The sequence below is a fragment of the Mandrillus leucophaeus genome, unplaced genomic scaffold (assembly GCF_000951045.1).
Source record: "Mandrillus leucophaeus isolate KB7577 unplaced genomic scaffold, Mleu.le_1.0 Scaffold279, whole genome shotgun sequence".
In the NCBI taxonomy this organism is placed as follows: domain Eukaryota; kingdom Metazoa; phylum Chordata; class Mammalia; order Primates; family Cercopithecidae; genus Mandrillus; species Mandrillus leucophaeus.
Genome location: NW_012102909.1, coordinates 2,462,620 through 2,513,709, shown reverse-complemented (window position 1 = coordinate 2,513,709; position 51,090 = coordinate 2,462,620). Strand labels below are relative to the sequence as shown.

Genomic DNA, 51,090 nt, shown 5'->3' with positions numbered 1-51,090 from the left:
TTTTTTTTTTTTTTTTTTGAGACAGAGCCCCACTCTGTTGCCCGTGCTAGAGTGCAGTGGCACGATCTTGGCTCACTGCAAACTCCTCCTCCTGGATTCAAGTGATTCTCCAGCCTCAGCCTCCGGAATAGCTGGGACTACAGGAGCCAGCCACCATGCCTGGCTAATTTTTGTGTGTTTGGTAGAGACGAGGGTCTCACCATGTTGGCCAAGCTGGTCTGGAACCGTTGACCTCAAGTGATCCACCCGCCTCGGCCTCTCAAAGTGCTGAGATTACAGGGATGCGCCACTGTGCCTAGCCTCCCCTATTTTTTTAACATTTAGATTGTTTCCAACATTTGCTGTTATAAACCTCACAGTATGGTAATGAAAAGGAGTGTATTGCAACCACACAAGAAAAACGAATGTCACAGTGTTGAATGAAAGAAGCCAGACACAAAACATTTACAATATGATTTCGTTTGTGTAGTATTCTCAAACAGATAGGCAAACCTAAAGCCTAGCCACAGAGATGCATTCTTAGGAGGCAAAAGGACAAAGGCAAAAAGGACGCAGTCACCCAGCAGCAGGGTGGCTATGTCCTTCAGGGCTAACAAGGGTGTTGTGTCGGGAAGGACACTCAGGTGTACCTGGGGGCCAGTGATGTCCTGGCTCTTCACTAGTTGTGTTTTTGTGGGTTCTTACTTTATAATTATTAAACAGTACCTTTATGTTTTATGCACTTTTACATCTATATGTGCTGGCTGGGGGTGGTGGCTCATGCCTGTAATCCCAGCACTTGGGGAGGCTGAGGCCGGTGGATCACCTGAGGTCAGGAGTTCGAGACCAGCCTGCCCAACATGGCAAAACCGCATCCCTACTAAAAGTACAAAAATTGGCCGGGCATGGTGGCAGACGCCTGTAATCCCAGCTACTCAGGAGACTGAGACAGAAGAATCGCTTGAACCCGGGAGACAGAGGTTGCAGTGAGCCGAGATCATGCCATTGCACTCCAGCCTGGACGAAAGAGTTAGACTCTGTCTCAAAACACAAACAAACAAACAAATACATATATATGTGCCAAATCATGATTAAAAAAACGTTAAAAATGAACAGAATAAAAATAGTTAACTAAAAAATTAACTAGAAATTTAAAGCACAGGGTAAAACTAAATATCCTGAAATGTAAGCAAAATACTTGAAAAGGCACAAAATGATGCAATTCACCTTCATGCTGCATTAAAATTCTAATTTTTGAAAAATAATGTGGGGTATACTTTTAGACCAAATTGTCCTTTGGGTTGAATTGTTTCCGCTGCAACTTGTTCTCAACCAAATTGTTTTCTGTCCAATTGCTTTTGTTTTTGAACCAGTCACCTGGATTCTTCCAAAACCCAGGCATTTTCTGTGGCCTTCACTGTACTGTACAACTCTGATGGTGATCAAGTCCTTTGTTTTTAGTAAAAACCTCACTGGCTGTGTTTCACCACCTCTGCTTGGGGCCATATGATACTGGAGACTCTTGTTCTGCCTTAGCTCTGAGCCTGAAGTTCACCTCTGTCTCTCTTGAAAAGCATTCAGGCCGGGCGCGGTGGCTCACGCCTGTAATCCCAGCACTTTGGGAGGCCGAGGCGGGCGGATCACAAGGTCAGGAGATCGAGACCATGGTGAAACCCCGTCTCTACTAAAAATAGAAAAAAATTAGCCAGGCGCAGGGGCGGGCGCCTGTAGTCCCAGCTACTCGGGAGGCTGAGGCAGGAGAATGGCGTGAACCCGGGAGGCGGAGCTTGCAGTGAGCCGAGATTGCGCCACTGCACTCCAGCCTGGGCGACAAAAAAAAAAAACAAAACAAAACAACAACAACAACAACAAGAACAAATCTGTAACAGAGCAGATTCAAAGCTAGTTCCATAGAACAATTATTCTCATTTACTTGCAATCCAATGAACTTTCTCCAGTTGAGGAGAAAGGATGGCATTCCTTCCTGTTTCTGACAGGGGACTCAGACCCAGGTCAGCACTGCCACTGCCTCTGGCCTCTGGAAATCCCCCGAGGAGCCCCAGTTCTTCTAGACAGGAGGGATTCTTTCCAGCCCTGGGGCAGCTCCCTCCTACTCCTTGGCAAGTTTGTTTCCATAACCAAAAAAACAAACAAAAAAACCAAAAAACCCGTCACACTCACCTTCCCTCTCCACACCCTTGACCCCAATAACCTCACTCTTGCTTAGTCAACCTCACTTCCCTCTGCTTGCAAAGCATTTTTTATTTTACACAGTGATTCCGCATGGCAGTATCCTCCTGTTCTCTACAAAGGTGAATCAGAAGTGACTTCCAAAATTACAAATACTAAAATAGGAAAAATGTTGAGTAAAAGTCAAGGCCAGAGAAGAGACTAAGGGGAAACTGGGTCACAAACATGCAAATTACAGGTTCTCACAGAATTACTAAAGGTGAAGTGTGAATTTGGCTCTGAGTTTCCTGACGGCCAAAGGAAGAAGAGAAAGATGATCTATTGCATGATTCACTGTTTCCCTGAGGTAAACACACCTGTTTTTCAGGGGAAAGCAATGGGATTGCTGTAATTAGTCCCAAAAGAATACTTTTCCCTGACATTAGAAAGTGTGGTGACAAGAAAGCAGGGCCAGGTTCTATCCTGATTATCTCTTTACACTTCCACTGATACCTCTTCTGGGCCCCACGCTGTTCCATGCCCTGTGCCAGTCTGCATTGACTGGTGGCTTCTTTGACCAAGGTTATTAACTGTAAAGTAGCCAAGAATTGTCACAACCTCTGCAGTTGCTCAGAGGTCACACTGGAAGTGTAGAGTTGTTCCTGTCTTGGTGGAGCTCTAGCTACTGTTGTTCTGAATTCGTAGTGCAAGGGTGTACATGTGAATGCTGGAACTGAAGTCATCTTGCACTCTTCTGACGAGATACTTGCAACATACGGGCATTTTAGCAAGGACTTCCTTCTGTCTCTGTTTCTCTGAGTCACCTCTGTACGACCTGGTCTCTCTTTCTATGAGAGGAGCTGCCCTGTAGGATTGGAGGGGTCTTAGGGTCATTTTGACCTTCCGAACAGCACCTAGGTGAGGTACCACCTGGAAAATACCCACCCCCCCCACTGTCAATGCCCACATTCTGTCCCTGAGTCACCCTCTGCTCCCCCTTTCGGTTTAACCACTTCCTGCCCACTGTTTGTTGTCTAAACAGCACAGTCAGAATGACATATTTGAACACTTCCCCACCCTCTAATGTAATTTTCCCTTCCAAGCTTATTTCTTCTCTGAGTGTTGGAATTTCGTATTCTGAAAATCCAAGTCACATGCCAGACAGTGTTCGAACGTTCTCTCCTTGGCTGGGAAAATGATTGTAATTGCTCATATGTACTGAATGCTTTCTGCATGTCAGGCACGGGGAAAAGCTGTTTGCATACTTTACCTTACTTAATCCCCCCAGCAGCCCTGGGAAGTACATGCTGTTGTTATCCTCACTCTACAGACCGGGTGGGTAGAGCCCCAGATACTTGCTTGGGGTCACCTAGGGTGTAAGGGTGGAGTTGGCATCGACCCTTAGCTCCATTTGACCAGAGTCTGTGCATGTGACCATCACCCAGGACCACCTTCTGGGGTACCTAGAGGACATGGGCACTCCCCCTGAGTTTCTGTTTCCACTTGGCCAGCCTATTCGTCCCTGTTGGTCATTATTGGCTCGAAAGCTTCGCAGCAATGGTGTTTTCCACCTTCCGGGGGATGACACTATCAGCGTGGCAAGGGGAGTGTGCTGGATGTTCTGCTTGTAACTAAATGGACTCCCCAGCAGATGCTGGGTCTCCCATGCCTACTGGCCCCTGTACATGGCTGGGGGCTGCCTCCAGGTGTCATCCAGTCCGGCCATCTGGCTGGCCAATGGGGTTGGTTGGCCTGTGCCTTTCTTTCTTTCCCCTATCCCTCAGGCCCTCCCAGGTGCCTTCTCCTCCAGGATGGCTGCTTTCTTTGAAGGCAGACATATTTCTGACACAGAGCTCCCTGCATTGACTGTCTTCCTCACCTCTGCCCCCAGGCGAGGCCAAGAGCATCCTAGAAAAACCCCCTCCCTTTTCTCCAGGGCCTGAGTGGCCTCTCCAGCTCCAATAACCCCAGTCCACCCGCTCTGACCTGGCCTCAGCTGCATGCCCTTGGCCTCTGTGCTGGCTCTTCCTGTGGTCATCCCTTTGGATGAGACGGTTTGCCTGGCCCATTAAATCCTTAGCCTGTCTTCACCAGACACGCAGCCTTCACCCACAGCCCGGGAGGCTCCCGGAAGCTTCAGCCAGTTAGAGCCTGCCCTGCTGTCTTCCTGAAAGGGGGTTAGTCACTCTGTCCCAGCATAAAGCTTCCCTTTCCTCTGGGCAACATATTCAACCCAGGTAGCAGCCAGCAGCCACATCTACCTCATCCAGTCCCACAAAGAAACTCTCAGAGGCAATGACTCCAGAATTCTGCATGGAACAGAGTGGGAGGGAGCTGCCTTGCCACCCCGTTTGGCCTGAGCCCTGAGCAATACTACCTGCAGAGACCCCGCCTGTAGGGCCCTTGGCCACTGGAAGCCAAATGTCCTTTCCTTTTATATGTATTTTTAAATAATTCCAACTTTTGTTTTAGATTCGGGGGTGTATGTGCAGGTTACAAGGGTTTGTTTTTTTAGTTTTAGTTTTTTGAGACAGGGTCTCGCTCTGTCACCCAGGCTGAAGTGCAGTGGTACAATCATAGCTCACAGGAGCCTTCACCTCCTGGGCTCCCATCCTCCCATCTCAGCCTCCAGAGTAGCTGGGACTACAGGCCTAAGTGTCCTTTATTGATGGGAAGGCCTAAGTGGGCAATGGGCCTTCCATAGTCTCTTGGCAGAGAGCCTTGGTGTGGCCCTCCTCATCTAGGTCATAGTGACATAGAAGAGGCAGGTCAAAACTGCACTGGGTAATGGAGACTCCAAGGCTTAAGTAGAAGTTGTGTATGGTAAATACTGGTTGCATAAATAAGCGATGTCACAGGGTTCGCCACCAAGAAGACATGGGATAGAGTGTCTTCCTCTGAGAGCATGCTGGTTTATTCCCACCAGATCCCCAGGAGGATCAGTAGTAGGGGGTCCTTCTTCACCACAGGCACAGAGGGAAGTTAAGTTTGAGAGGAGAGCCATGCCTTAGTAATTGTATTGTGAATTCCCAGTTTTCTGCTCCTCTGTCTGGAATCTAAGGTCCCCCCCATAGAAAATAGGTAGCCTCGTTCAAAGGCTTAAACAGGAAAAGATGCTGTATATGGAAGACTGATGACAATGTGGCACAGCTCTTGTAAAAATTGGGGCAAGGGAGTATGGGACTCAGCAGCCAGGCTGCTGACGCTTCCAATCCCACCCCTCACAAGCTCTGTGGGCTTGGGGCAAAATGCCTCACTTCTCTCTCCCTCAGCTTCCTCACCTGTAAAGTTTGGATAATGCTAGCACTCCCCTCCCAGGGCCAATGTGAAGGTTCACAGAGGCCCTGCAGTGGCGCACTCAGCCCTTAGTCAGCACTCAGTAAATGTGGGTTGACCCTCATTATGACATGGGCCCATACAGCATTATAACAAGTGATATTTTTTCATCCAGCTACTGTGAACAAGTCAGGAAACTTCGGAAATAAGATTTGTCATCTTGTGGGGGAGGCTATTTTATGTGAAAGCTGTCTTTCTAATTATCCACAGTTCAGAGCTTCCTCTCCACAACCACAGTAAACCAGGAATCCTGATGCTGTAGAGAACGTAGCTTTTGTTGAGGTTGTGACCAATGCACAATGGGGTTGGGTTCCATTTGGAGCTCGTCCACGGTGATGGATCCTAGAATCACACATCCTAAAAGGACCCAGCTGCCACCCCTACCCTTTGGAGAAAGCAGACAAGGCAGGCCACTTGCCAAAGTAGCAGTACCAGAAAGTTCCTTTTTCATCAGCCCTGCAGGCACAATGCCAATGTAGTTAACTTATAGGGCACCATAAAAAACTTTCAAAAATTTTAGGTGGTTTTTAGAATAAGAAGACATTGGTCAACAAGGAGAAAGACAACTTTTTCCTTCCTCTTGACTCTGAAAAAGTGCTCTCCTGGTGTAACAAAAACAGGAAGACACACTGCACTTGGCGAACTTGCCCAGACGAGGACTTGAGCACCAGTGAGACTCACGCTGGAAAGGTGGCAGCATGAGGCAGGGCGTTTGTGTGCTGTTCTTAGATGTGTCCTCACCTTTAGGACACAGCCTGATACAGAGCGGGTGCTCAAGCCGTATTTGTTCAGTGAATGAATAAATGTATACTAACCAAATGGGTTAGTATGTAAAAGAATGGACATCTTCAGCCAATGCCTCTCTCCTCTCAGTGAGTTGTGCAATCCACGAGGTCTTTCCTTCCACGTGCCCCAGCCTCCAGGCCACACCGCAGCCCCACGAAGCTCTGCCCTGCCTAAGCACCTGCCTCAACTGCCCTGGATGTTCTCCTTCCCAGTAATGCTCCTTTCCCAGCAAACACTCACTCTTCCTCCAGGGCCTAGCTCGAATGCACCAACTCTGACTTCTCATGGAACTTTACCGTACAACTTTATTCCACAACTAATTACACCGCATTAAATTGTGTGCATATCTTTCCCAGGCTACAGGCTGCTCGAAAGACACGGAAGTCTTGGCAGTGCTTACAGTCCCAGTGCACTGCCTGCATCATCAGAGACACCCAAGACAAAGGACAAGTCAGCCAAGAGCGAGTGAACCAGCAGGTGAAACCAGTAGGTGGGATGATGGGGCAGTGGAGAGGGTGGGACTGTGGCTAATTCTGATCAACAAATGGGCTCAACTGGAGCTACACAATCTCAATCCTCATCACAGGCTCCAAGGGCTGAAACCTTTTAGCTAGTGATGTTTCCCTTAAATAAAAAGAAAAAAAGAAATCTGATGAACGCAGTTGTGCAAGGACAACCATGAAAGGGTAAACTGGGATACAAAACATCAGAAAGACCACAATTTCTTTAATAATGAAATAATTTATTATTTGTTAACGGTTGAACAATACAGTTTACATATACACAGCAAAGATTCTCTAAAACATGTAGTTTCTAAAAATGCATGTGCTAACTGTAGTAAAAAGCACCATTCTCTATGGTCTTGACACAGGATTTACATTGGCGTCATATTTACATAAAGAAACATCTGGAAACAGAATAGCATACCCTTTCATCTGCTGCTCCCCTGTCAGGCTGTATGTAGCATTAGGAAGATGGCCCCCCCAAAATGATGGTTAACAGCAATATTCCAAGAGCACCAGTTCTAGGGATGGGGGTAAAGGCAAGTTTGGTTGTCAGGTAAAAGCTAAAATGAAGTATGCTCCCTCAACTTGCCACCCCCCCAGAGAGAAGAAATCAAAATGTAAAAATCTGGATAAATCTTAAAATCGGGTGCCTTATGATTTCTCACTTTATGATTTTGAGAAAAGGTCAGATACTCAATCTCTTCAGCCATTCAATAGCTGAATCTAGCAGTGCCTGTCAATTTCTTCTTTCAGAAGAATCTGAGAAAAATCATCCATGTAATATTGATAATGAAAAAAATCATGATAAATCACCTATTGCACACCCCACCCTCTAACCCAGTTATCTTTGAAAGCAAAGCATCCTACAGTCTATAGACATCAGAGGATATAGAATGAGAAAACCACCTCATCGAAAAGGGCCTTTGGGTTGTCTTCAACCAGGAAGAGTTTTTAAATAGGAGTAGCCAGCTACTAGACACGCTAAACACGCTGCACTGGAGTCAAACATAGAAAAAGAATAGATTGACGTGCAGGAAATCGCGTTTAGCCTTTTACTACCTGATGTTCAACACTCAGGGAAGGCAAAGAGGTGCAGACAAACTTGGGGAAACAAAGAAGAAACAGAAAAGACCAGGATTTTAAAGTCTCTTGTGTGGTTCATGAAAAAATAAAAAATAAAAAAAGACCAAGACTTGGGGGAAGAAGTAGACTGTAAAGGACAATGATAGTGGTATTCTTGCCAATACAGTGTGGTATAAAAACCTAAATAATAATGTGTGTGTGTGTGTGTGTGTATAGACACTTTTCAAAAATAAGTTCTCTCTTGAAAGGATGGGGAAGAGGCAAGAAGAAATAAGCCCACAAAATCCATTCTCAAGCTCTAAGATATTGCTAGACGGTTATTTTGAGCATCACAATCCTACCTAGTTTACACTTTTTTCTTTTTTCTTAGCCCCCAGGATTTGCTCTTGGCCACTTTGGGGATGCAGAAGAGAGGCCCACAGGAAAACTAGGTCGAGGCCCCTTTGTTGCTTTTGAAAAAGTAGAGGTTAAAGGAAAATGCCCACCTTAAAAATAAACAAAACAAAAAAACACTCAAGTGGCCAACTGCAGGATGAGGGCCTACTTCATGTTCAGTTCTGAATCAACACTGAAATTATTTTCATCTTGGGTTGACTGGGAAAATCTAGGTCCTGCCTAAAAATGTGATGCATTTGGAATCACTAAACTAGCATTAGGTGTGTGACTACAGAAAGGAGCCAGCAGTTGCTATCAGCACCTTGAAGAATTCAAGATCTCTGCTTAGCAAAAGAAAACCAAAATAAAGACACCCTGGGTGCTCGGCCCACCATTCAAAGCCAACAGGGGATGGAAAGCTATGTTTTCAGGATGTTACAGAAGCACACATATATATTTTCTCACTGAATGAAATTAAATTAGACTGCATACTCTTATTTTTCCCACTTGCACTATGATGGTATCAATAAGAGTGCAGTTTAGATTTTTTTAGTTTTTTAAAATCAACTTTCACATAAAAATATGCATGTGCCTATATTTATACACGTCTATATTTACGTACAATTGTCAAAGTCTTAAAGGCTGGGGTTTATATCTTTGCCCATCCCCTCCCAACCCCAAATCCCTACTAGAAAGGTTTTCATCTTGCTTAAAAAGACAAAACAACTAAAAAGACTATAGCTCTTAGCAGTCAGGCTGGTGGATCAGTGAATGAGAGAGGATAGACTGGCAAACCAGGGCTGCTGGTCAGCAGCGGGGGCGGAGGATGGGGTCAGGGGATTAGCTGCCTTGGGCTGAGTTTGCTGGTCCTGAAGATTACAGTTTTGGTTAGAGAGAGAAGCCTGTCTAGCATGCTGACTCGGTCTACCTCGAGTTTTGAAAGTAATGTCTAACCCTGCTGTCAGTTTATCACAAGTGCATTAAAAATATAGAGATCTATCAAGTTCCACATTTATATGCAATCAAATTGAAAAGGACCAGACAAACAGTGCAAAGGTCAAATAATTACTGTTTTATATTGGGACAGTACATTTCAGATTTCAACCAAAAGACAAAAATGCAGTTTAACTCAAAGGCACAACAATTGAAACACAGAAAATAATGGCATCTCTTGGATGCCTTATTTCTAAATTAAACAAAGAAGTACACAAATTTTGTTCCCTTCCCTCCCCCAGTGCAAGCCCACAAGCTTTTTCCAAAGTCTTGAGCTTTCGATGCTGTCCCGCATCGTGGACTTGTGAGGCGCTTGGATGTAGCAATGAAACAAAATGCTTGAGAGGTCTAGTGAATGGCATTCAAAAGGGACCTCAAAGTGCAGACATATCTTTTTCAAACATGTTACAGGCTGAGCTGGCTCTGTGAACACCATCACTCTGCTTAAAATCCAGGAAGCAGGCTTTAAAAATGCAAAAGGCATACAAGTTGTATTTCAGTGCAAATCTTTAGCTGGTTGTTGGAAAAGATTCCAAAAATTAAAAAAAAAAAAAAAAAAAAAAAAAATCCTTTGTGTCACCTGCCCCTCCCCCCAGCCAAAGCTGAAATGAAGAAAAAACAAAGACAGAAGAATTACAGATGACTTTGGAATCATTTAAGAATCCACTACTTCCAATTAGAACATTTAGAAAAATACATTAAAGAATCATTTTTTAAAACACATAAAAGTAATCTTGCTTTTTGAGATTGCTCTTCGGGCATAGAATGAGCTTCCGTGGGGAGTGCGTTTGAACTTTGACCTTAGCTGTGTGCGAGGTGCAGACGCTGGGGGAGCTTCAGGCTGTGGTGTGCGAGTGACCGCAGGCCAGCAGGCGTGCGGGGGGAGGTGGCTGCCCGCTGCCGAGTCAGCCATTGAGCCCTTAGGTCGCAGTGCGTCCATGGATTTTAGGAATGTTCTCATCACTTTGTGACACACTCTGCTTCAGCATCACAGATTTTACAAATGGTTCAAATTCAATGAAAAAGATTCGCCGGAGGCTGAAAACATCAAGACCTCAAAAATATGAATGCAAAAATATTCAGGGGAATGAACTAATTTTGTAGATACCTACATACAAAGTTTCTAGAACATCTATAAAAGCACAAAGTCATAAGAATTTTTTTTCCATTACATTAGTTTATATAAAATGAATAAATAGTATTTATAGATTTAATGTGTCTTATGTACATATACATGTGCTCTGTTTTAGCTTAAATAAAAATGCTACAAAGTTGGAGACCACTTAAGGGAGAAATCATAACCAAAAAGAAAAATCAGCCTTTTAAACTATCAACCCAAAAGCCTCCATAAAGAAGTTTCTGGGTGTGTCCAAAAATAATCAATAAGGAGAGGAGTTCTAGTAACGGTGTACCATCCCCTCCTGTTCACCTGCAACAGAGTAGAAACGTGGACTTTTTCTTTCACTGAAAATGGCTACTAGCGCTGCTAGTGCCACAGCTCAGTTATTGCTGAAAGTTCAATAGGAAAATAGATTATAATTGGACCAAATGTCACTTATTTGGGGGGAAAAAAAGGATAATCACTTTGTGTTAAGTGGGAAATGGAGATCTCATTTATCTCTGAGGTAGGAAAAAAAAATGTTCCAGAGACAAGTAGCATTAACAAAGTTGGAGGGGAGAATGTGCCTCGAGATAGCAGAACACAACGAGGTCCCAAGAACATCGCACAAAAATAGATTGTACCGTTTTGTTTGTGAGAACAAACAATTTGGAACTTTGATGAGCTGTGCAACCCCAAAGACACACTATCAAGGTGTCCATTTTAAAGTGAGAAATACTGGTCCCATCCACACGCGGTGCGTCGGGGGAATGAGCATGCGCAGTGTGAAGGGCGTGTTTTCTAGAGGTATTCCTGACTTCCTCACTGGTGGTGAGGTCCATGGTTAAGTGCTCTTAAATGCCGCTTTCAAAGCTTACTTTGGAGTTCTGAGATCAGGATCTCAATTTCAAAAGTTTGTTTCCTTCAGTTTCCTAAGTACAAGACACACTTGGACGTTCCTCCTAGGCAAGTAACATAGTAAGCCAGAAAACTGGAAGAAAGGTCTGGGAGAGGACACGAGGAGAGCAAAGAGGGGGGCTGCTGAGATGTGGACATTGCTTACTCGGTCTAAGAATTCTTGGATGCTTCAAATTGATTGGAATGTATAGTCTCTCAGAGACAAATTTTTATGGCGAGTAAAAGAGAAGCTAGTGGATGCAATCAGAAACCCACAATCCTAAGCACTTCCTTGAAAACAGTTACAAAGCTGATTTTGGTCAAGGTGGGACACTGAAGTTTACGTGCAAGGGAGTTGTGGGCAGGTCCAATACGTTACCTAATCAGAACCAACAGGGAGAACCTTCAAGGAGGCAGCCGCAGTGCCCATTCTCTTAGAGACCAAGACATGCCTTGTGACTGTCCTGCAGCTTTATTCTCTTGATGCTGGCGCTGGAATAGCCCTCGTCACTGCCGAGGCTCTGCATGCTGCCCCGCTCGTCAGAGTCGCTCACGCTGCTGCTGCTCCAGTCCAGATCACCCGTGAGATAGTCCGTGCTCTCCACGTCAACGTCGATTTCTTCTGCAGGGAGGACAAGAGAGAAGAACACTGATGAAAGCGCTCTGCAGAAAACTCAGGTGCAGTGGCTCATGCTTGTAATCCCAGCACTTTGGGAGGTTGAGGCGGGTGGATCACTTGAGGTTAGGAGTTTGAGACCAGCTGGGCCAACATAGTGAAACCCTGTTTCTACTAATACAAAAGTTTGGCCGGGCGTGATGGCTCACGCCTGTAATCCCAGCACTTTGGGAGGCCAAGGTGGGTGGATTACTTGAGGTCATGAGTTTGAGACCAGCCTGGCCAACATGGTGAAACCTCATCTCTACAAAAATACAAAAATTAGCCAGGCATTGTGGTGTGTGCCTGTAATCCCAGCTGCTTGGGAGGCTGAGGCAGTGGAATCACTTGAACCCGGGAGGCAGAGGTTGCAGTGAGCCAAGATCACACCACTGCATTCCAGCCTGGGTGACAGAGCAAGATTCTGTCTCAAAACAAAACAAAACAAACTCAGGCTGAAAACCAACCCCAATCAAACCCTTCTGTGGGTTGTCACCTAACTGTTAGCAGGGAGGAGGAACCTGTCACTGCAGGTCACACTGTTTGACTTCTCTACATCACACCCAATGTCTTAGTTCTTCTTACACTCCCCTCCTGTCTGCAGCACTGAACCCCTGCTCTGGAAGTGGGAGAGGACAAGGGAGACAGGAGGAGAGTGAGAGGGGCTCACCCCTGTCGGAGTCGGAGCGCTCCGAGGAGACGGTGGAGCCAATGCTGTCCATCCGGATCCTCTCAATGCCCAGTTTCTCCAGCTGCCTCTTCAGGTGTCGCTGTTCTCGCTGAAGCTGGTCTATTTGGTGAACGGCTTTTCTGTCACAATCTTCAAGTTTCTGCAAGTCAAAGGGGTAGTTGTTGGGCCCCACAGGGAGATTTCTAAATGGTCAATGCCTCCCGCGTCTTCCTTTCTAGCAGTAGAATGCGCCAAACTTCCTCAGACGCCTTCTGGTGCCACTCGTCAAGCTTCTCCCTGAGACAGAAGTCGACTGGCCAGTGACTCCTGGCTTCGTCTGACTCTTCAGCATCGCCAGTGCTGGGGGTACTTGTCCTGTCACAGGGATTCTGGGGGAGAGCTCTCACATGGTGGCACCCTGGTAGCCCTCAGTTTTAGTATCAAAAAGACTGCAGGCAGCAGCCCCCAACCTGATCTCCCTTGTTTGCAGCGATCCCCTGAACACCTGATCTCTGAACTAGAAAACTGCACGTGACGGGAGCTTAAGAAACATGCTTCCATTTAAAACTATGTTTATTCAAGTACATGTCCCAATTACATAAGCACTTTTTTGTGTCATGCCAAATCTCAATTAACTTCTGTTTGTTAGCAGGAAATAATAGTCCCTTTTGATGTCCTGATTCTAATTTGTCCAACAGAAGAGTTTAGAAAACACATTTCCATATAATACTCATTTTTACAAATCTGCCCCCTAGCTTCTCATATTCTTCAGATAATTAAGAAGATTGTTTAATTGTAGCTGTTTTGCTTTAAATAGAGGTTTTCTCCCAGAATTGTCATGAATGTAGGCTACTAACCATAATTAAAGTAACATTTGTCCAACTATAATATGATTATACGAACATGCTAAACAGGGATTTTGGCTCTGCAGACTTTGAATCCAACTCCCCTTACCCTTTGCTATTCAGGCAGCATAGAGAGTGTCAACTCTGTGCCCAACACCCTGGGAGGTGCTGGGGCTGCGAGGTGAGCACAAAGACCTAGTCCCCTGCCTCGTGGAGCGTACAGTCTAAGGACTGAGACAACCCAGTGGTCACACAAACCACTGTCAAATGTCAGTTATGACAGGGCTAAGAGATACCCAGTGCCTGGACCACCTGTCACAGGAAGGAGGTCACTGAGTCGGGAAAGTCAGCGAAGGATTCTCTGAGCTAGAGAGACTTGCACTGTGATCTGAAGAGTAAGTAGAAGGGAACAGCATGGACAAAGGCCCTAAAGTAAGACAATACGACAGTGCCAGGGACTGGAGGAAGAGCTGGAGAAAGGGGACTTGGGGAACAAGATGGTGCTGCAGAGGCAGGTGAGGACCAGGCAAGGCAGAGCCTGGGGCAGGCCAGGTGACAGAGCTTGTCCTGAGCCACAGAAGAATTTTAAACAAGGTCACATGTTGATTTGCACCTTGAAAGGACTGTTCTCAGGAAGCATGGAAAGCAGATGGGAGGGACCCAGAGGGATACAAGGAGACCTCTGAGGATTTTATTGCAGTAGACAGTGGGGATGAAGATGGAAGTAGACCAGGTTGTAAAATATTTAGGCCTTGGAGATGGCCTAGATATATACGGTTAAGGAGCAGGAGCTATCAAGGACTCCTGAGTTTCGGGCTTGTACAACTGGATGGAGAGTTGGATGGACCATTTAACCTCTGGTGCATGGGAGTGAGAAACACTCAGCTAGGTTTTTAATATGTTGCATTTGAGGTACCTGTGATTCGTCCAATAGCCAGACTGGAGGAGTTCTGGGGAGAGGACTGTCCTGGAGATATAACAACAGACAAACCCTCACTGAACAGGTAAGGATAAAGCAGCATCCCAACAATACACTTACCTTTATGTGCAATTTGGCTTTTGTTAATAAACTCAACGTAGTGTGTCGACTTGATTCGGGTCCAAGTGGCACCAGCCCCTTCAGCTTCTCCAGGCACAAGCGAAGATGAGCCCGTCTATGAAAACAAGACCACGGCAGCACTTGAGATTTCACAGTGGGCCAGAAGCACCCCAGGCAGAATGAGTTCTAAAAGAGTGTGAAGTTGCTCAGCCCTTGCTATGGCAAATGCTACCAATGACCTCTTGCTGAATAAACATATTTTGAACCAGACAATTCTGGTGAAAACCAATGAGAAGCAAAATCCAAGGTTTTCAAAGCTAAGTCTGTTGATAATACAAGCGTTGGGGTAGGGAATAATATCTGCTATTATATGGTCATTCACATATGTAAATACTATATACAGCAATGATCCCTGATTCACGATGGTTCAATTTACAATTTTTTAAAATTTATAATGAGTTTATTGAAGTATTAAATGCATATTAGACTTGGGATGTTTTTTATTTATGATGGGCTTTTTGAGACATAACCCCATCATAAGTCAAGGAGCATATATATCTGTGGCGTTATTTGTTGAAGCTTTATTTGTAATAGCAAAGATTGAAACAACCCAAATGACCAGCCAGGAGGGAACTGGTTAAATAAATTATGCTACATCCACACCATGGAGTACTATGTAGCTATCAAAAAGAATGAGAATGTGCTTTATGTCCTATTAGGAAAGATTTTCCAGATATATTGTGAAGTGGAGAAAAGCAAGATTCCAAACTGTAAGTATACCATGCTACCTTAAAGGCGGAGGAAAACAAGAATCTATATTCATGTTTTCTTGTATGTAGACAAACTCTGGAACGACACATAAGAAACTGGCTAGGCAGGGAGAAGGCAAGGAACAGTCAGACAGAGATAAGGAAGGAAGCGAGGGGGGTTTTTACTGAGTCATTTTGTATACTTTTTGTTCTTGGAGTATGTCAGACCGATACAATGGCACGGAGTGGGAGAGGGAAAAGAGCTAGATGAAGAAGCAGACATGGCAACTGACTGAAGAGAGAGCACAAGAGTTGCTCCAATTTAGAAATTTACATTTCCTTGAAATGGTTTGTGCTTTATTCTAGAACCTGGAAGATTCTGTGAATGTAAGAAACAGCTGAGATTTGGGGTTTTTGCTTAAGCTTACCACCTCCTTAAAGCCTTCCCAAGCCATCCTAGCTCACAGTGATTCCTCTATTTTCTCAGCATCACTTGTTTATACTATTCATTGGGAAGTTCACTGTACTGCCTGAATTGTTTTGTAATTGTTACTTAACGATTCACTGCAGTCTCCTTAGAAAGTCAGGACTGTAGCTTAATCATTGCTGTGCTGCCACAGTGCCTCAAACACATACGTGCTTAATAAGTGTTTGCTGAAAGGATTATGTCATCTATTCAACTAGACTTTAAGCTTCTAGAGGACAGAGTCCATCTCTACTGCATCTTTGCACCATCAGCAGTGCTCAGAGTCTTCAGGTTTTAGATAACATTCATTGCCCACACACAACCTACTTGGAGCAGAGCTTCCTGGAGTCTAGGAGGCTACCCTCCAGCTGAATTGGGAAACAATGCAATGCCTTATAGGCTTGCCGTTTTTCCTCTTAAGAATTGTACTGGTATAGCAAAAGTTGAAATGTAGACCAAAAAAAGGAAATGGCTTCAGAAAGCTATAGGACAGGTGAATATGCATGATATTAATGTAAGAAGTCAATTCACACTCTCTAGGGAGACTTCAGGATGTTCCCCCAAGGCAGGTCTAGTAAGCGAGGCATCAGACTTCCTTCCTTCTGAGCCTCCTGCCTCCTCTAGGTCATGAGGAAGTAGTCCTGAACTCTCCAAGGGCACTCTAAGGTTTGGCAAGCTTGGGGAGTACAGCATTCCTTTCTGAGCTAGGAAGAGGTAATGGGACACGGGTTTTACTATTTTGTAAGTCTTTCACTTGTTCTGAAAACCTGTCCATGTGGCAGAGTCATAGCAAAGACTCACCTTACAGGTTTGCTCCTCCCACTACTGCAACGGGTGGGGACGGGGAGGGGAAGGGAAGAAAACTTGTATGTAAAACATACTTGTTAATCTTGGATAATATTCTTCAACAAGAGCCATGAAAATAGATGTTATTAGAAACACTATGAGAAAGTATAATTTATACATTTATAAATTTGTCTAATTTATTTCTTGTCATAAAACTTATAGACTAATTTTCTTTTTCTTTTTCTATTTTTGAGATGCAGTTCTCGCTATTGTTGCCCAGGCTGGAGTACAATGGCGTGATCTCAGCTCACGGCAACCTCTGCCTCCCAGGCTCAACAGATTCTCCTGCCTCAGCCTCCTGAGTAGCTGGGATTACAGGTGCCGGCCACCACGTCCGGCTAATTTTTGTATTTTTAGTAGAGATGGGGTTTCACCATGTTGGCCAGGCTGGTGTTGAACTCCTGGCCTCAAGCGATCCACCTGCCTCAGCCTCCCAAAGTGCTGGGATTACAGGTGTGAGCTAATTTTCGAATTAGAAGAAAAAGTTCAAAAATTAAAATTATATTTGGATATTTTTCAGTCAGCTTGTTATTTGCAAAGACTGCATGATTCAGTCTGCATGATTGTCATATTAGTACTTTTATGATGTTGGTTTATATGCAGATATGAGTGTGTGAATTTTTTTAGGAAGTTTGTCCACTGATAAAAATATAATAAAGTCATCTTTTGAAGCATTGTCATTTCTAGCCTTATAGGAGTCTTGCCCAGAAAGTGCAATTTTCACTACCTAAATGTGGGTTTCCAAAGAACACTCCTAGTTGTGAAACTAGAAATAAGCCATTTGACTAATTCCAGCTGAGGCTAATACTTGTTCATTCAGTGTTTTCTGGCCTAGTTCTACAAAAATAGGACCAGAATTCTTTCTGGATTTTTGCAGAGACCCAAAGCCACCTCTGTCTTTGGCAGGGTCTGCCTTGGCCTTCTCTGGCGCCTCACAGCTGCAGCCTGATGGCTGCCCCCTGCCCACATGCCACTGCCTGCAGCCATCCCCACACTGGTGCCCGGGCCAACCACAGGAGAGCAATGAAATATATTAAGTAGACTCAGTTCCATCATATAGTAGTGAAATCCAATCTCTCAACCAAAAAAAGCAAACAGACCCCTCTGTTACGTACAGCTCCTACCAAGGCTCTCCAACCCTGACACACACACAGACACATAAACAGACACACATACACACACACAAACTCCTGGGATCTAGAATCCCTCTGCCAGCCCTGAGTACCCACGGAGCTCCCAGATCCAAAACAAGCAGAACCACCACCCATCTCAGCATTCTCTTCTCAGTTCTGACTACTTCCCTGCCCTGCTGTCCCATTTTAAACCAGGTCAAACTCCTGTTTGGGGAACTAGCAGGGGTTTTGCCATATATCCTCAACAGGAAGCCACCCGACACCTCAATCTGACCCCTGCAGTTGGCTCTCCTCCCATCACATCTTCTTCAGACAGTCTTCGCTCTGTTGCCAAGAGCTACCTCCCAGCTTCCTGGCTGCCTCTTCCTTTAGCACTGATCCACACTGCTTTGTACTTAGGTCATGAACTTTAACAAACTTCACCTTCTGACTCTTCAGAAATATAACTTTAATTATTCTGAATAGGCTGATATACCTTTGGTCTACAGCGGCATAAAGAAACCAATCTTTGAACTATAATAAGTCATGCTCCCAAGCAAGTATGGCCTATAACTAGTAATGACGAATTTAGGTACAACTATAGATTCTCTTCAGTAAGTTTTAAGTATCCCAAATTTTATTGATTTTTATTTTAAATTTTTAGAAAATATTCTGAGTCTTTCAGTCACTATGCAACCAAACATTAATGCAGTGATTAAGAGTAAATGCCTGGAGAAATGTGGTACATATACATAATGGAGCAATATTCAGCCATAAAAAGAATGGGATCCTGTCATTTGCAACAACATGGCTGGAATTGGAGATCATTAGGTTAAGTGAAATAAGCCAGGCACAGAAAGACAAACATTGCTTATTCTCACTTATTTGTTGGACGTAAAAATCAAAGCAATTGAACTCACAGACATAGAGAGTAGGAGGGTTACCAGAGGCTGGGAAAGGTGGTGGCGGTGGGGAGGAGATGGGGATGGTTAATGGGTTTAAAAAAAAAATAGCTTGAAAGAATGAATAACACCTAGTATTTGATAGCACAACAGGGTAACTATAGTCAAAATAATTTAATTGTATATTTTTAAATAACTGGAAGAGTAGAACTGGATGGTTTGTAACACAAAGGATAAATGCTTGAGGGGATGAACACCACATTTTACGTGATGTGGTTATTATGCATTGCATGCCTGTATCAAACACCTCATGCACCCCATAAATATACACACCTACCACATGGCCACAAAAATTAAAAATTAGTATTAAAAAAACAGTAAATGTTTGAGATCCTGGCTCTGCCACTTGCTCCCTGTGTGACCTTGAGCAAATTACTTAACTCTGTGTAGCCTCAGTTTTCTTATTAGTAGAAAGAGGGTGACAAGTGCCTGCCTGGGAGGGCTGCCATGGGTACTGACTGAGACAAGGTATGGAAGCCCCTGGGTCAGGGTCTGACAGGGAGTACTCTGTATGTGGTAGCAGTTATCCTTTCAATCCTAGCTTCCTCTGTAGAAGGAGATTTACTGTGAGCAAACACAGATAATAATGGCCCTATAATATTCCTTTTACAATCAATAGGAACTAAAAAATGTCTCACTAGGCAGACAGAGGCTATCTGGCAAAATCCATTTTTCTGAACACTTCCTTGAAGAAAATGGACATCTTTTGTCATTAAAATAATTAATGGAAAATCTAATCCATTTTCTGTGGAAACACAGAAAATGCTTATGCTAAAGGTACTATTTCTTTACATTTACAAAATTAGCAAGGGTTTTATAAAGCCAATGAATGCAAAATAAAAGATTCCTTTATTTCCCATTCACATCATGGAGAGGCAGGGGTAGAAAGGATTCCACGGTTGGGAGAGAGGCAGCTGCCTCACTTCTGCTTGCTGCAGGAGCAAGCATTCTGAAGAGCCTGGGCCTGCCTCCTTGACCTCTACTGCAAGGGCCAAAGGAAAATAAAAATAAAGGGAAATACGTATTGACTTGCGAAGTCCAAGCACACAGATCTTAAAATATCTCACGTGCAATAGCAAGAAGAAAGTATAACATACTGGGGAGCAAATTTAAAACAGATTGGGAAGGATCTATGGGAAGAAAACTATAAAACTTTCTGTCGAAAGACAAAGAATATTTGAGTAAATGAAAAAAATAGCAGATTCCTGGATATGAACCCTCCAAACAAAAAATGTCAATGTTTCTCAAGTTTGTTTACAAATTTAACACAATTCCAAGAAAAAAACTCCCAACAGTGTTCTTTTTAATGCTGGGACTACACTTCATCTAGAAGAATAGATGTGTGAGACACTGCCAAAATTTTTGAAAAAGAAGAATAATGAGGAGGAATGTGCTGTACCAGATATTAAATTGTATTATAAAGCTTCAATAATTAAAAACAGTGTAGTACTAATACAGGAATAGGCAGACAAATCAAGTGAACAGGATAGAAATCCCCAGAAACAGACCTAAGAATAGATAGGAATTTAGCACATAAAGGAGATAATGCCACAAATCCTTGGGGAAAGAATGGATTACTCAGAAAATGGCAAGAGAGTGAGGAGGTTAACATCAAAATAAATTCCAAACAGATTAAAGATTTAAATATAAAATATATTCAGATACCACATATTTCTGTTGTTAGTCTTCCTTAACTCTTGCCAGCCATGAATTACGGAAAGTAAATATCCAAGTGAAGGAAGTTATTAATGAAGAAGGTGCCAAGCTGTTTGAGGCACCAGCTCCTACCAGAGCTTTGGCACTGATAGAAGGCACCTGGGCTAACCTGCGTGTCTCAGACAATTCTGACGGTAGCTCTTCACAGACCATGCTTCCTTGATTCTATCTATGAATCTCTCTCAGGCTAGTAGATCTGCAAATTGGGGAATAGATTCAACAGAGTAGGATTATTAGGCAGATGGTGCTATCTGTAGATAGTGTCTCCTGCACTTAATATACTATCCTTAAAGTTCTTTCTGACTTGAATGTAATCAAGACCAGAAGTGGTACCAAATGAGGGGTGTGTGGATATGTGTGTGTGTGTTTGAGGGAAGCACTGTTATCTGTGATTACTTCTCTTTATTGAAAGTGTAACAGGCTGGGCCGGGCGCGGTGGCTCATGCCTGTAATCCCATCACTTTGGAAGGCCGAGGTGGGTGGATCACTTGAGGCCAGGGGTTCGAGACCAGCCTGGGCAACATGGCAAAACCCCATTTCTACTAACAATACAAAAATTAGCCAGGTGTGGTGGTGCACATCTGTAATCCCAGCTACTTAGGAGGTTGAGGTACGAGAATCGTTTGAACCTGGGAGGCAGAGGTTGCAGTGAGCTGAGATTGTGCCACTGCACTCCAGCCTGGCGACAGAGCAAGACTCTGTCTCAAAAAGAGAAAAAAAAAAACTATTATGTTACGTTCTGCTGCTTTCTTAGGTCACAGGCTATATTTTCTTTTTTTTTTTTTTCCTGCATTGTCAACCAGGCTGGAGTGTACTGGTGCCATCACAGTTCACTGTAGCCTCAACTTCATAGACTCAAGCAATCCTCCCACCTCAGCCTCCTGAGTAGCTGGGACTACAGGTGCACGCCACCACGCCCAGCTAATTAATTAATTAATTTATTTTGGTACAGATGGGTCTCACTATGTCGCCCAGGCTGGTCCTGAATTCCTGGGCTCAACTGATCCTCCCACCTCGGCCTCCTAAAGTGTTGGGATTACAGGTGTGAGCCAGTGCCCCCAGCTAGTCTTGGGATACAATATTGAGTAAGATCAAGTCCCTACCTTTGAGGTAATTAAAATTTAGTTGGAGTGCTCAAACATGTAGATGAATTATTACAGAATGATTTGTAGGAGCTACATTCAAACCCTGACAGATATCAGCTCCCACCTAAAGTTATAGAATGGGCTCCCCTTTGTTCTTACCAAACACGTTCTTTCTTTTTCCTCACCCTCAAACATCCCATCTGACTTAACTTATTTCCAAGTTTTCATAGCCTATCATAACTTTCTTTTCCTTTCCAAATAGATCACCCTAAACAGGGTAGCCTATTTTGAGGTTTCACCATTTTATCACCTATCTCAGTGGGTGCACAGACTTACCCAATTAAATAGCATCTTAAATCCTATAAGATAATTGGAGGTTGAACAAAAATAATTTTAGATATGGGTATGTATGAGCTGTATAATAAGGAAAAGAAGGTATTTAGTATAAAGTAAGAAGGAGCAAGTCTTATTAATGGGACTTGTAAAATTAATCCCTTAAAGTGTCAAGGGTCACAAGAGATTCTGCATTGAGAACAAAGCCCTACTAGGTGAAGATGACAAGTCATGCTTTGAAAAGGGAAAAAATACTTTCCTTCTTTCTCTAAAATGATCCCTTTATAAACAATTGCCAAGTGCATCATTATTACCAACTTAATTGGAACCCTAAAAGGTTTTGAAGATTTCTCACAGTTGTGCTGATAAATCTTTGTAGAAAATACAAAGATATTAATATATTCAGTGAATAATACATAAATAGCAGTTCACAGTGGCTACATTTTGGAGAGATAAGATCACTTCTTTATTAAAGTATAAAATGCATAAGTACACCTCATTAATACTTCCTTTTTAGAGCCTAATTTTCAAATGCAACATATATATTATAATCATACTTGTTGGCTCTATCCCACTGTTTGACTATTAATGCCTATGACAAAAAGTCAGGGAGTAGCCCCAGAGTTCCAGGTAGGAGACTAGAAATTGGTCAAATGACCAGCGTGGGTCTCTCCTCCAAGTCTTGCCAAAGGCAGGTGTCATCTACTCAAGGGTTAGAGTACAAGAAAGACGATTCTTGTGGTACAAATGTGAGTTCTTCTCCAGACCATCAATATAGACTGGATTTATACACTGATCCCTGTGTCTCTCCTTCGTAATAACCTTACCCCATGTTGCAACAAACACGGACTTGTTACAACATCCCAGAGTGAAATCTGAATGTGGTCAAGAAAGTTCAGAAACAATAAGAGTGATGCAACACATACCACAACTCAGGCCCAGTGCAAAAGTCAGGCCCCAGCCCTTCCGATATAAGGGACTTGGTCATTCGAAAAATCAAAATCCAAAAGGAACAACTACAGGGACCTGTAATCAATTAGAATATTCTTCCAGAAGAGACCTGACTGAATTAGTTTCTCATGCCAGACCAGATGCCACTGAAATACTGTTTGATCAAATGGAAATAACAGCTTAGACTGGGCTGCGGAGTCTTCTCCATGGAGCCACACAGAAATCTTCTGTCACAGGATCAGAAGACTCTGGCAGAGGTAGTAGCTCCAGACCAGGCACCTAATTCCAGCAAGAGCTGCATATGCACCATTCCAGAAAAATAGATGTCTACTATTAAAGGAAATGCCAGAGCCATCTTTTGAAAAAAGAGTCTATTCTACCACCTGGCTCCTGACCTATTGGCTGTAGCTTACATGTGTTTGCTCAGTCTCCATTTGCTGAGGGGCTCATTGAAAGGCTTTATATTAAAGTGGAGGAATTCTCAGTTAAGAGAAAGATATAGCAGAATTATCATCAATAAAGGGTATATAACAACAAAATATTCAAATATTTTTATATTCCAACAATAATCAATTAGTTAACTAAAATGGGAAACCAATAGCAATCTAAAAATATACAAATCCAGGAATACCTTTTACAGGACATGTATAAGACCTGTGTGGAAAACTTCGCTACAAAACTTTGCTTAGAGACAGATCTGAATAAAGAGAGATCTCAATAAAGACACACACCAAATCCTGGATGAAAAGATCTAATATATAAGCATGAACTTTTCAAGGTCAATTTATATTGGAATTATGCAATGTTAATTTTTAAACTCCCAAAAGAAGTTAGGGGTTGGGGAATTCATAAAGTTTTTTTCAGGAAAAATAAACTGGTGAAAATAGATAAGACCATGGAAAAATAAAAAAAGGAGAATGCAAGGGGATGTATTGGCATAGAAAGAAGAGATGGATCAATGGACTGGAAGAATCAGTCTAGAAAGAGACCTAGCCATAAACAAAAACTAAGTATACACCAAAGGCAGCAACTTGAATCAGTGAGGGAAGACTGATTCTGTAAAGCTAAATGGCAAACTGGACAGTTATGTGATAGAAAAAGTGTCAGTATCTTTCATATATGTCCTTTATATTACTGAAACTTTTTAAAATAAAGATAAATTCTTCAGTAGAAAATTGGGCAAAGGCTATTGAATAGACAATTTGCACAAAGAGACGCACAGAGTCAAAGACATCAACACTGCTCAACTATGCTAGTAGTACAAGAAATGCAAATTAAAACAAGTTGCCCGTGCGGGTGTTTTTTATTTTTTACTTATCAAACTCATAAAGGTTTTAAGTTATAACATCAACTTGTGAAGTGTAGGGAAAATACTGCCTATAACCTGCCTGGTGGACAATCCAGCAATCCTAAAAACGTGCTCACCACCAATTCCACAGCTATAAATTTATCCTAAGGAAATAATTATGACGTTGGACAGAGATTTTTCTACAGGTGGTTTAAGAAAGCATTGTTTAGGTTCTGGGAAGAATCCAAACTAGGAGACTGATTACACGAGGTTTAACGTATTCATATAATATAATACTGGGCATTAAGTAATGTTGGAAAAGGAGATTTAATGACGCTGGAAAATGTTTATAACTGGAAAAGATGCTACGAATTATTACTATATGATCCCATGTTGGTTAAAAAAAACTGTACACAAAAGTCTAGATGGATATAGAACAAATGTTAGCAGGTGTTACCTCTGAGAGGCCTATTACAGGTGATTTTACATTCTTTGTGCTTTTCTGAATTTTCTAACTTTCCACACAAAACTATATTTTCAGTTCTTTTCCAAAACAATTGGAAAGATATACTTCCAAGTTCCACTGGTTTTCTCTGAGTGCCAGAACCATGGATGATTTAAATTTTTAGTATTGTTTTCTATATTTCTCAAAATTTTCCGCAAGATTAGTTTAAAAAAAGAAAAACCACACACATACACCGCCCGCCACCCCCACACCCCTAAGGGTGTTTTCTTAGGAGCTCAGACCCAGAAAATTAGTTAAAATGCAGAGAAACACAGGCCATGTGCTGACTGACAAACCCCCTGTAGAGTGATATTAATCTGAGCTCCTCCACAGCAGTGCGTAGCCTTTACTGGACTCTGTAGTCCCAGCACCTACTACATGGCATCTGAGGTGCTCAACACCTATTCTGTTGAGTAGAGAATACTACCACCACCATTCTAGAAGTCTTTTCATTTATTGTCCCACCAATGCGAAGATACTTCAAAGTGTTGGTGTTGGGTATAATATCCTTACAGTTAAGTCCTGATAATATAGAGTAACACTAATTATTTAGGATCTCTAAAGTGCTATAGAAAAGGTTTCCATTCAAGAAAACTAACCCAAGTATAATCAGCTCTGCAATATCAAAAGGGAAAATCTCATTGTCAGAAATTCTTTTCCTAAGTTGCCTTTTCTTCTTCCTTTTTTTTTTTGAGACCCATGGCAATCTTTTTACACTTGATTATAGCCAAAAGGCCGAGAAGCAATGAAAGCCATGATAATCTTTTTATGCAATGTTATCAGGTAAAAAATGGCTAAAGTGTATTAGTATTTACCAGAGTGGTATTCTTTTATAGAACTCAGCTACTAAAACCAGGAAGAGTACAAAAACAGCTGTTCAACTGACCTCCAAACCCTGAAGTTCGTAAACATCAACACTAATAAGAGAGGGAAGCCCAGCAGCTTTAACCTCCCCTGAACTGCAGCAACCAATGCTTGCTTAAATTAAGTAAACTGAGTCCTGATTTTCCTTCTCTTCTGTTCACATGCTCTAGACTAGAAAGACTATCAAGACCTTAAAAGACCAAATTCCAAAAAAGAAAAGAAGGAAACTAGATAACTAACCCTTCAACAAGCAAAATTGACTGGTCATATGGAAGCAAGCTCAATTATAGGCAGCTTGCCTAGTGGTGACTTCACGTCCACTCTTCTAGACTTTTTACCTCCAGCTTCTTGTGCACACCTCAATCTTAGCACTTAGTATATTAACTGAAACTGTCTCTGCATCTTTACCATTGGACAAACTGCACATTTATCTTGGATGAGGACCTTGCTGATTTAATACCCTACTAGGAACGCATTTAATACCCAGTAACACGCACAAGTTCTGGGGCCACCATAGACAAAAAATAAACATCCCTGAGGTGCTAAAATAAATAATACAATTGACATTCTGTGGCATTCCTGCAGAGGCAAAAGTCACAAAGTTTTAGTAAGTCTTTATGTGAAGGGATCAAATTTTAATAATAATAATAATAAATACCAAAGTAAAGTATTAGGGGGGTGAAGAACTAGAAGACTTTTTAGTAGAAACAGTCCTGGTTTACCCACATCACTGCAAAGGCAGGAAGAAGGGAGAGAATCTGAAGAGAAAATCTAAAGATGAGAAAGAGAAGCCACACTGACTACCTTTCCACTTTAAGAGATACTTTTGTGTTTCTAGTTCATGATATGTAAATAGCTAAAGCATAAAGGAAGCTTCAACTTAAAACATGGTCAGTCACGATCATAGAACAATTAAAAGGGAAGACGAAGGGATGAGCAGAAGCATATGTGCAGTGAGGCACACTCACCATCACACACATACACACACACACACACAAAATTCCATAGTGGAGTAAAGCTAATCGCCCTCTTCTAGAATTCTACCTGCCTGGGAAGGGTTTGGTCTGCCCTTTCACTGATGAAACATAAATATAATTCAGATCCTGACTTTCAGAGTCAGGCTCCTTTTTCAAAGAGGGTTGGCAGGAAATAACCACGTCTTTACAGAGCCATCATTACACATCCTTTTCTTGTTCATGCAGGGCACTGAGAAAGCACTCAATTTGGATGGGTAGCCTGCATTTCAAATTGATGGGAGCTCAGAGACCAGAATGAGGCTAGTTCAATGGTTCTCCGCCATGGCTGCACATGAGAATCATCTGAGGAGCTTTTGAAACATACAAATGCAGAGCCTCAACCCAAACCAGTTAAATCAGAATTGCTAAAGGTAAGGGTCTGGGCATTATTTTGTTTGTCTGTTTGTTGGCTTTTAAAAGCTCCACAGAAAGTTATCATTAATTTTTTTTCAGTATGGTAAAACCAAGTGTTTTTTCTTTGTTGTTGTTGTTTTGGGTATTTTGTGGCTTTTTTTTGGTGTTTACTAGAGATATACAAGAAAATTTGCTTTAAAATACTCCATGGGGAGAGGTGGTTTTGCTTATAGAAGACTGGCAAAATGCTGATAATTATTGAAGCTGGGTAATGGATACATAGGAGTTGATTAGTCACTCTACTTTTGTAGATTTGAAATTTTTTCTTTTTTCTTTTTCTTTTTCTTTTTTTTTTAAGACAGAGTCTCACTCTGTTGCCCAGGCCGGAGTGCAGTGGTGGGATCTTAGCTCACTGCAACCTCCGCCTCTAGGGTTCAAGTGATTCTCCTGTCTCAGCCTCCCTAGTAGCTGGGATTACAGGCACGTGCCACCACACCTGGCTAATTTTTGTATTATCAGTTGACACAGGGTTTTGCCATGTTGGGCAGGCTGGTCTCAAACTCCTGACCTCAGGTGATCCAGCCACTTTGGCCTCCCAAAGTGCTGGGATAACAGGTGTGAGCCACTGTACCTGGCCAGATTTGAAATTTTCTATAATAAAAAGTTATTTTATAGAATCAGCAGAAATAAAACTTTGTTCTCTACCCTCACCAGAAAAATCTACAAGTCTATGTGTATAATGTGTTTAATATAAAAATATGTTTAAAAATACACAGAAAGCTTTGCAAGTGATTCTAATGTGCAACCAGAGTTGAGAACCACTCTGCGGCCTCACTGAAGGAGGGGCAACTGGATTTGGAAAATAAAGATTTAAGTAAGCAGCAAGAAGCAATCCAGGTGAGAGAGATTCCACTCAGGCTGTGGCAAGATGGAGCCCAGTGACGGTGGTAGGCCTCCTCTAGTTAGGCACCATCTCCAATTTTTGCTATGCATACATTTGCCTGAATTTTGAGACTCTTCATTCACAAGTAAACTGCAAATACACATACATACACATGTTAATACACGTGTTAATATATACACACATATATTATGTTTGCGTTTATATATCTATGTATACATATTTTAGATAACATTGCCAATTATATTCAGTAGCATGTAATGTTTAAAAAACACTACTTGTGGAAATATTGCCTCTTACTAAAATGCTTTGGTCTGTGGAATAGTCATCCAAAGGTTTTCTTCAGGAGTGGGCTGGTGGGGGTGAGGGTTAGGGGTGTAGTCTTTTAACTGGCAAGCTCTATATCTACCTAAGTAATTTATGAGCAATGCTGCTTAGAGGGTCCTGGGTGAATTCTGAAATCAGGTGCTACTAGTGGGAAGAGTCAAAAAGAGCAACCAAGTTTGAACTTAATGAACAGAGAATGCAACAAAGCTCCCGCATTCCACCTCCCAAATCCCCAACTCACCTATTCTTCTCCATTTCATTGTGAGTTGATCTGAAAGAGGGAACAATAAAAGAAGAATAAGATATTTTTGTCTTAAAGAACTACTTCAACACCAACACAATTCTTTTAACTTCTTTCTCTCCGAAGTTGATAGGAGAGATGTAGAAAGGGAGAAAAATTCACGGGGCTCTACTAAAAAAATTAGTCCATTTGAAGAGTTAGATAAATGTAATACCTAAAATAGAGTTCAAGGTAAAGAGACAAACCAAGAAGCATGCCTTCTCTAGTGGAAAAATAATCCCTTTTAAGACAAGGAAGAAAAGGGGTCTATTTATACAAAAACAGCTGCACAAAGCAATGTGAATTTGCGTTACATAATATGACAAAGCCTTCTTTAAGCTAAGGGTAGAACAATGGAGGTAGCATCCCTACCCCACCCCTGCAGTTTTCCCTAGGGGTAGCATACACCAAAACTTTGTGTAAAGTTGCTTGACTATGCTGTTTTAAATAGTAAAATAACCCTCTTCCCCAATCTTCTGACTCCCTGAAGTAACTATCATGTACAAGATGCTACTGTTAAATAGCAACCAAATGATTTTAGGAAGGGGTTTCCGAAGCTCAGCTCAACATAAAGATGATAGGTTGGTTAAAGCAGAAGTTAGTGAAATGTGAAGTCCAGCTTTGCCACTGATATGCTGTGGAATAAATAAAATTCTTTACCGTCCTGTCACTGGTTAACCTGTCTATAAGATGAGAATAAAAATAATTACCAATTATTTACTGAACAAGTATAGGCCAATGAGGTAGCAACTGTAAAACTGATTAGAGAGCCTCGGATGAAAGGTGTGATAGATATGAAACCATATGATTAGTGTATTTATGGCTGACCTTAAAGACAAGGTCTGGCCTAAGACTTTATGGACAAGTTACCACAAAGTTATAAGAAGTCAATGTGGCCCTTTTAGTGTCCTCCTCACACAACTCCTTCCTAACCAGTTATAAATCTGGAAGAAGCTACCAGCATTATAAAGGAGCTGAATCTTGACCTTTCTTATGAAAATTCTCTGGAGTTTAACCAGCTCAGGAGTTTACTCCCTGGTTCAGCTCATGAATTCTGTTGGGCCATCGATAATCAGCACCTTACTGGGCTTAGGAGATATAGTCTCACAGCTATCATGGAGGAATACCACCTCAAGAGTGCTCAGCCACTTATTTACATCAGGGGCACCACCACCAAGTTCACTCATCAGAGAATGGGGGTAAGGACAGCAAATGTGGGGGGATGGCGGAGGAAATGAGGAGGTTGTCTTGAAATGAGAAATTTCCAACCTAGCATTAAACTTCTCTTCCACAAGGACCTTGGGAATCAATTTTTATTCACAAAGAAAATATAAATGAGAAAATGACAGTATTATAAGTTTAGAATATTTGTTTTCTAGGTAAACAACACATGGACCTCATGTATTCAAACCAATCCAAAATTGGTTAACTTAAAGTTTTAGGCTGGGCGTGGTGGCTCATGCCTGTAATCCCAACACTTTGGGAGGCCGAGGCGGGCTGATCACGAGGTCAGGAAATTGAGACCATTCTGGCCAACTGGTGAAACCCTATCTCTACTAAAAATACAAAAATTAGCTGGGCGTGGTGGTGTAATCCCAGCTACTCGCTTGAACGAGGGAGTCGGAGGTTGCAGTGAGCTGAGATCGTGCCACTGCAATCCAGCCTAGCGACAGAGGGACACTCCGTCTCAAAAACAAAACAAAACAAAACTTTAAAATTGTCAGACATGGTGGCTCAGACCTGTAATCTCAGCACTTTGGGAGGCTGAGGCAGGAGAACTGCTTGAGCTCAGGAGTTGGAGACCAGTGTGGGCAACACAGCAAGAGCCCATCTCAATTAAAAAGAAATAAAAGCTTTACATTGATTCACTTGGTTATCCCTCAGCATTCTCCAGTCACATTGTTCTGAAGGTTTATTGCCTTCAATGGCCAAAGGATACTATAGTTAACAAGTATCTGGCATATACGGCAAACCTTTGGCCCTAAAGCACGTGGCATTTTAACTTTAACCAGGACTAGTAAATTCAAAGTCTGACAGATTTTTTTAAAAAGATGAAAGTAGATGGGCACGGTGGCTCACGCCTATAATCCCAGCACTTTGGGAGGCTGAGGTGGGTGGATAACTTAGGTCAGGAGTTCGAGACCAGCCTGGCCAACATGGTGAAACCCCTTCCTTACTAAAAATACAAAAATTAGCCAGGCATGGTCACATATGCCTGTAATCCCAGCTACTCGGGAGGCTGAGACAGGAGAATCACTTAAACCCGGGAGGTAGAAGCTGTAGTAAGCTGAGATGGTGCCACTGCATTCTAGCCTAGGCAACAGAGCAAGACTCTGTCTAAAATAAATAAATAAATAAATAAAATAAAATGGATGAAAGTATATGCCAACAGTTGGTTCAGATTACCCTCTTTCACTGTAGACAAGGACCATCCCTTGTAGGTGGAGGAGAGGAAAGTGAACAGGTTGAGAAGACAGTAGAAAATAACAGCACACAGGAAATTCTTACCAAAATATTTCTGGATTCTTTGAAAATATATAGATAAACTAATAAATAGAGATATATACTTATGTAAAATTTTGAATCCCCAAAATAAACTTTTAAACAAACTCCATAGGAAGCACAACTTCTTCCAAAATTTGAACAAAATTTTTAAAACTACAGATTTTCTTTGATTACTTGAGAGTGTTAAACACATGGTGCTTTTTCAAGGGGGACTTACAGTGAATGGCTAGAGCATTACTGAAGGGTATCCAGTTTACTGAAACTGAGTTATTAATAAAAAGCAGCCCTTTAAAAAATGATGAGTTCCGAGATGCCAGCCACCTCCATTGATGGGTAAACATTTACATTTTTAATTAAACCATTATAAGAACACATTGATACCTTGTGTCAAAACTATTTTCCATGTGATTATGGAAAACAATGGATAACTCTGGAATCACTGATAAAGGTCAAATTTCACCACTTAAAAATACACTCTAATAAAAAAATAACTAAGCCAAATTATGGCGTATCTGAGATAACCAGGAAAGATCCTTGGGTTCACAAAGACTCCTCATGTCAGGTCACTCTAGCCACTGTCTTATAAAACAACTGGGTGGCAAGTCCTGAACTTCCTCTTTCATATGAGTGCCAAAGCTTGCTTTACTCATTGAACAAAACACACTTTTAAAAAGTTCTAGATTTCAATTCTAAATAATTAGTAATTGACTTCAAAAATCAGTAGGAAAGAAACTTCCATCTTCCTACGGATAATTTCAAAAACAACTGATATTCACAATTTCATTTTCGTTTTTGTTTTAATAAGCAACTAGAGAAACGTGAATAAGATCTGCATTTTCAGTTCCCAAGAAGATTCCTATGTGGCTAAATCTTATCTTTTATTGTCCAAGGAAAAGTACCTCCCCAGACTCTACAAGCAAAAAGCACAGCATTTTCAACCTGTATGAACAAGAGTAAACTGTTATCCAAGGGTTATGTAAACCAGCAGTAATCTCTCCCTATCCTTTACCTCAGTTCAAAATTCTGACCATACATGGCTGAGGATATAAAGCTGATTCAAACCATGGGGTCAAGCTGCTTTCTCCATTATGATTGCTTGTTCCTCAAAAAAGGAGCTATTCCAAATGGGTCATGAAGGAAATGATCACACTGAAAGAAAACTACCTGCTCCTGCCTCACACGTGTGCCTGGTGCTACCTCTAGGTTTAATCATGGTCTCTCAGAAATCCTTAGACCACTGAATATATTACACTAACTCACTATCAGTCAAGTATATGGACAACTGTGATAATCCCCTGTCTCTAACCATGGAAAGCAAACCAACCCATTAGCAGAAGAATTTGTAGCCCTTTTTTTTTTTTTGGCATAGTACTGATTATTATTATTATTTTTTTTGGCATAGCACTGATTCTTTCTACTAGAAAGAATCCATTTCTTGGCTTAAGATTCTTAACTACTATTATTTTTCTTTCCTAATCACCTTTTGGGACCAAACCACTTCAACATCTCATTTTTTTATCCCCACTAGTGAACATCCCCTACAACCTTCCTGTGAAACTAAGGAAAAAAATAAGGTGTTAAGGTATTAAGCCTAAATAAGTAACATGGACAATTCCTCTCAAATCATTAGTGGACAATAATAAAAGCCAAATGGACTATGTTTTTCCAGAAAAATTAACTGAAAGGCCTCAAAATTCTTTTAAACAAATTAAAAAAAAATACTGTATTAAAATGCAACACAGCTTAATTGTTTTTATACCATTGCATATTACAAGTCAGTATTAACAACCTTCTTAAAGTGCCTTCATATCCATGCACAAAACTACAGGCTACCACCTTCAGGTAATGCTAAGATTAGAGGACAAGCAAAACCCACCAAGTAATTACCAGGTTGATTCTTCATGTGCCATTTTTATTCAAGGGCATGGCACAAGTAATGCTGCTCACATCCTGTGGTTCCACCAACGATACTAATGAGGTGAACCAAGTACAGAAGACGCAGCAAGAACAAGTGATTTTTAGGTTTAAGTGGGAAATTCCTGGTCTGTATTAAGCCACAGAGGATATCAAATAGATACTTGCAAGGAGTTATTCATGAGGGTGAGGGAGGGATGAGGATTCTAAACCAGTGACGAAAAAATCAATGCTTTTAATTTACTGGCAGGAAAGGTATAGTTGAAGGGATCTAATAAAATGAATTTCCTAGCCAACTACATTTTAAGGGCAAAGAAGGGAGAAAAAGGGCAGTAACATTGATGGACTATTTACATGTACCAGAAACTATGCACAGGACTTTAATATGTGATTTAACTGACCATTAACCAAATCTCCAGTGAGATTCACAGCTTTTAAGAACTATGGTATAAGACAATCTATAAGACTGACATGGAAAGGTTGTAGCATATTAATATTTCGGTATTATATATTCCTCTATCACTAAAGAGGTAGGTTTTAACCTCAATCATTCCTCCTTGCCATTACAAATAGAGGTGACAAATTAGAGTATCAAACAAACCACTGTATTTAATTTACATGTCAAGTATGAGATCCTACCACTTATGCCAAATCAGGTACTTTAATGTGTTTATAAAATCATTACAACGAAAAGTAAAAGAAATGGATAATGTCCAGCATTTTGACTTATAGAAAACTTGCCCTGATCTGCAACTTCTGAAGGGAAAATATTGTCACCATTGCTAATCTCACTTGAAGCTTTCACAGATTTTTTTGTTCCAAAAGGGAAGAAAAGCGAAATTAAATTTTGAATAAAGTTCATAAAAAATGTAAAACATTTCTATTTTTCTTTTCAGTTCCCTCAACCCAAACAGAAACAGCTTCCTACAAGGTCTTAAGTCCATGTGTACATTACTGAATCATGACGGCCACAATGTAATTTTATAGGGTTATAATCACAACAGGCAACTTACATTCAGCAGTTTGTGTCACCTACAATATAATCTAAAAGACAGAAAGAAGTATTTACCAAATTACCTGCTACTGCTGTTATTCTTTTTGGATTTGTTCCTCCGTTTTAAGGCATCTCTGTCCTTGTTATTGTATGGTAACATGGAGGCATAACCATGTTCAGCTTCTAGAAAACAGGAGGATCCAGTTAATGAATGGGCCCAGAATATTTAATACTCTCTCCTCTCTACAGTATTTCCTTTTTCCTTTATTTATCTTTAAAAGAATATTGTGGAAATAATTAAATGGAGTAAGGTGGAATTCTGAGAACAATGATTAAAAAAAAAAAAAACCAACATTGTGTGAATACCCTCAGTTCGGAGCAGGTGTAAAGAGGATTCCAGCTGCTCATTGTTGAGAAAGACACAGTAGTGGCTAAGCTCACGCAGCCTGGGTTTCCCACTGGCAACGTCCAGCAGGTTGGTGCGGGTTAAGTGGAACCAGCCTCAGGCGAAGGTGCGGGGCAAGCACCGTGAGGCGCTGCTCCTCTGCCCAGGAGACTGGGGCGCTGGACCCACCTGGGGGCCGGCCGGGACCAGCCCGGGTGAGGTAAACCAGGGAGGGTGAGGTAAACCAGGGAGGCTATCGGAGGGGGCCCCGGCCACCCATTCGGGAGGGACTGCGGAAGGGGCGGCGTTCGGGACCCCGGCGGGCGATAGCCCCTTCTCCACCTGGATTCATTGCTCTAGGGCAGCGGCGGCCTCCCTTCGGACCGCGCGTGGGGAGAGCCGGAGGGGTTGGGAGCGCTCGCGGTCTCCCCGCCTCCAACCACCCTCGGAGCGGCTGGGCGCCCGGACCTGAGGCCGGCCCTACAGGACCCCCGGCCTCGGTTAGAGTGGACCCCTTCCCGTCCCCGTGCACCTCTCTCTCGCCGCTCCAGATAGTCGGCCGCCTCCAGCAGCATCTGGATGTTCATCCGAACCGCCGCCGCCATTCTGCACCGGGGGCCGGAGCCACGGGACCAACCCCCACTGCCCACGGGCTCGCTGCCGCCGCCGGACCGCTATGGAGCCCGCTGTGGACACCGCGGAGCAGGGCTGAGGGAGCCTCTCTGGCAACCACGCTCGACAAGAGAGGGAGGGGGGCCAGTGAGCTGGGCACCGCCGACACCGTGACAGAACCCGGAGCAGAGCAGCAGCCGCCACCGCCGCGGAGTGTTTATCCCCGACTCACCATCTCCCCGCCCCCAGCCCCTTCTCTTGACAGGCCAGCTTCGGCCGCGTTCCTCATTGGGCCCCCCAAAGAATGCCCCGCCCCCAAACTTGTGCGATTGGGAGAGGGCTTCACGGCTCCACCCCCCAAAGTCCGCTCCTCTCGCTGGTTGGTCACGCTTGACAAGGCCCGGGCTCCACCCCCTCTTTCCAATTGGTGACAGGATTCGCAACTCCGCCTCGTGCTCCTTCCTTGTTTCCCATTGGTTCTATACCAACAACCCGGGCCCCCTTTTGCTTTGTTAGTATTGGCCAAGAGCTGTAGCAGGCAAGCACCTCGCCGGTCTCCCATTGGTGAAGCCTTCGGAAACCTCCCAGCTACGATGATGTCACCTTTCTCCAGTCCAGGCGAGCCCTAAATGGCTGATGGTCAGCGGCCTGCCTGCTCCTCACCAGGTGTGGCATTGGCTGGGAGGGCCGGTCCGGCGCTGGGCGGCGCTGATTCACCGGCAGCCGCGGAGCTCGGCTCCACCCGGCCTCGCCTCGGACCTGTTGCCAAGACCTGTCCCCGGGGAAAACTTCCGGGGATCTGCCAGGCGTCCCTCGAATGGAAGGCTGGCACCTCGCGTCGCCTGGGCGCTCTGCGCCGCTTGGGTTCGGGGCCGGAGCCCTGGGTCTGGTGGCCGCGGCCCTGGAGGTTCTGGGCTTCGCCGAACTCCGGCTGGCGAGGGCCCAGCCGCGAATCATCCCGGAGAGCGGTGCAGGATAGTGGCCGGTGAGCCGGGAGCTCGGGCAGGCGCCACGTGGCTGCTGCGGGGCTTGAGAAGAAAAAGCCTGGCGGTTGTTAAATGCTTGCCGCCTGGCGTTTTTTCTGCCCTCAAGAAAGAGCTGGAATCGGGCTCCAGTATACAGCATTGAGCTCATGCGCCTTTTCCGCACCCCCTCCATCCCCGGGAAGTGATGGAATAATTAATTACTTTCACGCGAGTGGGTTTTTAAAGCTGAGACTTCCTGAACCTACAGAATGGCATTAAACTCTAAGATTCTTTGACTTAAATCTCTTTTAGGGTTTTCGCCTCCCTTTTAATTCTAGATGAAGGCACTCACAAGATTATTGGGGGTTTTTTGTTTGTTTGTTTTTTGTTTTGAAAGGGAGTTTTGCTCTTGTCGGCCAGGCTGGAGTGCAATGGCGCAATCTCGGCTCACGGCAACCTCCTTCTCCCGCCCGGTTCAAGCGCTTCTCCTGCCTCAATCTCCTGAGTAGCTGGGATTACAGGTGCCCACCACCACGCCCAGCTTATTTTTGTATTTTTAGTAGAGACGAGAGTTCACTATGTTGTCCAGGCTGGTCTCGAACTCCTGACCTCAGGTGATCCACCAGCCTCGGCCTCCCAAAGTGCTGGGATTTCAGGCCTGAGCCACCGCGCCTGGCCAAGAATACTCTTTAAGATGTGTGCAAATGGTGTGTTTCCGCATGGGGTGGTACCAATATAAATGCTTAATAGAATGTTATATATAGAAAACTAAAAAGTTTAAAGATCGTTCCCTAAACCTATCAAAATTTTTGAGATGAAAGCTATATGGCAAACCAAGCTACGCTGCCAATGTCCTGACAGACATCTCCAATTTTAAAAGTAGAAATAAAGTTCTTGGTAGGTTGAGTCCCCAAAGTACAAATGAGTAAAGCGTGAACATATTTCTTTTTTTTTTTTTAAGTTTATTATTGTTGCCAATATATAATAGCTTACTATGTGTAGGCATCATACCTACATTATCTCTAATCTTCAACATAGCCCCATGAGGTAGGTTGTGTTAATTACATTTTGCAAGTGAAGAAACTGAGGCCCAGGGAGGCTAAATGATTTTCCTTGTCATGCATTCAGCTGCAGACACGGAAACTGAATCTAGGTCTATCTCACCCAGAGCCCAAATTACCAATCCTCCTGTTGGTAGTTGTATAAAGACAAGGTGGTTTAAACAGATTTCCAGACTGAGTCACAAAACACTGACAAGTACTGAAGAAAAAGACAAAGGTGTAAATGTAATTATGGTAGGAAATATTAAACATGTATTTTTTAATGGTCCACAAACCCACTAAAATTAAATCAACTCAATAAATAGAATAAACATGTAGTAAATCATGCCTGACATATAGGCATATTCTGGTTTCAGTGGTTAACTGGATCTAAAAACTGATTCTTTAGGAAAATACTAATGAAATACACATACTGTAGGTAAAGGTTTTCAAAGTACAATACAAAGTTGGAAATGAAGGTAGAAATATAACAGTATTTTTTTTCTCCCCATCAGACAGGTAATGTGCCAATGCTGTAACAAGCTCTTTGGGGGGCACGTCTCACACATGAATGGGAACACCTAATTACTATGTTTATGAACTACAAAAGGATCTAACAGTTTTTAAAGAGTATTTTTAAATTGCATGTTATTTGTAAAACAAACTTGAAAATCATAAACAAGTGCAATTCTACTAAAGTACCCAAAGCGATAATACTAAAAATGCTTTGATTTCTTTATCCTAACATTTTGGATTTTGTGTATATTTATATTTTCTCTTTGATTTTATTACAAACATTTGGCATATGTCTCTATTCTCTTACTCTCAACTCTTTATTTTAACCAAGTCCTATTTCAGTATCATGACCCTTCCTCTACCATCACCCTGACTGGAAAGTCACACTTATTTTTGTTTTAAAAAGGGGGAAAAAAAGTTGAAATCTGAGCCAGAAACAGCAAATAATTTAAATGCCAACAAGTCTAGCTTAGACTCCAAACAAAAATACTACATTATATAAAAATTAGAGAATCAGACTAAAGAATAGACCATGTTCGTTCCTTGGTGGTGGACGCAATTATCAATTAGCCAGCAACACCAACTAGGAATTAGTATAACGAAGACCTTCAAAGGGTATTTGGTGCCATCTACTGGAAATGAAGTAGTAAGTGTAAAGCAAAGGTTTTGAGATTCGGAGTTTCCTAGAAATTATTTTACACAAATGTATGGGATGACCAGTTAATTAAGAAAACCTGAAAGTATAAGTCTTGAAGAAAGAACTGAGAATCCTAAGATAATGAAAAAGTGGTGACTTTCAATACCTAGTGCCTCAAAGGCATGATATAAGCATTGACTGACTGAGAGTCACAGCTCCAAACATAGAAGTTGTGAATTCTAGGATGTTTGAACCTGAGTTTTACGACCAGAACTTTAAATAAAAAGCTATGTGTAATAGCATAAACATGGGATGACAATAGGTTATATCTCTGAGCATATATCAAGATAAACTAATTGAGATATACCTTGAAAATGGGGAATTACAAAGACCTAAAATATTAGACTTGTCAGATAATCTTTACTGCCAAGTAAATCTCTGCCCAGTCTCCTATGGGGGGCTCATACTCCAGATGGGCACAGGACAGTATATTAAGAGGTAAATGCCAATACTGAACAAGCAGCAGGCTCATCACACACTATGGAGTTCTTTGCCGGAGATGCCGCTTCAGAGAGCACCCCAGAGTGGCAGGGAAGACAACTGTTATGGTATTATAATCCTGAAGTGCTTAAAAAGTTCTATCACTGTGAGAATTAAAGCCCCCTATTTATAACTGAGTTTGATACCTAACTACTATGACATTAAAATAAATTTTGCCTCATAAGGTTTTGAGGAATTGATTTTGTTCCTTGAAGTGTAAATCAGGATTTCAAGTTTCTGCTTCAATAGTATCATCTCTTTCTTTGTGGCTACTTTGGACACACTAATATGATACCTAACATCATAATACTAAATTTTAAAAACCTTTAAAAAAACTCTGCTTTGCAAAAATTAGTCACTGTACAAATCTGTGATTTAGAAAATGAGGCATTGGCCAGGGACTGTGACTCATGCCTGTAATCCCAGCATTTTGGGAGGCTGAAATGGGAGGATCACTTGAGCTCAGGAGTTCGAGACCAGACTGGACAACATAGTGAGACCTCATCTCTATTCAGAAAATAAATTAGCTGGGTGTGGTGGTGCAGCCTGTAGTCCCAGCTACTTGGGAGGCTGAGGCAGGAGGACTGTTTGAGCCCAGGAAGTTGAGGCTCCAGTGAGCTGTGATCATACCACACAGCACTCCAGCCAGAGCGGTTCAAAAAAAAAAAAAAAGGCAATGGCTAAACTGTCATATGTACATCACACAAAACACTATGCAGCAGCTTTTTAAAAGGTAGACTTACATATACTGGCAAAAAAAGATCCCCAAGGCACAGTGTTGAGTAAATACATTGTAAAATAACCCTTACAGCTTTTTCTTTTTAAAGGCCCAAACTATGTATTTTCCCAATTTCCTACTCTGTTATATACATAGAGGCATGGACAAAAGATACAAAGCAAAGGATCAGCAATAAGAATGGGCAATATTGGCCGGGCGCGGTGGCTCAAGCCTGTAATCCCAGCGCTTTGGGAGGCCGAGATGGGTGGATCACGAGGTCAGGAGATCGAGACCATCCTGGCTAACACGGTGAAACCCCGTCTCTACTAAAAAATACAAAAACTAGCCGGGCGAGGTGGCGGGCGCCTATAGTCCCAGCTACTCCGGAGGCTGAGGCAGGAGAATGGCATGAACCCGGGAGGCGGAGCTTGCAGTGAGCGGAGATGGGGCCACTGCACTCCAGCCTGGGTGACAGAGCGAGACTCCCTCTCAAAAAAAAAAAAAAAGAATGGGCAATATCATTCTGAGTACTGTTCGAAAGGAGTTTAGCTTTGTCACAATGTTTTAAGACTGTTACAAGAAAGAGGCTTGCCACAAATGATATTTCCTAAACGAAAAAAAATGTAATATTTAACTTTTCTTCTGTTGAAGCAAGATAAGTGAACTGCATATATCAAAAATAAGATTTTCTTACTTTACAGGAAAGAAGAACTGAGATCCTGTGTTTTGAATGCAAGTTAAATACAAAATAAAGTACTTGGGTAACTAAAGGTAATCAGATGTAAACTGAAGATCAGGGGACTCGGTTAGTGAAAAAAGGTTACAGAACTATATTCACGAATTCAAGACATGCATTGAGTGTTGTACTCTGTGCCAGCCACTGTGTGGTGCTGGGGCTGCAGAGCTAACCAGACAGATGCCCCACTTCTCCGAGCTTGCTGTCTAATGGAAGAACCAGACAATAATAAAAGAATATAGAGTATGTCAGGCAGTGATAAATGCGGTGAAGACAAGTAAAGGAGGGTTTGGAGAGCCACATGGAGAAACTGGAACCCTCATATATTGTAAATGGGACTATAAAATAGTGTAGCAGCTTTGAAAGACAGTTTGACAGTGCTTTATGTTTAAGTCAAACATAGTTTCCATATGACTTGGTAATTCCACTTCTAAGCATACTCCCAAGAGAACTGAAAACACGTTCACTCTAAAACTTGTATACAAATGTTCTGGCACCATTTCTTTCTCTCTTTTTTTTTTTTCTGAGATGGAGTCTCGCTCTGTAGCCCAGGCTGGAGTGCAATGGTGTGATCTCTGCTTACTGCAACCTCTGCCTCCTAGGTTCAAGCAATTCTCCTGCCTCAGCCTCCCAAGTAGCTGGGATTACAGGCACACGCCACCATGTCTGGCTAATTTTTGTATTTTTAGTAGAGATGGAGTTTCACCATGTTGGCCAGGCTGGTCTTGAACTCCTGACCTCAAGTGATCTGCCCACCTCGGCCTCCCAAAGTGCTGGGATTACTGGTGTGAGCCACTGCGCCCGGCCATGGCACCATTATTTCTTAATAGTCACTAAGTGAAAACAACTCACATGCCCATCAACTGATGAATTATAAACCAAAATGTGGTATAAATAGAGAATGGAATATTATTTGGAGACAAAAAAAATGATGGATGTACTGATACATGCTACAATACAGAGGAACTTTGAAAACACTATGCTAAATGAGAGAAGCCAGACACAAAAGGCTACATATTGTATTATTCCATTTATATGAAATGTTCAGAATAGGTACATCTGTAGAGACAGGAAATACATTAGTGGATTCTAGGGGTGGGGGGGATGAGGAGTGATTATTAATGGATATGAGGTTTCTTTCTGGAGTTATGAAAACATTCTGGAATTAGGAATGATGGATGCATAACTCTGTATATTAAAAACCACTGAATTGTAAACTTTAGAAGGGTAAATTTTACGGTATATAAATTTAATCTCAACTTTTCAAAGGTTAAAAAAAAAAGAGTAAAGCAGAGTGCAGAGATAGGGAAGAAAGTTTGCTATTTTGGATACGGTGGTCAGGAATGACCTTAGTTTGAGCAGCGATCTGAACAATGTAAAGAAGCTACTTGTGCAAATCAAGGAGGTGGGGGAACATTTCAGAAGGAAGAAAGAGCAAGTGAGAAGACTCTGGGAGTAGACACATGCCTGTTTTGAAAGAACAGCAAGGAGGCCAGCCAGTGTAGCTCAGTGCAGTGAGCAAGGGAGTGAGGCTATAGAAAGCCAGGGTCTAGGTCATGTGGAGGCTCTGTAGACCACACTGAGGACTGGACTTCATTCTAAATGATTAAAAAAAAAATATTACTGGAGCCAGGAGAAATATGACTAGTTGCACATTTAATTAATTTAGAGACAAAATCTTGTTCTGTTGCCCAGGCTGGAATACAGTGGTAAGATCTTGGCTCGCTGCAGCCTCTGCCTCCAGAGTTCAAGCAATTCTCCTGCCCCAGCCTCCCGAGTAGCTGGGATTACAGGTGCATGCCACCACGCCCAGCTAATTTTTGAATATTTAGTAGAGACAGGGTTTCACCACATTGGCCAGACTGGTCTCAAACTCCTGACCTCAAGTGATCCGCCGGTCTCAGTCTCACAAAGAGCTGGGATTACAGGCATGAGCCACCGGACCCAGCCTTGATATACATTTTAAAAGGTTCCTCTCTGATACTGGGTGAAGAATAAACAGCACCAAGAGTGGAAGGAGGGAGACTTGTTAGGAGGCCACTGCAGTAGTCCAGGCAAGAGAGATGGCTTAGGTTAGCATAGGTGGTGAAAAGTGGTCCAATTCAAAATGTACTCTGATGTTAAAGCCAAAAGAATCAGCTAATGAATCAGATGTAAGACATAAAATAAAGGAGTCAAAGACAACCCCAAGGACCATGGTCTGAACAAAGGAGTGAATGAAAGGGCCATTTACTGTGATGGGAAAGCCTCAAAAAAGTTCAGTTAATCTTAAATTTGAGGTGCCTAATAGTCTAGCTGCATATACGTGATTGTAATTTAGTAAAATGGTCTGACTGGAGGAGTATAAATTTGAGAGCCATGGCAGAAGGTGTTTGAAGCCACACAAATGGACAGTTCACCAAAGAAGAGATTGGAGAGTTCAAGGACTGAGCCCTGAAGCACTTATCATGTAGACACTGAGAAAACCTGTCTCAATTTACATCCCCTATGAGGATGAGCCCCTTAGAGGAAGAATACAAGGATGCTGCACTTTGGTTATTCTTCCAGAATTAGATGATCTAATGGATAAAAGTTCCTTCAAACCAAGACTTTTGGGATCAAAGGTATCTTTTCTTGATTTTTCAAAGATTTCCTCTTCCTCTATTTCTTTAGTGTTAGCTCACAGAGAGCAGATCTGTTGACCTACTAGATTCTCTCAGATTATTTATCTGCAAAGTATGCTGCCTTAAGGATTTCAAGTCAAATCTCTAGCAACACAATTTTACAGGTACCGATAAGAAACCATCAAAAGATGTATAAGATGTACGTAAACAAAGACTAGGTGCAGAACAGTGTGAAGAGTTTGCTTCTATCTTTATGTATAAGATATATATATATAAAAATATATGGTTGTGTATATGTGGAATATCTCTGAAAGGATATACAATTAATGCATCACTAGATATCCTTTGTATCATCTGAATTGTGTTCCGCATTTGTAGTACTTACTCAGAAAAATAAGTTAAAATCTAGCCACACAGCCTCAACTACCAGCAAAGTCCACAACAGAATGGGTGATGGTTATTATCTTCAATATAAAAAGAGTGTTCTTCAAATGAAAAAAAGAAAAGTTTGACAAAAGACAAATATTAATAGATCTAAGATTTAAAATTAGCATGTCACAAAAGAAATATGGCTAATACATTTAAAAAATATTCATCCTCCCTAGAAACGAAACAAAAACACAAAACCAAATAGTACCATTATTTTACCCATCAGGTAGGAAACTTTAAAACAAATTTTACACTTAATATTTGTACATGTGTCTGAAACAAGAATGCTCATACTTTACTGGATAGAGTTGGTTGTTACCTTCTAGCCAGAGATACCAAACGTCTTAAAACATGTATACATAGCCCTTTTAATCTCACTCAGCAATGCCACGTCTAAGTATGGAGCCTGAGGAAATAATGAAACATACAAAAATATGTATGTAATGGAGATAGAGTAGTCACAGTTTTAATTATAATGGCAAGTCATGGGAGGCAAGCCAGTGTTTACCAATAAAACATTAGTTAATAAATTATGATACAACCAAGTAGCTACTAAAAGCTAAGTTTCCAAAGAATATTTAAAAGTACTTTTTAAATGTTCACAGTACATGGGAGAAAAAAGGGTTAAAGAAAGAACTGCATACATATTCTGATATCATGGATGGGATTAACCCAAAGAAGCCTGGAAAGACATATACCAAAATGTTGAAATTGATTTTTTCTGGGAGTAGATAACAGGTGATTTTCTGCCTTTCTTTTACTTTTTGGTTTCTCTCAGATCTTTTTTTTTGCATGTAACGCTTTTTATACTTGGGGAGAGAACCATAAATGGCATTTTTTTCGGGGGGACCATAGAAGATAGAAAAATCTAGTTATGCTTTTTCATTCTTCCCATTTTTAAACTACTAACAATCAATATACTTAAATCTATGCATGAAAAAAAAAAGAAAATGTCTAGGGAGATTCGTTAGTAATAAAAAATATTTATCAAATCTAAAAGGGTAGAAATACTGCTTTATTGGATAAACTTACTTCCAAATTACTTTCATGTTTTTTAAGAAGTCCTAATGAGCATTCAAGAAGAAAACATATACTGCTTCCACAGGAATAAGGACAAATAAAATGGGGTTGACGCCTGCCACAAATGATATTTCCTAAAAGAAAAAAATGTAATATTTAACCTTTCTTCTGTTGAGGCAAGGTAAATTAACTGCATACATCATAAATAAGATTTTCTTACTTTACAAGAAGGGAGAACTGAGATCCTGTTTTTTGAATGCAAGTTAAATACAAAATACAAAATCCACTCTCTGACCAAGATGAGGGGAAAAAAAGTTATCCTTCAACATTTCAATTCTCATGCAATGAAATCCAAAGGTCTGTTGAATCCACCTTTTCGATTCATGTACTGCCTGTGATGAGAAGAGAAAATTCATTGTTTATTTTTTTAATCCTATACTCTTCTTATAAAAAAAAAAACATGCTTCAGAGATTAAACCTATAAACCATCTTTATAATAGCAAAGTCTAGGGTAGAAACTATTCAAGGTAATTTAATGTATATTTAGAGATTATTTTACTTTCAAAATAAACCAAAGACTTTCAGATTTCTTTTAACTCCAAATAGCAGTATGGAAGTTTAATTTTGAAATTATTTGAGAAGATTCTACGGACTTAAAAAAAATCAATTGAAAATCCTTATTTATTTTAGGTAAGAAGAAACAGGTAATTTAGAAATAGAGAGGAGTTCCAAAACAGGCACCCATTAAGCCAATTCAATTGCACAGTGTAATGATTCTCCCCATAAGACCTTATTTGAAGGTAATTTTACAAAAGATTGTCCAAAATGATTCTAGTACCTTAGCTTATAGCATTTTCAATCACATGATTCATAATCTAAATTAACTGGACTATTAATCTTTTATCAGTGATAAAGTTAGAGAGAAAGGCAATGTTTGAAAATATCTTGACTTTTTCATTAAGAATTCATGTATGGATTGGTTGGTTCCAAAACTGTGGTACAAATAAAATATGCCTATACGTAACAGAAGAATATATTTACAGTTGAAATCATTACATAATCAATCTAGTTCAGGAGGATCTATTTTATACCTAAATTATACTGAAATCAAAGCCCATAGACTTGAAATTATGCTTTTCTGAGGAAATTACTATCTATAGTCCTAAAATATTTAAGCCAACTGCCCTCTCTCTCTAATAGCTATTAGCTCACATGTAAATGGGAAAACAATTTTAACACGCCAGAATATAAGCAATGAAGATAGTATTTCATTCAAACAAGGAACTGTATGGAAAACTGCTACATTTCCTACAAACGTGATTATCCCATAATAAAGTTCTAAGTACAAAACTGATTAGTTCAAACATAATAATGGGGGCCATGCATACCTGTACTTCCTCTTCTGAGAGACATTTATGGCATAGGCATTTACAGAGCCATCCACCTTCTTACCCTGAAGAAAAACAATAAACAAATAACAAACAAAAAACCAGGGAGGATACATTAAATCAGGATATATGAAAGCAGGTGTGGTAGCAGTGGCATGTACCTGTACTCCCAGCTACTTGGGGGCAGGCTAAGGTGGGAGGATTGCTTGAATCCAGGAGTTTGGGACTGCAAGGAGCCATGATCACACCAATCCAATGCACTCCAGCCTGGGCAATTGAGCATGATCCAGTCTCAAAAAAAAAAAAAAAGAAAAAAGAAAAAAAAAAAGAAGAAGAAAGCAGGAGGAAGGCAGAGGGAAGTGGGGGAGAAGGGGGGAGGAGGGGGAGGAGGAAGGGAAGGAGAAGCAGCAGAAGAAGCGGCAGCAGCAGTGGAAGAAGCCGAAACAGCAGCAGCAGAAGCAGAAGCAAGAGCAGCAGCAGCACAAGAAGCAGGAGCAGAAGCAGAAACAGAAGGAGCAGCAGCAGCAAGAGCAGCAGCAGCAGCGGAAGAAGAGGAAGGAGGAGGAGAAGGAAGGAGAATAAAGGAAGGAAGGAGGAAGGAGGAGGAGGAGGAGGAGAGTCCAATGAGGGAGAGATAATTTCCAGATCCTATGAACTCCCAAGGGGTACAACTCTCTGCTCACACTTTTACAATTGCACATAAGCAATTAATATTCAAACCAACAAACATTCACAGTGTATGTACTATATGCAAGGCATGCTGAGAAAGTAGGGTAGCAGAATCTAATCTTTTCTGGTCAAAGAATACTTTGAAACCAGATAAAAGGTATAATCTCCAGAAAAACTCATATTTACACAAAATTTAACTTACAACCTTAGCTAATAATATTCTCATATCATGGCTGGAATGGTTGCCCTTGCAATTTTTTGTTCATTTAAAAAATTATCATTTTTTAGACACAGGGTCTCGCTGTCGCCAGGTTGGAGTGCAGTGGCGTGATCATAGCTCACTGCAGCCTCAAACTCCTGGGCTCAAGTGATCTTCCTGCCTCAGCTCCCGAGTAGCTGGGACTACAGGCACATGCCACCAATCTGGGCTAATTTTGAATTTTTTTTTTCCTGTAGAGATGGGATCTCACTATGTTGCCCAGGCTGGTCTTGAACTCTTGGTCTCAAGCAATTCTCCTGCATTGGCCTTCCAAAGTACTGGAATCCCAGGCATGAGCCATTGTGCCCAGCCCAATTTTGATCTTTAAATCAAGAATCAGAACAGAATAACAGACACAAATGCTAGGTTATGTGTCACTCCGTCTTGACCTTTCTGAATGTAGCACCCATTCTCTTTTTCACAAATTCTTGTTCAGGTCTTCTAATCCAGCCAAGTCAACTCAACATACCCACTTTCCCCCATGTTGTTCCTCATGCCTGAATTGCCTTCCCGGCCTCTAACTTGAACTATCTGGTTATTATCCATTGTTCAAGGCCCAATTCACGCATTCCAGTTGCTAGGAAGTGCCATCTTCTCTAACTGCAGAAAAATGTTAACTGTGCTTTCCTCACAGTACCCTCTATTTTCTTTTCTTTTCTTTTTTTTTTTGAGATGGAGACTTGCTCTGTCACCAGGCTGGAGTGCAGTGGCGTGATCTCAGTTCACTGCAAACTCCACCTCCCGGGTTCAAGCGATTCTCCTGCTCAGCCTACCGAGTAGCTGGGACTAAAGGCATGCGCCACCACGCCCAGCTAATTTTTGTATTTTAAGTAGAGATGGGGTTTCACCATGTTGGCCAGGGTGGTCTTGATCTCTTGACCTCGTGATCCCACCCCGCCGCCTCCCGTAGTGCTGGGATTACAGGCATGAGCTACCACACCCAGCCCAGTACCTTCCATTTTCTACCCTATAAAACCATGATGTGCATCGTAAAGGTATTTTCCCTATGAGACTGCAAGCTTCTTGATGGAGGGATATGTCTGAGAGTCACCTTTGCATTCTTACATCCTAGGTAACTGCACTCCCAGGTATTCAGAAAATGACTTAGATGAGTATCATTAGTTAATGTCATGACACACACAAGTGACCCCCACCTCCTCCCTCTCCCATTACTACCTATGCAAGAGTAGCCTATCTGTGTAGTGTACTTAATTAGATATTGGTGTCAGGGCAAAAACTGATTCTGACCCACTGGCCAAAAGGCATACACAGATTAATATATATTTGAAGTGGGGCTAAAATAAATGTATTTGGTCTTACTTTTCTATACCTATTTTCACGTATTTTTTGGGGGGTGGAGGGTGAGTCCTCAACAAATTACTTGAGGTATATGATTTTGAACTCCCAATAATAGGAAGTAAGCATGACTGAGAAACTGGTCTTGGGCACAAAAAAGTAAATGATGATAACCTTTTTACAAAGTTCGATTCCTAAAGGTTAACTGATTTCTGGCAACTAGTTGCAGAGTTGCATATTATTAGTTCTATCCTCATTTATTTACATGCTGGCATAGAAAATTATCCATTAATAAACAAAACCAAACTTTGAAACTTCCTGGAAGAATGTTATTGAAGTAATTGCAGTTTTAGCCATTATTTTCAATGGCAAAAACTGTAATTACTTTTGCACCAATCTAATAAAATGAAAGGGAAAAGCCAAGCACATTGCTGTGAGGCTACAGTCCCGGCTACTTGGAAGGCTGAGGCAAGAGGATTTCTTGAGCCAAGGAGTTTGAGTACAGCCTGGGCAACACAGGAAGGCTCCGTCTCTTCAAAAATAATAATAAAAAAAATAGACTGAGGCAGGAGGATTTCTTGAGGTCATGAGTTCAAGACCAACCTAGGCAGCACAGCAAGACTCTATCTCTGCAAAAAATAAAAAAATTATCCTGGCGTGGCGGCATGTGCCTATACTCTTAGCTACTCCAGAGGCTAAGGTGGGGAAATTGCTTCAGCCCAGGAGGTCAGGCTGCAGTGAGCCATGATCATACCACTGTACTCCAGTATGGGTGACAAAACAAGAACCTGTCTAAAAAACTAAAAAATGAGGCTGGGTGCAGTGGCTCATGCCTGTAATCCTAGCACTTTGGGAGGCCAAGGCAGGTGGATCCCTTGAGGCCAGGAGTTCGAGACCAGTCTGGCCAACATGGCGAAATCCCATATCTACTAAAAATACAAAAATTAGCCAGACATGGTGGCAGGCACCTGTAATCCCAGAAACTTGGGAGGCCGAGGCAGGGGAACTGGTTGAACCTGGGAGGTGGAGGTAGCAGTGAGCTGAGATGGCGCCGCTGCACTCCAGCCTGGATGACAGAGCGACACTCTGTCTCAAAAAAATAAAATAAAATAAAATAAAAAATAATAAAAATTAAAAAATGAAAATACAATCAAATAGAAAGGAAAATGGGTGACTACACTGGCATATGAAGAGGTCCCACAATAGATCAATGATGAAACATTACAAGATACACATTACTTAAAAACACAAATGAGCTGACTTTATAACTGATAGCCATGAAGCCAACTGCATATAAACTAAATTAACATCCTTGTAGATGTCATTTTAAAAAACTGACATCAATTAGTGTGACAGTACTCCATAATTTTTATAAGATCTATGACTTTTCACCTAATTTTTCCCTTATAAGCAAACATCCTCAACACTGACTACATTTAAGTGATGGGTGGCACCACCCTTAGATCTGACTTTCAGGAATTTCAAATCTGACATCAAACAACAGGAAAACCAAAAAACAAAGAAAATAATTCCATTTTCTTTGGGGAAAAAGTTCCCTCCTCATTCTTCTAAAGACAATAAAACTATAGTTGCTTTACTTTTAATGTATTTTTATTCACCCAACATATATATTAATAAATTTTCATTTATAAAATACTCTTTGGAAAAACAAATAAGGATTTAGGGCATTCAAGGGAAAAAAAGCTGATAAATAAACTTCATTAAATTCCAAAACAGAGTTCACATAACCATTGCAAGAATGAGGGCTTGCTCTTAATTTCTCACCTCAAAACAGTCATGCCTCAGTACTCCTAAGTTACACACTGTCATTTTAAAACATGTGAGCCCTACACAGTCCCATTAGTTAGAAAGAAACTCTTACAGCAACTGCGATTACCCCACTCCATTAGCAACTCAATGGAATACAAGACTTGGGAAAGTGGATTATTTTTGACAATTTTTTCTCAAACATCTCTATTTCCATTTGCAAAACTAAATGGAAAGATTTAAAATTCTAGAAAAGAGACTTTGAAAAATATATTGTTTTTCTTTCCACACACCCTCCCTCTCTCCATCTCCTCTCCTCTTTCTTCTCTCTATGCCTATCTCTCTCTTCCCCCATCTCTCTCTCTATGCTGTCCCTCCTCTACCTAATCCCTCCCTCTTTTTCCTCTTCCCTCATCTCTCTGCTATTATGAAGGCTAGACAGCATTCACTCCCCTATCCACCCTACTTCTAAGCTGTGAGACATGTATGCAGCTGCCCAATGTCATCTCTATCTGGCAGCTGGATTTTGTTCTTCCATTTCCCAGCAGTTCCCCTTCCAGAAACTCTGTTCCGGGTTAACTGTATCACTCAGGGTCCCAGCCTGACACCTGAGAGGCATTACTAACTACTCACTCCCACTTCCCCCAGCTCCTGAATCGTTCTCAACTCAGTTCAGGCCTTCATCATCTTTCACTTGCACAAATCAGCAGTTCTCCCTGCCTCCAGTCTAACCCACCTCTCATCTGTCCTCCATGCTGCCCCCAGAGTTATTGTTCTAAAACACACATATAACCATGCCACTCCCTCATTTAAAAAATCACTACTTCCTCTCCTCAACACCTAAAGAATCAACTCTGAATTCCTTAGCATGACTAAGGGCATCAAAAGCCCTCTGTGATTTGCCTCCTACCTCTATTTCTAGCCTAAGTCACTAGCCCATCAGCACTGCTTTATCCCCGGCAGAATTTGAAATTCCCACAATACACTGTGCTCCTTTACAGCTACATGGCATTTTCATGAGCTCTTCCCTTTACCTGAAATAATCATCTTCCTCTTTTTGTCTGATCACTTCTACTTGCCTTTTAAGATCTAACTCAAACATCGTCCCTGGCAACCACTCCCCGAATTCCAATGGCAGTTCACTATTTCCTCCTCTGTATTCTCAAAGTTCTTCAAACAGATAGTTATTGTCTTATAATCAAACAGATTTGTATAAATGGAAAAGAACATGGAAAGACAGGACAGTCATAACAGATTAATTCAAATGAGAATGTTGCACGTTTTACTTACTTTTGTGGAGTCAAAGGAGGCAAATCCCATTAACTTCATCATTTCTATTTCTTCCTCTGTTTTGCCCTCTAAGTCTTCCTCTGCAAAAATGAATAATTATGTGAACTCTCTATCATTTCATATATATATATAAACAAAAAGAGAGGTGGTAACAGATTAATAGTCATTCCACCTCACTAGCAGAGAATACACAAAACAATTAGCTGAAGATGAGTCTAATGAAAAAATTCCTCTTACATTTGGACAGAATGTAACTTATGGTACAAAGAAAAAGTCCTCTCCTTGAAGCCTTTAGACAGGATTACCTTTTTAAAAAAATCTGGGTTTCATATTAAGGACTACCTTTAATATCAGGCATGACACTATCTAGTTCTGAAGATACTTCCAAAATAGAATATTCTCATGTTTGTAACTTCCCTTCTATATCAGGAGCACCACAGATAACCAGCAACTTGCTAGGGTGTAATTAACACAAAATCTCACGCTGGGCACGATGGTTCACGCTTATAAACCCAGCACTTTGGGAGGCCGAGGCGGGAGGATCATCTGAGGTCAGGAGTTTGAGACCAGCCTGGCCAACATGGTGAGAACTCGTTTCTACTAAAAGTACAAAAATTAGC

General features: G+C 41.7%; 2 protein-coding genes across 4 annotated transcripts in view; both read right to left on the bottom strand.

Moving 5' to 3' along the window:
• Positions 1-6,991: 6,991 nt before the first annotated feature.
• Positions 6,992-35,039, bottom strand: MXD1 (MAX dimerization protein 1). 3 transcript variants are annotated; one of them, XM_011985019.1, is made up of 6 exons: positions 34,518-35,039; positions 33,684-33,783; positions 28,149-28,178; positions 14,433-14,547; positions 12,549-12,708; positions 6,992-11,845 (listed from the first exon to the last, which is right to left on the bottom strand). In XM_011985019.1, exons 1-6 carry the CDS (start codon positions 34,588-34,590, stop codon positions 11,658-11,660), a joined length of 666 nt encoding a protein of 221 aa, XP_011840409.1. In that variant the 5' UTR covers positions 34,591-35,039; the 3' UTR covers positions 6,992-11,657. The 3 variants fall into 3 exon arrangements, with proteins under 3 accessions (XP_011840409.1, XP_011840410.1, XP_011840411.1); XM_011985020.1 differs by having other exon boundaries at positions 6,992-11,842; XM_011985021.1 differs by lacking the exon at positions 28,149-28,178.
• Positions 35,040-43,216: 8,177 nt separating this feature from the next.
• The window catches only part of SNRNP27 (small nuclear ribonucleoprotein 27kDa (U4/U6.U5)), a 10,571-nt gene continuing 2,697 nt past the window's right edge, over positions 43,217-51,090 (bottom strand). Inside the window, exons 3-5 of the mRNA XM_011985042.1 lie at positions 50,471-50,557; positions 45,190-45,254; positions 43,217-44,193 (exon numbers count right to left, since the gene is read on the bottom strand). Of these exons, the coding sequence (XP_011840432.1) occupies positions 44,139-44,193; positions 45,190-45,254; positions 50,471-50,557 (207 nt within the window). The 3' untranslated portion in view covers positions 43,217-44,138. The remainder of the gene's footprint in view (positions 44,194-45,189; positions 45,255-50,470; positions 50,558-51,090) is intronic.

What these genes read in the sequence shown, in the direction of transcription:
- MXD1 (XM_011985019.1), bottom strand. Translation starts at nt 34,590, where the DNA reads ATGGCGGCGGCGGTTCGGATGAACATCCAGATGCTGCTGGAGGCGGCC. An exon ending in TCTGGAGCGGCGAGAGAGAG is followed by an intron (nt 33,784 to 34,517) that starts GTGCACGGGGAC and finishes CCTGTTTTCTAG; the next exon opens with AAGCTGAACATGGTTATGCC. An exon ending in GCGCTCCGACTCCGACAGGG is followed by an intron (nt 11,846 to 12,548) that starts GTGAGCCCCTCT and finishes TCCTCCCTGCAG; the next exon opens with AAGAAATCGACGTTGACGTG.